General features: G+C 41.3%; 1 protein-coding gene across 1 annotated transcript; it reads right to left on the bottom strand.

The window, feature by feature from the left end:
- Nucleotides 1-12,546: 12,546 nt before the first annotated feature.
- On the bottom strand, nucleotides 12,547-55,897 carry LOC145414989 (uncharacterized). Its single transcript, XM_080284409.1, has 7 exons — nucleotides 54,237-55,897; nucleotides 46,982-47,086; nucleotides 40,738-40,917; nucleotides 38,251-38,323; nucleotides 38,156-38,208; nucleotides 13,805-14,056; nucleotides 12,547-13,298 (listed from the first exon to the last, which is right to left on the bottom strand). Exons 1-7 carry the CDS (start codon nucleotides 55,895-55,897, stop codon nucleotides 12,575-12,577), a joined length of 3,048 nt encoding a protein of 1,015 aa, XP_080140535.1. The 3' UTR covers nucleotides 12,547-12,574.
- Between the last annotated feature and the right edge of the window lie 16,192 nt (nucleotides 55,898-72,089).

Genomic DNA, 72,089 nt, shown 5'->3' with positions numbered 1-72,089 from the left:
ATCCCTGTACTATCTGGACGCCCACTATCCGGACTCCCCACTAACTGGACAATTTGCGCTCGGGCCTTTTGAACCCCAAAATGGTCAAAAAACGTAAAAAAAAGCAAAAATAATCCGAGATTTTTTTCAACCGTACATTGAAATTGGTGTGCAGCGCCGACCAGCTGTGTTTACACTTGCTGCTTGCTTCCCCCATCCTCCCCAGTTACCACCTAATTGCAATCCCGACTAGACACTCATTCAATGGATGCTGCACGCACTCATTTTTGTGAATAGACAGTGAATAAACTGCAATATCTCGCCACTAGACCACATGGGAATTTACAGTGTTGTGCAGTGTTATGAAATTAGAATTCAGAGTGCAAAGATTAAGTACATAGTGGAAACTGGCAGTTGAAACTGGTGTGGTACAATCAAGAACAGTATGCGCAGTATTAAACAATTATAACTCACAGTGCAAAGGATTAAGTGCAGCACAACACTGGATTACTTTATGTGCTTCAAGGGCATTTTCACCACTGCCAGAGCCTTGGAGGAGGCGGGTTAACCTTTGTAATGAACAGCCACGGATGTGTTGTAAGTACCCTACACACTGATAAATATTTCCCATACTCACTTCTAATTCCTCATTCTCTGGTTCCTTTTCATTTATTTCATACTTTCTGTCCCTTTTTTGTGTGAATAGCGTCTTAAATAGGTGCTATGCGTATCTGGTAGAGAGTAATGTAGGTGGTTTTTCTGAGTTAGGCTGGATTAGAGTCCATAAATACCAGTCCAGGAGGCAGGGGCCCATTATCTGACCCACTTTCTGGACATGCCTTTGGCTCTATTACATCGGATAGTGGAGGGATTACTTGTTTATATATATATATATATATACATGGAGCCTCTGTGGTACAGTGGTAGAGTGTGCATCTCGCACACTGGTGGGCGGGGGTTCGCCTCCCAGCCAGAGTTGTAATAACCTTGGGAAGCGTTCACCAAGCCACTGACCACTTTGGCAGACACAAGGGGTGCTGTGGTTGAACCAGTGTCGCATACTAGTATGCTTGCACCAAGTTGGCTTAAGGCGGGCCGATTACACTTGGTTCACAGACTACACACACATCCAAAGCCACTACAACACTACAATCACACTCACAACTTCACAAACACTTCTCACTCTACATACAGTCCTACCAGACAGCCTAAGCCACTAGGTAGAGATACATTGGCTGTATCGTCCCTGCTTCGGTAGGGATAGGCCGGTCCTGCAGTGGACCTCAATGGCCGCTGCTGCTGCTGATTATATATATATATATATATATATATATATATATATATATATATATAGTATATTGTATAGAGAGAGAATATATATACTGTATATATATATATATATATATATATATATATATATATATATATATATATATATATATATATATATATATATATACACAGTATATTGTATAGAGAGAGAGAGAGAGAGAGAGAGAGAGAGAGAGAGGGACACTATGAAAAGTAGCTTCCCAAGATGTATGAAATGAAAGTATATAACAAATGCATAACTCCAGCTTTGATCTACGGTTGTGAGACCTGGAAACTAACAAAACTTATGGAAAATAAACTAATACTTTCTCAGTGAGAAATGGATAGGTCAATGTTGGGAATATCTTTAAGAGACAGGAAAAGATCAACTTGGATGAGAGAACAGACTAAAATCAAAGATATTCCAGAAGTTATAAAGTACAGCACTTGAGGTGAACAGGCCATATAGCAAGAATAAGGGATAACCGATGGAGCAAGAGGCTAACTGACTGGACACCAAGAGTATGTATACATAGCAGAAAGAAAGCCCAGGCAGGAGGTGGATAGATGATAGCGAAATTTTGAGGGAAAATGCGGTAGAGATTGGCTCAGTCAAGGAATTCGTGGAGAAGGTTGGGGGAGGCCTTAGTTCAGCAGTGGACTTGTAATAGCTGACGATGATAATATATATATATATATATATATATATATATATATATATATATATATATATATATATTGATCTCTTGGTTATCGTGCATTCTTAATACCGAAGGTGGTGCATGATAACGGTAATGCGTGATAAAAAAGTACACAAAACCTATGGGATTATAAATGGTACCAGACACCTCATGTACAAGCCAAAATTTGCCTTTTTGCGACAATGAAGACACACTAAATACATACATACCGTGATCGTAAGTACCAGAAACACACATAGGCATGGTTAGGTTAAGAGAAAGTGACCATCAGGGTACAATAAGTGAAAATATTTAGTCTGTTACTGGGTGCACGTGCTTCATCAAACCCTCGACCAGCCACTACCTATGAACCTAATTGTAGACTCATTCAGTCTGCCTTGTAATTTTTATTGCCCTTCTTTCCTCTTCAGGCGGCTTTACACTGAGTGACAAGCCTATGGGTTTTCTGTAAGTCATGAAACCATTTATAGTGCTGGGTAATAACCATATAACCATCTCATACGTGTTCCCTACGTATCAGCAAGTGGGTTGGCAGAGGTTTAGTGTCCCTCCCCGTAATGCAACTAACTCAAAGACAAACAGCTACCCCATACGGGATAGTGGCGTCAAGCTACAGATAAAAAACATAGGTAGTTTAAGCAGCAATACCATACCAGTAGACTTTTTATTCTTAATGTTTGTTTTGCATATTTTCTGATTATTTTTATCGTGATAAACTAATGCCACAATGGTGGTAAACTGTTTGTAATTCCAACGGTGCCAAAGAAATGGACGCCATTTTGTAGTTTGCAAAGACACACTGATGCCACCTTAGAAGGCTATTCCTGGCATAAAAATTACTCTTATGAATGCAGATTTATCCATACCTAAATTTTCGTAACAACCCGAACTACCGCATTCCCTGTCATATAATGCATACTTTCCTCCCCAAAAAAAACTTCTCATTAAAAAAACAGTTCATGTTTGGGATAGGCGTATCATTCGTTTGCGTTCCTAATTATTGAAATTTCACAAATGAAGATAAACTTGAGTGTGTATTATGAAGAATGCATCACCAATGAATGAAAAGCATTCGAGAGCCGAATGCTAATCGCCCACCAGAATACGCTGTTGGCCAAGTCCAAGATTTCGGCCATATCTTAATACCCTAAAAGTTTCATGTAGATAGCTCAAGCTAATCACGAGATATAATGGTGCTGAAAGTGGGCGATAAAAGCTAGTTGGCCTTTGGCAGCCATTATGGTAACCTTGACCTTGACCACGAGTGCCCATTTTCGAACTCGTCCAAGATTTTGGCCATATCTTGAAACCCTGAAGGTTTCTTGTTCATAGTTCAAGCCGTTCATGAAATATATGGGTGCTAAAGGTGGGTGATAAAAACCAGTTGACCTTTGGCAGTCATTCTGGTGACCTTGACATAGACCCCGACTGGCCATTTTCGAACTCGGCCAAGATTTTGGCCATATTTTGATACCCTGAAAGTTTTATGTTGATAGCTCAAACCGTTCATGAGATATAATGGGAACACACACACACACACACACAGAGGCTGACAAAAACATCATCACTCCGCATTCTACTTGTGAAGGCGGACGATAACAAACAGTATACTAAGCATTCTGTGGGTCAGACATGCACATATAGAACATCGTTTGATTGCACCACGCCAGACATCGGTGAATAAACAGTTAGCTGGCTGATTGCTCCCTAATGAACATAAGATGGTGGTGAAAGATTTGTATGTTTGTGTATTTTCTCTTCAAATAAAATTTAATGCAAAACCAAATAATTTAATGGAAAATTATCCTAATCAAACCTATCTTATTTTATGCTACTTTGGCATGTAAGGTTAAGTACCTGGGCTCCGTTAGGGTTAAGTATTTTTAGTTTTGACTGGGTTAGGTTAGGTTAGGTTAACTTAGGCGTGGCTTAGTTAGGTTAGGTTAAGTATGGTTAAGTTTTGTTTCATTGTGTGGTTGGATTATTTTTGGCAGGATTAGGTTGTTATTTTGGTAGGTTAGACAATTTAGGTTAGGTAAGGCTAGGGTATGAGTTATTTTAAGACTGGGCTTGTAACAATAACTTTCAGTAGATATGAGTAGGTTTTAGGAAGTCTGCCATTATCTTGATAATCAAACATGAATGAATCGAGATAAACATTGACATAAAAATAACAGAGAAAAGAAAATCTTCTGTTAACAATCATTGACCTGCATAAAATGACAAGAATAATACAGAAAACAGACAGCGAGAAGAGGAAGCGACTCAGTAATTTATTTCTGCTGCTTAAACTAAAGTGAAGAAGTCTGCTTGAGTGGCTGGCTTAGTTGTAAACAAATACTGGTCAAACAATTAGTCATAACTATGCCCGTTGAATATTTAATCCTTAATTATGTTAACCCGAGGCATCCCATCAACGTATGGGTACGTTGCAACATTTTGTCACAGCTAGACCCGTCGATGTACCAGTACATCGTGCAATTGCAAGGTCCCTAATTTGCACAATTTTCAATTTTCCCGTGTGATTTTTCGTATGTATACATGGGACACCTTCCTCTATTCCTCTACAAGATGCCAGGCAGGGATAATGCCTTACTCCGCATGACCTCCCCCCTCCCACACACCATTGTCTCGGCAATTCACCTGTTACAAGTGACCTGGCCAATAAAGGCATTCAGGGCCAGAGTGATTCCCCAATTGATGACAGAGTGAAGGACAAAGTTTACGCAGCATTTGAGGAAGAAACAGTCAGAAATGATGATCAGGTAATGTCATAAAAAAAAGGTCAGGTATGTTGATGTGTTAGTGAGCGAAACAATGCATATATTGCCTATATTACTGTTTGAAAACCAATATCCTCTTGTACTACATATAAATTCGAACCAAGTAAATAAATACTGTTTATGAGTGGTGTGAAATAGTTACCCTCCCATAGAATTCGTTTTCTTTGGAGCCAGCCTGATAAAAAAAAACAGTAAGGTAAGGAGGTACTGCTACCTGGACTGAGTATTTTAAACCTCAGGTGAGTGATTTCTCTATGAATTTTTTATGTTTCTCACCAGAGGTTTTAGCCCCCCCCAAAAATGTCCAAAATAGATCGGGATTAGAGGGTGTCGGAGGCGTGAAGTAGCTCGGGACGTGACGGGTTAATGTTACAAATTTAGGCAAATAATGAAGAATTAGTCATTTCGTATAAATGAAAATACAGTACTAGCATGCATTTAATATTGATTATCACTGTTCATGATTGCAGGGTGTGCTAAACGCTTCATGAAACTCACCATCTGCCCCTGCTCTGATTCCAGAGGCCAGTGAAAAACAAGCTACCATGACCTAAATACTGTATTCTGACTGAGAAAACATCCTGTTCGTACGATGATGTCATGTTTGGTGCACCAGACAAATCACGACTAAAAGGTCGTGGTCCAGTGAAAATAATTCACTCTTTGGATGACTGACAGGGGACCGAGGCCGGATTCGGCTTCAGCTTCGGCTTCATGAAACCATGGTTTTTAGGTCGTGGCTTTGGCTTCGGTTTCAGCTTTGTACCTTTCCAAAGGCTTCTGCTTCTGCTTGGAAGACACGAAGCTGGCTTCAGCCCAAACTGCTGGCTTAAGCACCAGGGCCAGAGCATTCGTTACAGGAACAGAATATGGTTACATTTTACGTGAAAGCATCTTGCTGTCCTTGCATCCTCAGTTATAACTCTCTCTATTGCTCCTGTAATACTTCTTGCAGATGTTCATATAATTCTTTCTGTTCTTTGTTCTGTGCTTGTAATTGTACACTTTGTGCCTGTAATTGTTCTTTGAGTTCTTTTTGTCTTACAATCTGTGCCTGTAATTCTTCTATGAATTCTTTGTGTCCTTTTTTCTGTGTCTGTAATCATTCTCTGAGTTCCTTCTGTCCTTGATTCTGTGCTTGTAGTTGTGCTTGTAATAGCTTCATAACTGCACCCAGTGGTGCCTCCTCCTGCTTAGTTTGGCCTCTTGTCTGTACACCTTCTGCCTCCATATTGAAAGTTAGACTCACTGCAGCCCTTAATGATCCACAATCCTGACACCACTGTTAGAAGATATTTACATGTTTGACAGTGGAAACAATATTTGAAGTTCTGATGTTTATACTGGCTGGTTACAACTGGGATACTGTGACAAGGAGCTGATTACTGGCTTCATAAAACTCATACAAATTCGGCTTTGTATTTATGAATGTTTACCTGGCTTTGGCATCTACTTCGGCTTCAGCTTCAGCTTCGAAGCCAAAGAGCTGGCTTCAGTCCCATGTCTGTTCGACGATATCTCCTCCTCTAATAAGATAAAATAGTCTATTGGTAGAAAGAAAATACAGAAGGTGTCATCCAACTTCAATAAAAATAATAATAACAGTAATAATAATAATAATAATAATAATAATAATACCTTCATCATGATCATCCCCATGATGACCTTTATTTCCAACTACATATTTATTAAAGTACAGTATAATCATTAAATGAAAATGTACAAAGACATATTTAAACCATTGAATCAGATGACGTAAGGAACTAGCTACACCAGACGATTTTACTCTACTTGAGAAAGTCCTCTCGTATTGAGATTAATGAAGGCTACATTTACCCCTCCACTCCGTAAATAATTTCATCTGGAGGTAGAGAGGTAAATTAATGACGGCTCCTGCTTATCTCTCTAGTTCGAAAATTTCTGTGGATAAAATCTTATAGTAGCACCGACAACAAACACGTTAATTCCATCATGGACGTCATCTGTTAATACTAATGTAAAAGAAAATTCAGGAACCAGAAATCATGTAAGGGCAGGCGGCGAAATGAAACAGAGGCCAGTAGAAATGGGGGGGGGGGGGAGGAGTAAAGAACTACAAAATATGTAAATGTTAATAAGGATCACCCAGGCAAAACTGAGATTATTCTTGACCCTGGAACATTTTCTGTGTGTGTGTGTGTGTGTGTGTGTGTGTGTGTGTGTGTACATGTAGTATAAGTAAATGATGACAACAAAAACTTACCGCACATAATATAATATGGTAAAAATGCATAAAGACCCAGTAAAATACAGGCTTATATATCCTCAAGATCAAGAGATTGTGCTTCAAAACCACTAGCAAAAAATATATATATATATCCTATGTGTAGAAGTTAATTTATGAGTGCGATTTATGATTAAGTTAATTTATGAGATAATGCTACAAACTTATTTTGCATAAAGGAATCAACCGTATGCGGCTATGTAATAAGTCAGATGTGCACAAAAGTTAATGAGTCTTTAAATCAGAAAAGAAGGGCAAGAAATGTAGCAATATATGATTTTTCAAAACTGTACACGAAACTGGAACACAACAAAAAAATAGAATGGACAGTGTAAGTTGCGTTTAAGAAAGTAAACAAGAATTTTTTTTCAAGTGGGGGAAAACGGGGGATACTGGATAAAAAAGGCAGATGACAAAACATTACCATTCTCGGAAAATCAGTTATTATGCTAATTATCTAACAGAAAACTACTTCTTTTATTGTGAAAATCTAGTACAGGAATGCCTATGAGAACCAATCCAGCACTCTTTATGGCTATTTTATACCGCTATAGGTACAACTAATCATTTTTTTTACAGATAAGAAATTAACTGGATGGAATGTGCGCTGCCTGTCCAAGATCCAGTTTTGCCGGGGGATCCTCTCTTGGGTGCCAGATGCCTGACTGAAGGGGCTTTTGGGGCCCTGTATTGCTCACCGAGATCTCATAGCCCCAGTTCTGTATTTAAAGTGGCACAGAAGACGCAGACTAGCAGAACCACACGCGGATTTAACCTTCGGAAAGAATTCTGAGTGGGGGCTTGGATCATTCTGAGTTTTTAAAAAGATGATCGACTGCCTTTGTTATCATAAGATTAGGTGTAAGTCGGGGTTGGCATAGCTGCACTGCCTTAAGTGAGGCGGCCGAGGTATGGCAAGATCAGGAGCAATGGTTATACATACTACTGGTGTAGCTGTAATAGTGGTGCCAGCCTAAAAATGTTGCTGTGGCCATCACTGCTCGCTTTGTCTCTTGTGTCGATATGGTTTGCTCTGGTTGATGAACATATAATGCTTGTAGAACTAATCTTTGGGCTTCATCTCTCTTATTACCATGAATACTCCAACTGAGGTGAGTGATCTTGAAAAGTAAAAGCTGTTCTGTGATAAACTTACCTCAACTGTGGAACAGTGTCCCTTGTGGGATACACTCTTTTACTTCGATGACTTCAACGTGGTTACTGGCACTGACAGTTAAGGCTCCGAGGAATGTGTAGGTCCTCATGGTTCTGAAACTATGAGTTCTAAGAGCATACCTTCTGGCTTTCGCAAATTCCTGTCAGTAGAATATTACTGGATCCTAGTTCCAGTAATCGAATACCAGAGAGATGTCAAAGGAGAGTGACTGCACCCTTCTTAGTACCCACTGGTGGATGCTTCACAACTGCAGGGTTTTCTGGAGTGCAGAATTCTTTGCTACTGACGACAGAGTTGTTGCCCCTACTTTACGGTTACATATCAAAACTGAGAAACTCAAGATGCTACTGTACCAAAAACATTTCCATATTGAAAAATTCAAGGATAAGGAGTGTGCTTTGAGTATGCAGTGACAGTGTCGAATCGGTTTGAAGTACTCAGTACTGTCGAGTAATCAATGATTGGTTACCTTTTAGTGTACTATCCTGACAGTAGCTGATGGATGCATTGGGAAGCGTCCGAGACCAGGGAGGGGTTTTTCTTGCTGGGACACTGATCACAAATGAGGAGAGCCATGCTGCCAAACTGGCTGAGAATTGCAAGCAGCACAGACTTCTGTCTCGACGGGCATGAGTTTTGCCGGGAAGGGACGAGGAGAATTATGTCCAGAATGTTGTTCAGGAGGTGGAAGGCTGTTTTCGTGCAAATGACCTTCGACCCACTTATTGAGACCTGAAGAAGCTCCACTCCATACTCGCCTTTCATGTTAACTTTGGCGGCAGTTTGATGGCTCGTATTGGGGGCTTGTATATATGACTGTATATGATTGAACCTCCCAGTGGAGAGCTTCTGTCTGTGGGTGTACAACCACTGACTGCACTCACACCAATTGATGATACTGTACCTTCTCGAGAGGATATCAAGCAGGCAGTGGATAGGTTCAAAAGTGATAGAGCAGCTGGTGTTTGTGGCATCCCAGCAGAACTGGACAGAGCTGAGGATGAAACCATGCAGTCATACAAGCCATCTGATGGATTGGTATAATTCCTTCTGACTGGGTAAGGGGTTTGGTCACCCTGAACTGGAAAGAGAAAGGAGAGTAGCATGACTGCAGTAATTACTGTGGTATTACAATTCTCAGTGTGTCAGGCAAAGGTTCTTGCTTACATTCTCCAGGACCATTTGTTAAAACCTTAAAGGCTTCAGCAGTCCAGATTCCAGCCCAAGAATTCTACAGTTGACCACATCCTACCTATTCAGGTTCTCATGGAACACTGATTTGGGTATTAAAAAGGTCTGTTTCCAACCTATGTACATCTCAAGAAGGCATTTGACTCACTAAAGCAGGGTGTACTATGGGACTCATGCTGCTGCACTGGGATCCTCACATGGATAATCTGATGATTGTTGTCCTGTATTCAAGCACTGAGAGCGCTATCAAGTGTAGAGGAGGAACATCCGACATCTTCCCAGTAAGTACTGGAGTAAGACAGGGATATGTCCTTGTTCCTACACTTTTCATCACATACCTGGATTAGGTTCCAGGCTGGGCTGTGAGTTTAAGTAACTGGGAAGTATCAACAGGCAATTTCAGGGTTACTGACCATGACTTGCTTCATGATGTAATTATCCTAGTGGAGTCACTGGAGATATTGCCGAGTGTCTTAGTAGAAATTCAAGAGAATGCAAATCCACTGGGATTAAAAGTCTCTTGGGTCAAGGCCACGGTCTAAACATTTGGTGGCTTGTTGGATGAAGCAGTTCAGTCTGCACAAATTTCTGGTAAGACTTTGGAAATCCTGGAAATATTCAGTTACCATGGTAGTATGGTAAATAACATCGATGGGCCAGATACTGAGATTTCTCATCACAATGGCCTGGCCTATAGGGTTACGAATTCCCTGAAGTTGGGTATTGGACACTGTCGTTATTTGAGTTGAAAAATTAATATTCACCTCTTCAGGACACTGTTGTTCCCTGTCTTACTCTGTGGCTGTGAGACATGGACACTAAACAATGACTTGAAGCAGCAAACTGACTCCTTTGGTACTAAGTACCTTTGCAGGGTGGAATCTTACTGTTACGACTGGATATGTAACAAGCAACTACCCAGTGAGATTGAGTCGAAGCCTATTACCTATACATGAAGTCAGCACCAACTCCAGTTATATGGTCATGTGATCCGTTCCCTGAGGTTAACCGTGCCCACAGGGTGATCTCTGAGAGAGATGACCTGGGATAGGGAAGACCACGTGGAAGGCCACAGAACTCATGGTGATTGTAATTTGTTGATCATTCATGTCAAGAGATACTTAGAAGAGACAGTTGCTTCCATGAAGAGACTCCTTGTGGGTGGAGTTGAGAGGTAAATGAGGTTATGCATCACGTGCTATTTGCCTCTCCTCATTATGATGGAGATTAAGCTGATGAACGAATGGCAAAAGAAAACTATTTATTAATATGAAAATTTAACAAAACCAGAAAATTGGCTGACGATTTAACATCTCAAAACTAAGACAGAGAAGTGGATCAGAAGTTACGAGAAGCATACCCGAAACACTAATATTAATAAAGAAAATAACAACACTTGACAAGCTCATTCTCTAGATATCAGTATCAAATTAGAAGGCAAAGCTATGTCAACTAAGCTTTATGATAAAAGTGATGACTACAGGTATGATATTATGTTATATCTAAATGTCACGAAACGTATCTAGAATTCCAGCATATGGTTTTATATCTCAACTACTACAGATTGCAAAGGCCAGTACTAATAACAAGAATGGAGCAAATCACAAAAATGTCCTCAGCCAGAAATGTCTAAAAACAAAGTTATGGAGAACTGTAAAAAAAAAAGAAATCATCATCACTACAAGTCCTTCAAACACCTGTGAAGATAAGTTCACAATATGGCAAGAAATGTAGTAAATACTGCTATGGAGGCGATAGCGTCCCAGAATCGTCAAGGGCAGAGAGTGCTCATGGGATCCCCCATGGCTTTGTAGCAAAGTAAGGGTACTGACTGACGTGACCAAGTGGCTTTGACAACAAAGAACAATTTCAACAACATTATGAACACATCCGACTTTGGCAACCAAAATTTTTTTTGACAATATAAACATCAACATAAACAAAATAGAACACAATATTTCTCATATTTGTGTGTGTGTGTGTGTGTGTGTGTGTGTGTGTGTGTGTGTGTGTGTGTGTGTGTGTGTGTGTGTGTGTGTGTGTGTGTGTGTGTGTGTGTGTGTGTGTGTGTGAGCTTCTGCAGGGAGATGGGAATAGGCTTGAGGAGTGTTTCAGATGTATAATGAATACTTCGTGAGAGTATTCGATATTGAAGTATCTATGTAAGTACTTCATCCATCCATCATCCAATCCTACGTTGCCCCATGAGGAGCGTAGAAGCCCGGGACTAGGCAGTTGGTCCTGACATTTAAGATGAGAGTGACCAGCCTCACTCAACCCTGAGTGGCATTACATGAGCAATAAACCCTAATCACCCCTTGGATATAAACCTTCACCGGTTCAATCCGGCTGGAGCACAATAATTACCCAATAAACCACCAGGCGCCAAAATAAGTACTTATAGAGGTAAAATAAATTCACGTGTTTTTAACCATGATTATTTTTTATAAATATTATCTTTTCATCTCTCAATCCCTCTCTGTAAGTGCGCGGAAACTTTAGTTTTAATGATGTTCCTTCATAATGATTTGCATTTTTAAAAATCTTTAATTAGAGTCATGAAATCTATCTATCTATCTATCTATAGCCCGACGCCCTAATCCCGCAAAGGGTGGCAGCAGACAAAACGCCTCCAAGTCGCTCTGTCACCCACCATTTGACTACCATCCCCCCAACTCACCCCCCCCCTCCCTCATATACCTCTCAACTCCATCCCTCCACCTCATCCTTGGTCTACCTCTCCCTCTCCCTCCTCCCACCTCACCCACATACACCCTCTTAGTCAGTCTTTCATTCTCCATTCTCTCCACATGTCCAAACCACCTCAGTGTATTTCTCCTAATCTTCTCAACCACATCCACATCCACCCCACAGCGTTCCTTCACTTCTTCATTCGTCAACCTGTCCCTCCACGTCACTCCACATGCTCCTCTCAAGTAACTCATTTCCACAGTCATGAAATCAAATATCAAAATTATATCCGAAAAGTCTCTAGCGAAACTTAACCCATGTCTAATTAATGGATGTACTTCATGGTTCGAATTTTTTTAGATATATTCAGCAGACCTTATGAAGGGTATTCCCTGACTGTACCATACCGAGTACACCTGCGGGTTTACTTCCTACCTAAGAAGAAGACAGGCAGTGGTTGTCAGTATGTGCCGGGTGTTCACTGGCGAGTGAGAGTCGGCGGGGACATAGAACTTCTCTGCTTCTTCTTACAGCTCCCTTCTTGTGGTTTTTTCAAGATGGACTTTAAGGGTTCTGTTTTGGAAGAGGGTTCGGTCACTCCCTCCTGTCCCCCTCCGTAGCCTTTGGAGGGCTTGGTGGAAGAACATTTAGAGGAGTGTCGTGGGGCGGTGGAGGGAGTAGGGGCGTCAGATGACCTGGTGGGGGGCGACGAGGATGTGACCGGTGATGTGGAATGATTAGTGGACAGGGAATCCTTCGTGGAAGGAGGGGATAAGGGTTCGACATTAGGGGGTGTGACACGAGACAAAGAAGGCGATGTGAGGTGCGAGGAGGGAGCAGTGACGTGTGGCAGAGGTGAAACGGTGACGTGAGTTAGAGGTGAGACTGCCGCGACATGAGAGACAGTAGATGCGACGGTGACATGAGGCAGAGGGGTGACTGTGACGTGAGTGGACGCACCTAAAGTGGGGTCAGAGACGAGAGGTATAGAGGAGGGGTCGTGTGGTAGGCCTATAGATGGATCAGCTGAGTGTGCTATAGATGGATCAGTGGCGTGAATTGAAGCGATGACATGAGAGAGGGGGTCGGTGACGTGAGTGTGGGAGTCGGTGATATGAGTGTGGGGGTCGGGGACATGAGAGTGAGGAGGGGGCATAGCAGTGATTCCTGACGTCACCAGGGCCTCAGAGCAGCAGTCCAGTCTGTGAAAGACGAGGTGTTAGTGTAAGACGTCATTAATGTAACGGTATCACACAGTCTCTCTCTCTCTCTCTCTCTCTCTCTGAGAGAGAGAGAGAGAGAGAGAGACAGACAGACAGACAGACAGACAGATTTGAAAAATGATTCTCTAAGTTCAGTTAAATGGTTCACCTTAATATTCTAACAATGAATAAGCCCATTCTCTACGCTGTCCTTGGTATATCACTTCATCACTTCATTACCTAATCCTCAGGCTAGCAGGAGTGTTCATCACCCGGACAAACTAGTGTGTGGATAGCTAGAATAAAATAACTGAGTAGTGTCCAATCTAAGAGTTGAAAATCACATATTTTCTATTGAGTTACACATGGAGACAGCCTACCTTGCTTTCGCTTTACTTAATATAATGTAGCCCCATATTATTCTACGCAATAAAAGCTCTATATCTTCCTCTCCACATTATTTTACAGTCTTACTTCTTCCTTCCAAGTCTGATCTGCGAACCAACCTTGGAGCTGATCCTCTGAGCTGCTGAAGCTGTTGCGCCTGGTATGACTGCTTCATATGGACAAGTTGCTCCTGTAGACATCGGTACTCCCTCAGAAACCTCTCCAGCTGGTCTGCGTGGTACTTGAAGCGGTGGGGGTCATGGCTGCTGCCGCCTCCCACACATCCGCCTCCTTCAGCACCACTCCCGCCGTCAGTAGTGCCTCCACCCTCACCCGCCGTGCAGCTGCCCTCCACACCAGTGCACTGACTCCTGTGTGGTGGATAGCTTTGCTTAGGTTAAGCTAAGCTGGGCTGAGCTGGGTTAGGTTGTGAAAGGACAGGTTTGGTTAGGTTAAGTTAGCATTGGTTATATTTAATTGGGTTAGTTTAAGAGTGGTTAGGTTTGGTTGGGAAAAAATAGGCTAAGATTTATTACATCAGGTTAGGTTAAGTTGGTCTGATTTGATTAAATTAGATCAGGGAGGTGAAGAGGAAATTGGAATGAAGAGGACTGGTTGATCATGGGACAGGGGGTAAGGTTATGACACCATGTAGCTCAAGTTCTGTGTAACATTCCTTGAACTTACGTTGGCCTTCACTCATACAGCTACCAATCACTTCACAATATTAAAGTAAAAATAAGGAAAACAACAGAATCCATGATAATGGTCTGGTCAACTGTCACGGAGGCTCATGTATCCCATCAACTTGTCAAGACCGTTTGTAAATACTTGTACCTAGACTGCATTTATCAACGATCTTTGCCTTTCTTTTACGAAAACATCTCATGTGAGGTATTCAGTGACGAGAATTATTTAGGTTTTCATATTTCCAGTTTGGTATTTAACATAGTTTAGTTGTGAAATGTTTCGTAACTGTATAAGGTACGACTAAGGTAAACACATTCACAGGCAATCTTACTGAACAGTATATACAGCTTGGGCACACGAGAGTATATTAATACGGTCCAGACACTGGGGAACAGCTCAGAAAGAGTACAAGGGTCAGAGGTAAGGAGAAAAGAAACGCAGCAGATCATGAAATTGTTCAGGGAAAATAAGCATATTGTCGTTTTCAGCCAAAGACGTTTTATTTATTTGTCTGTATTCCTAATGTCTACAGACAATTTTCGCACCTTACAAGTGGTTTCTCGAGAATGCGAGCTTAGATATAGCTTGCACTATCACAACACTAATGGGAGTCCTCCGAAATTTGAATGAATTCTTCTGGTAGTATTAAATTTAAAAAAAAAAATAAGTCATCAGAGTGGGGAGGTACCATGACACTGTCCTAAACAGAGTACAATCGCTTAACTAAAGTCAGAACAACTCTGATACGACGTCTCTCAAACAGAAGGGATTAATGATGAAACTATTTCCCTGTGTGTGATGCCATGACGTGAAAACTAAAGTATTTTACAGGCATTGCTGAAGTTTACCACTAAAAGACGAAACATACGAGCAAGAATTTAAAAGAAACACGAATACAAAGCAGAAATTTGAACTGTTTTCCGCAGGAGTAAACCCTAACGACACACACACACACACACACACACACACACACACACCAACAAGATCAAAATTCTGTGATCATTCCGAAAATCGGAGGAAATCCACAGCTAAGTCATACATTCCCCAACCTCTCCCACCACCCAGTGTTGCCCTCCCGCTCTTTATGCTTTCCCCCTCCTTCTTCCTCCCCTCATCTCGTCCTTTTACTTCTTCTCTTCTTCTTCCTCCTCCTCCTTTTCTCCTCCTCCTCTTCCTCCTCCTCTCGTCCCTCCTCCTCCGCCTCCTTCCCTTCCTCCTCCTTCACTTTTCCTCTCCTCCTCTTCCTCCTCCTCCTCCTCCTACTCCTCCTCCTTTGCTCATCCTCCCCCTCCTCCTCCTCCTCCTCCTCCTCCTCAGCTTTTACCTACTTATTCTCAATCTGTATTGGGGGAAAATTTAGGAATGTTAGAAATTGAAACAAGGATCCTTTGCAACTCGCGTCAACATTATGTACATGTTTCTTATTTATATTACTTCTAGTGTACCTCTCTCCTCCCTTCTTCTCTCGTCCCCTTTTCACACCTCTATTTATTCTCCTCCTCTCCTCCCTCCTTCCTCACTTTCCACCTTGTTTCTGTACCTATCACCTCTCCCTCTATTTTTTCTTCTCTACTCCCCCCATCCTTATCTCTCTCCCCCACTCCTAAATTTCCCCGAATCCTAATTCTCTCCTACTTTTTCACTTTCCATCCCTCCCTCTCCTCTTTTCTGTCCTTTTCTTTCCCTCATACTTTCCCTTTTCTCTTCTACTCGTCCTCATTTCTCATCGTTTCTCCTCCTCCTCCTCCTCCTCCTCCTCCTTGGCCCAGCTCCCTAGCCTCTGTTGCAATATCCTGCAAAGAATATTTTGCCTATGCACGCAGTGTAAGTTTTAGGGGCACATTTTGCGTCCGCATGGCTCCATTGGCATTGCTTCCTCAGGCTGTTTTATTCAAGTTATTCCGTCTCTGTTTAGCCACTGTATCTACGTATTCTCTTACTCTGATGATCTTTCTTTCTTTCTCCCTACCTATTGCTTCACTTTTTTAGCTTTCTTAGCTCTGAACGTTTTCGCCTTTTTTGAATGATTTCTTAAACTGGTTTTCGGGTTTATTCTCGCAATCCCAGTTTTCGTAGCTCTTATTTCCACCTGTTTCTGAAATCATTTTACAGCGAGTTTACCTTCTCGGAAATGTTAGGTTGAATTTTACGTCATTTTTCCCTTTTTCATGTGACTTTTTTTTTTTTTTTTTCAGTTTAAGAAAGATACCTCGTTTTGAAGGACATATCTTAACACTACCGGTTTGAAAACTTTTCCTAAATTGAAGTAAGTCGTCAAGAGGCAACAAGAATAAACAGAATAGTATACCAAGGTAATGAAAAGGTTAAGATTTTAATCTCATTTACCTTAGATGGTTGTAGTTTTCAGTATAATTCATGCTCTCATCATCATCATCATCATCATCACCGGTCACTGTCTGTTTATATTTAACTTTTACTTCGCTCATCACATCTGCTAACGCATATCATTGTCTTATTTTGCCATTTTTATTATAGATGACCTTCGTTTTCGTTTTTACTCATGCTGTCGCAGTCTTCTTATCTCAAATTTTCCATGTCCTATCACTCTATTCAAAATTAGTGTAAGAGTTTGCGCTTAGATTTATCTCAGGTTATTTTTTATTACATTTTCATTACTTTATAATACCAGAGTTTTTTAATCTCCATTTTATAAAACCCTGATTTTAACTTCTTATAAATGATTTTCCTTTGTTTAATTTCAGCTTATACTTTATAAAAAAAAGACATTATTTTTTTCATTATTCATGTGTAATCGCCATCTCCTACGTTTTACATGGCTTTGTATTCGAATTCTGTAACTAGTCATCATCTGTTTTACCTGGTCAGATTTCGGTCTAACCTACTTAGGTCATTTTCGTTTTTTTTTTTTTTAATAATTTATGGTGCGTCTGTCACTTTAACCTTCATTTTTACTTCATTCAGTCTCTAATCACCGACGATAGACTTCATTTTCCTTGATCTTAGATTGATTAGAAGATGAGTGTCTTTGCGTTTAGTCATGGTACTCCTGTCTGTTTATTTCCTGTTTTTTATATCCTTCTGTCTACCTACAGCCAGAGGAAGTGGTCACAGGCAAATTTCTTCCAGGCCTTATCATTTACATAACTCTCCAACTTATCCTCAGTTTCCTTACTCTTTTTTCCTATCCGCTTCAGTTAAATACACTCCTATTCGATCTGTCATTCTCTATTTTTTCTACATTGATACATCATCTCAAATCCCTTCTAACACCCGTCACCACATCGATATCAACTGCACAGCACTCCTTAACTTAATCATTTATCTGTCTGTCTCTCCACGTAACTCCACATTTTCTCCTTAAACAACTAATATCCATTGCTCTCATTCTTGACTTGTGTCTTTCCAACAGGGTCCAAACTTCCATACGTAGCAGAGGTCACAGTACTGTTGTGCAACGACTTCACTACTCTAGTGTTCACTTCCTTGTTTCTTATCGTTGCCCTCAGTGTACTTAGAGTCTTCCTGCCCTGTTGTATCATTTCTTACACTTCGTCCTACATACTTCCGCCCTTGCTCAACACACTGCCTAAATATTTAATGTCACTCAAGTTCTTCATTACCCGACCATCCAACCTCACTGTGACTTCATTCCTCTCAGTAAAACATTACTCCCTGCTATACTTAGCTTACCTTCAGATTTCGTTTCCTAGAGACGCAGACTTATTCACCTAGCGTTGCAAATCCCAGTCCTCATCATTAAACTGAACGGTATCATCAGCAAACAACAATACAGACTAATACCAATCCCTATCCTCTCCCACAAAGGGCACTACAATATCCATTCCCCTACCTTGTACTGGTTTATAACACCTTCCTTATGAATATTTTGAACAGCCATGGAGACATGACATCTTGTTTTATACTTTCTCGAATATATAACCAGTTTGCTTCTTCTCGTGTGTGTGTGTGTGTGTGTGTGTGTGTGTGTGTGTGTGTGTGTGATTGCAGCTTTTTCTTGACAATGTTCGTTTTCCTTCACTCATTTTTCCTGGTTTTGTGCTTGACGTTCTTCCACGCTGCATCTAGGTCACTGAACAAGATTTTCAATGTCCTTCCTCTAATTGTCTGCGCATTTATGTATATATCGTCATCTGTCCCGTTATCTACCACTTCTCCTTCTATTCCTATTTCTTCCGCTTGCTTACCATTTTCGTTCCTCTGATCCTTCCTCCTCCTCCTGTTCTCTTTCTCAGTTTACTTCTATCCCTCCTTGTATCTGTTTCCTAGCTGACCTCAGTCTTCCGGTTCCTAACTACTTCGATCCTGCTTGGTATTTCCTTTTCATACAGTATATCTCTTCCATCCCTCGAATTCTCTTCGTCCCCCCCACCCCCTCCATTACTTGTTTCTCTCTTCCCTATTTACGTCTAATATTCCTTCCCATTCTACCACCACAACCACTCCTCTCATTTTCTTGTACGAGTATACAGTTGTTCATAAAATGCCTTTCTGTACTACCTGATTTCCATATCAACCTTTACATTTGCAAACTTTACGGCGACACAGACTACCTGCTAACAGCTCCCATCTTTATTACTATTATTGTAGGCCCGTTATTTTGGTCCCACCTGCAGCTGTTTGCTTGGGTTGGCTGAGTTTTTGACGTTATTGAGACTGCTGCCGGCTCTTGGTGTGCCACTTTGTTGCTGTGCATAACGATACACTCATAACTGCAATCCCTATAGCCTCAATAACTGCTCCTATTATTGCTAAACAATTGCCAAGTGTAATGCTGCTGTGCTACAGTTAATGCAAAACCTACAACGTCCATTGCGACTAGAATAATTCAGCAGCCCTAAAAGCTGTAGCCGCTACTACCATTGTTACTGTACAGCTGTTCTTCTTTTGGAACTGCTGCTTTTACTGCTATGCATAACGCTACTGCTGGTGTTCCATCGCAGCTGATTTGTTTGTAGATTCACAGCTTTTCCTAGCAGCCGCCTCTAATTCTCTCCCTACTGATAAAATGGTGCTCTGTGTCTCACTGTGTTTTCCTTATTCGCAAATTTTACACTGACCTATAATTAGTCTCAGATGGTGGCTGACACGGTGTGGCTCTATGGTCAAGTTGATTGACGTAGGGAACAGCACTACTACGGCAACTGCTGTTATTACTACAATGCTTAATGCAGCTGCAGCTACTGTTACTTTTATAACTAAAGTTATTGTTACTAATGCTGTTGTAACTACTGGCTCTACTGCCAATTCTGTCATCATAGTTATTATGCTGATGTTATCACTATTACACTCCCAACTAAATCTACTGTTACTGTTGTTTCTACCGCAACTACTACCATGACCATATTATCATAACTTTAAGTCAGTATTACCTTTATTGCTGCTGCTGCTTCATTTACTACTACAACAGAGTAAAACGCTACTGTTGTTAATACAAATCATATACTTCCTTTACTGGTGCTTTCGTGATAATTCTGCTGCTACAACTACCATCACTACTATTTTCTCTATTACCTCAACAGCTACTATCTCTGGCACTACATATGACTCCGCAGTTGCTCCTTTGCTGCTAATGTTACTTCTTCTACTTCTGCTGCTACGCAATTTATTATTGTGCTCTACTATTTCTACCCCTACTATTATTTCTACAACTGCTAGTACTGCCATTACTTCCACAACTGTTACCACTGTTACTTCTACTACTACTACTTCTACTCGTGCTATAATTTTTACAACACTATCACCACTATCATTTCTATAACAGCTTTATTCCTACAATTCTTAAACTGCTTTTGCTTCTGCAGATAATGATGTTAATGTTACTACTATCAGTTCAGGAGCCACTCTCACCTAAAGCTGCTACAAAAACAATACCACTGTTATACAGTTGCGGTGAATAATAAGGAGCACGAAATAATACAAAGAACTACGATGCGGGGTGCCTCGATCCATTATCAGACAGTTCCTTGCATTTTTGCATTTCTTATTTTTATCATTCCCCATTTGTTTGTAAAACTAGCCACAGGGTCAAAAAAAAAAAGTATATTGATCACTGCCAGAATAACCACTTAATATTTAGCATCATCAATCATCCTGATTTTTTTTCCGTCTAAGAATGAAGTGAGATTGGATCCAGAAAAAGAAGTTAAAGAAAATAGAAAGTCGGAGAACTGTCCACAGCATGCCCAGTAAGATGGCCCACACGATCATCAATACATCACTCAAGCACCCGGAGTTTGAGTTCCATTTCACAGCCCTAACCTTTTTTTTTTTCTTTCTGTATAGATTCACTTCACATATACCTTTCAGACAAAGCCAGTCTGTCGTTTATAAAGCTGGGGGAATATAGTTTACTGGAGTTGTATACACTATTTTTCAAATGCTGCGTCACTCCAGAACATTAAAGTGTCTACATTCTGAATTATAAGCTTGTTACACGCATAATACGCTAAAAAGGTGAATTATTATTAGGCTTTCACTGAGAGACACAAGGACGTCGATAAATGATGAAATTTTTATTTCACAGTGCTATGAATTGTTCAAATGAATGAGTTATATCCATATAGGGAAACTGTTGTAACTGAGAAAATACAATAATATCCACCCAATTCGGGCCTTTCATAACAGTTTTCATGAGGGGGGTTATTACTTTAAAAAAATCTCATCACTTTCTCTTCTGGCTGACTCTGCATTACTTTAACTGATTTATTTCGATGATGTTCTTTAAATTTGTTCTTGCTACCCCCAAACGATTTGTTTCACTTGTGCAGACCCTCCTGACATCGTAATTTACTTTTTCTTTAGGACTCACATTACAACACTCACAAGTAGATCTATGAAATTGACGAAGAGCCAGGTGTACTCAGTGATCATTCGCTTTTCACACTCTCAGTTAATATTAGTCCTATTAAGACTGCGAATGGTTATCAACGCATAGAATTTTGAGTGCCTACACAAGATCAGCATTTTCAGTGCTTACACAAGATAGTTAAAAGTATTCGTACGATTTCCTACTGTTAATGCAATTACTAGTATTCTGAAACACATATGTCTTATATATATATTCAAGTACATTCAGAGCAGCAATAAATCAGAGTGAAACGGGACATTCTGATAACTTCACTCAGGTGCCGTATTGTTTATTCTTGCTACATCCAAAGGCATTTACCGACATTAGAAGAGGCCATCGAACTACAGGAGTTAGATACAGTCTCCAGTAACTTCCTCAGTAAAAAAAAGATTTTTCATTAACTGAAACAAATTTGTCAGGAAGCAGCAAAAGCAAAATAGAGAAAGACGTTTGCCCCTCCCGTCCCTCCCTCCCTCCCTCTCTCTCATCTTTCGGAGTATGGGAGTAGTCAGGGTGTGGAGTACCACTGCCGCGGAAACTGATACAATACTGTTAACTTTCATTAGTCAAACTGGTATCAAAATCTTCATCCTACCACAACTGCTACAGTTATTTTCCTCACAATGGTAGCTGCTATTTAAGTATGCTAAATCAATTTGTCAGGCATCTAGGTTGGAAGAGTGGGCCAATAATTTTAAGCATAAAAGTTGTGGAGTTTCTACAGGATGTTCAACCACCTTAGTTCCCCATACTCCCTCTCCGGACGATATGATAACTCCCCCCGCCACCCCATCGAATGATGTTTCCCATACAAGATGATTTTATGGCCATTTAACATCTCACGTCAAACTTTTTCGTGAATAACCAGTTTCTTTGGCTTCAGTTTGAGTTTTTTCTGAATTGATGTAGACGGATAAAAGTGAGAAGAATCGATGGATCTGGCGCATCATGGCAACCATTATTCTCATCGCTAAAGAACTGCTACAGGGCAACATACTGTGTTCTTGGATAGCCAGGTTCCACTTTCACAGTCCTCGGAACGACTGAGGTACCATACACCCCAGGATCACAATGTGGTACCCTGTAGTTGGTCTTTAGCAGTTAGAAAAGTAATAGCCATGATGTGCCAGATCCGTGATTCTTCTCACTTTTACCCTCTCGCATCGCCTGAGAAAAACCTGATCTGTAACAAAAGAACTAGATTAATTTCCATACGCTTTGACATAAGAGATGTCAAAAGGCTACGAAATCATCTTGTATAGGCATAATCACTGGCAGGATTCTCACTTTGTCTGGGCAAGATGAGGGGGGGGGGGGAGTTAAGGTGGTTGAACATTCTGTAATCACCACCAAGTGATAAAACGGTTTACGAAAACTGTAAACGGATGAAGGACAGCAGATATTTTCATATAAGCGAATATATAAATACCTAAATGTGTTATGACTATGACTTTAAAAATATTTCTTGTCAGCCAGTGAAAGAGAACGTTTCGGACCCACCCATTTTAACAAATGTTTGACCCGCTCTTGTCTCACTATGTTTGGTATCCCTTACTTCCACTCTGATCGCAGATCATAGCTTAAATACCAAGAAATTTCCTTAACCAAAGTGGAACTTTTTTTTTAAAGTTATGACAAATAATGTTCTAAAACTGTGTGTGTGTGTGTGTGTGTGTGTGTACGCAGCACAATTCAAGTAATCTGGGTCTGAATTTAACCTGAATAATTGTAGAAGACTTGAGGGTTAGCCAAGGAGAGCTCTGTTGTCTTTCGATCAATAGGCCAAGACTAATCTTACATGGCAAGATCAACCTAAACAGTTTTATTTGAATCAAAACAAACTTAGTGGAAGACTGAGGGTAAGACAAGGGTGAAGTGACTGGATTTTGAGAATTATAAGTAAAAGATCAACGTCACACGGTATGGTCAAAGGTTCGACCGTATAACTTGAATAGTTTTGTTCCGATAAGGACTAATCTCAATGGAAACGTAAAGGTTCAGGCAAGGTAACGAAATTCAATTTGATAGCAACAGGCGAGAGTTCAGAATCGCAAAGCAATGTTAGCTCCAGCCGATTTCGAATAAATTTGTTTTAATAGCTGAGGGTAAGGCTAGAATGATGTAATCTGATTTTCAGAAAAATCAGAAAAAGATCAAGGTCACAGTGCAATGTCAAATGTTCGTCCAACGACCAGCTGTAGGACGCAAGAGTTTGCCTCTCTTAGTGCTCCTTCTTGTTAATTCCTTTCATCACGAGCGCGGCGACGTTGGGATTACAGTAGGTGCTCAGCCTCTCATTTAAGATGTGGGTGACCAACCTCTCGCTTCTGGACATCACTGCATGAGCACTTGTCACAAATCATCTCAGATCATATATGACTGGAGTGCCTTAACCTTCTGCATCACAAAGTCTGTATGCTGCGTATATGGTAGTCATCTAATACAGTGTGTGGTGGGCTCCCCCAGCTACTAAAGAAACAACAATGCAAAGCATTATAGCGATAAAGTTTCATAATTGTATGATGCTTCAGTCATAATGTTCATGGTTATATCCTGCATAAAAACTGTTACATATATATATATATATATATATATATATATATATATATATATATATATATATATATATATATACAACGATCTTCATCCCCTTCAGACTGGAAGAAAAAAAAATGGATCAGTTCATATGGAAGAAGTATTATCATGTGGAGTCCTTGGAGAATAATTCTGATCTTACAGGCTGACGGGATCCCCCTAATCTAAATAAAAAAATTATTTCATGGTACAATGATTATTTTAGAAAAATTTCACTTAAGTGAAAGGTTATCACCCTATCTCCTTGTGTTCACTCTCGACTGAATAAAATCGTCTGGCGTTAGCTGTAACGCTGGAGTCATTAATACCTTGAGAGATATGTCTACTCAATCCTTTCAAGTGTAAAGTTTCATCAGTCAATAGAAAGTGGAATAGCAGTTAAGATAACTGGTCGTATTATCAGTAAAAGAAGTCAGAAAGGGGAAGGCAAACTCTCATTTTCTTTCTTTTCATTCCTTTCTTTCTTTCTTTCTTTTTTACGCATTTACTATAAAAAAAAATTGAAACAAAAGTCTCATATTTCCATCACATTGTTGAAAAGTCAGTACAAAGCTAAATTACAGTCTAATAGCTTCCTATTCCCTGCACTGTTTTGAAACTGACCGTAGTTAATTATTAGGTGTTATCCTCAACCTTCTTTTCATCGTTTATGATAATGATGGCTAAAATTCTCCGTCCATGAATGAGTAATCCTGCTGCCTCACCTCTTCCTCAGGTTCAACTCCCAGTAATCGTAGTAAGTGAAGACTTCTACACATAAATGGTGTCAGCCATGGGTGGCTACTGACTTAAAGGCGATGATGCATGAAAGGAAGGAAGCGACGAAGGAACGACGGCAAATTAGTAGGAAGGCAGATTAGTATTAAGGCAAACTGGAAGGTACACTGGTTGGAAAGTTTCCTGAGAGGAAGGCAAAGAGTAAATAAGGCAAACTATAGGAAAATAAAGTGAGGAAGACAAACTGTGAGGTAGGCAAACCGTGAGGAAGGCAAACCGTGAGGGAGGCAAGCTGTGAGGAGGATAAACTATGAGGAAGGCAAACTACAAGCACGGTAAGCTGTGAGGAGGGTAAACTGTGAGGACGGCAAACTATGAAGAGGCTAACTACGGGGAAGGCAAGCTGTGAGAAGGGTAAACTATGAGGAAGGCAAGCTGTAATGAAGCTAAGCAGGGAGGAAGGCAAACTGTAAGGAGGGTAAACTATGAAGAAGGTAAACTGTGAAGAAGGCAAGCTGTGAAGAGGGTAAACTATCAAGAAGGCAAGCTGTGAGGAGGGTAAACTATTACAGTAGGAAAGCAAGCTGTAAGGGAGACAAGATGTGAGGAAGGTAAGCTGTGAGGAGGGTAAACTATTAGGAAAGAAAGCTGTGCAGGAGGGAAGCTGTGACGAAGGCAAGCTGGGAGGAAGGTAAACTATGAGGAAAGCAAGGTGTGGGGAACGCAAGCAATAAGGAAGGTAAACTATGAGGAAGGTAAACTGGAAGGAAGGCAGACCAGTAGAAAGGAAAACTGTCAGAAAGCCAACCTGGTAGGAAAGCAAACTCCTAGTTCCGCAATCTAGTAGGAAGGCAAACTGTTAGGAAGGCAATCTGGTAGGACGGCAAACTGTTAGGAAGGCAAACTGGTAGGAAGGCAAACTGTTACGAAGGCAAACTGTTACGAAGGCAAACCGTTACGAAAGCAAAACTGTTAGGAAAGCAAACTGTTAGGAAGACAAGCCGTTACGAAGGTAAACTGTTAGGAAGGCAATCTGGTTGGAAGGCAAACTGTTAGGAAGGCAAGCCGTTACGAAGGCAAACTGTTAGGAAGGCAAACTGTTAGGAAGGCAATCTGGTAGGAAGGCAAACTGTTAGGAAGGCAAACTATTAGTTCCGCAATCTGATAGGAAAGAAACTGTTAGGAAGGCAAACTGTTAGTTCTGCAATCTGATAGGAAAGATACTGTTAGGAAGGCAAACTGTTAGGAAAGCAAACTCGTAGGAAGGCAATTTGTTAGGAAGACAGTCTGGTAAGAAGGCAATCTGGTAAGAAGGCAATCTGGTAGGAAGGCAAACTGGTAGGAAGGCAAACTGGTAGGAAGGCAAACTGTTACGAAGGCAAACTGTTACGAAGGCAAACTGTTACGAAGGTAAACTGTTAGGAAGACAAGCCGTTAGGAAGGCAAACTGTTAGGAAGGCAATCTGGTAGGAAGGCAAACTATTAGTTCCGCAATCTGATAGGAAAGAAACTGTTAGGAAGGCAAACTGTTAGTTCCGCAATCTGATAGGAAAGAAACTGTTAGGAAGACAAACTGTTAGGAAGGCAAACTGTTAGTTCTGCAATCTGATAGGAAAGATACTGTTAGGAAGGCAAACTGTTAGGAAAGCAAACTCATAGGAAGGCAATTTGTTAGGAAGACAGTCTGGTAAGAAGGCAATCTGGTAGGGAGGCAAACTGTTAGGAAGGCAAACTGGTAGGAAAGCAAACTGTTACGAAGGAAAACTGTTAGTTCCGCAATCTGGTAGGAAGGCAAACTGTTAGGAAGGCAAACTGTTAGGAAGGGAAACTGTTGAGAAGGCAAACTGTTAGGAAGGCAATCTGGTAGGAAGGCAAGCTGTTAGGAAGGCAAACCGTTAGGAAGGCAATCTGGTAGGAAGACAAACTGTTAGGAAGGCAAACTGTTAGGAAGGGAAACTGTTAAGAAGGCAAACTGTTAGGAAGGCAATCTGGTAGGAAGACAAGCTGTTAGGAAGGCAAACTGTTAGGAAGGCAATCTGGTAGGAAGGCAAACTGTTAGGAAGGAAAGCTGGCAGCAAGGAAATCTGGCAGGAAGGCAAACTGTTAGAAAGGCAAACTGTTAGGAAAGCAGTCTGGTGGGATGGCAATCTGGTAGGAAGGCAAACTGTTAGGAAAGCAAACTGTTAGGAAAGCAAACTGTTAGGATGGGAATGTGGTAGGAGGGCAAACTGTTGCAAAGGCAAACTCTTACGATGGCAAACTGTTTCGAAAGCAATCTGGTAGGAAAGCAAACTGTTAGGAAGGCAAACTTAGGAAGGCAATCTGGTAGAAAGGCAAACTGTTAGGAAGGCAAACTTAGGAAGGCAATCTGGTAGAAAGGCAAACTTAGGAAGGCAAACTGTTAGGAAGGCAAACTGTTAGTTCCGCGATCTGATAGGAAGGCAAACTGTTAGGAAGGCAAATTGTTAGTTCCGCAATCTGATAGGAAGGCAAGCTGTTAGGAAGGCAAACTATTAGGAAGGCAATCTGGTAGGAAGGCAAATTTTAGGAAGGCAAACTGTTACTTCCGCATTCTGATAGGAAAGCAAACTGTTAGGAAGACAAATTGTTAGGAAGGCAAACTGTTAGGAAGGCAAACTGTTAGGAAGGGAGCTTGGTACGAAGGGAAACTGTTAGGAAGGCAAACTGTTAGGATGCAATCTGGTAGGAAGGCAAACTGTTAGGAAGTCATACTGTTAGGAAGGCAAACTGTTAGGAAAGCAAACCAGCAGGAAGGCAAACTGGTAAGAAGGCAATCTGGCAGGAAAACAAACCGTTAGGAAGGCAAACTGTTAGGAAGGCAATCTCACAGGAAAGCAAACTGTTAGGAAGGCAATCTGGTAGGATGTCAAACTGTTTGGAAGGCAATCTGTAGGAAGGCAATCTGATAGGAAGGCAAACTCATAGGAAGGCAACTGGTAGGAAGGCAATCTGGTAGGAAGTCAAACTGTTAAGAAGTCAAACGGTTAGGAAGGCAAACTGTTAGGAAGGCAATCTGGTAGGAAGGCAAACTGTTAGGAAGGCAAGCTGCTAGGAAGGTAAGCTGTTAGGAAGGCAAGCTGGCAGGAAGGCAAACTGATAGGAGGGCAGACAAGCTGGTAGGAAGACAATTTGTTAGGAAGGCAAACTGGCAGAAAGGCAATTTGGTTGGATAAACTGGTAGGAAAGCAATTTAGCAGGAAGGGAAGCTGCTAGGAAAGTAATTTGGTTGGAAGGTAACTGTTAGTAAGACAGTTTGATAAGATGGCAGAGTGGAAGGAAGGCAATTTTGTAGGAAGGCAAATTGTTAGGAAGGCACTTTGATAAGAAGACAAGGTGGTAGGTAGGAAATCTGGTAGGAAGACAAACTGTTGGGAAGGCAACCTGGTAGGAAGGCAACCTGGTAGGAAGGCAAACTGATGGGAAGGCAACCCTGTTGAATGACAAATTGAAAATAAGAACATAAGAAGAGACGATAACAGCAGTAGGCCGGTCGGCCCGTGCTAGGCAGCTCCTAGAAGAGTAACTGAACTACTAGTGTGAGATAAGGACAGCAAAGATGAAGGCTCTCCCCCGCCCTCCAAACCCTCCAGCCGAAATCCGGCAGGAAAAAGTCAGAAAGAACACCACACAGTATAGAAAAACTGGCGAGGACAATTTATAGGAAAGTGTGAAAAGAGAACAGAGACTATCGTAGTGTAACCTGAAAAGGAAAAAATATGAATTAGTATTGGTTATAAGTTTTCTTTTTTTCATCTACCCACCCCATATTTGTCATATGCATATCTAGCCTATGCTTGGAACTCTCAATGGAAGAGGCAGCAGCTACTTTACTAGGTAGTTTATTCCATTCGTCAACTACCCTATTACCAAACCAATATCGACCTATTTCCTTATTGAAACGGAATTTTTCTAGTTTGAAACCATTACTTCTAGTTCTATCATGTATGCTCACTTTAAGTAACTTGCTAATATCTCCCTTATTTGTACCCTTCATTCACTTAAACACCTCAATCAAGTCTCCCCTTACTCTAAGCCTCTCCAGCGAGTGCAGACTTAGTCTTTTCAGTCTGTCTTTATACGACAGGTTCCGAACATCGTGTATAATTTTTGTCATTCTTCTCTGTACATTTTCTAATGAGTTAATATCCATTCTATAGTAAGGACACCAAAATTGTACTGCGTAGTCTAAATGTGGCCTTACTAATGATCTGAAGGCAAGGTGAATAAAAGAAAAGGTGAACGTGAATCAAACTGAACGGACTGCTAACGTTGGGAAGATATATTGAAAGAAAAGCTAACTTACTGGAAATGAAACGGGAAGACATGATGGAAAGTGGCCATTGACTTTACTGGGATTGGTACGAGCAAGGAACGAAGGATGCCAAACTCACAAGAAAGAAAACAGGGACGAAAACATATTGGAGGGAAATTAAAGTGGAAGAAAGGGAAAATGGAGGAAAAAGAAACTTAAGGAAACGAAAATTTTATACCACTGATTTTGTTGTCGTTGTTACATGCAGAGCTGGAAGGAAGGAATGTATGTAGTAACTGACCTACTTTTCACTGTAAAGTAGTTTGCTGTAGGGAACAATGTAACTGTCTAGTATATAAGTTTAAGACAATGAGGGAGTGATTTATGCAGGAAATGACTTACGTCTTGTTGTATCTGTTACTTTGACTATTAAATGGAGATGAAGGTAGAGGAGTATGTCTGTGGGGAGGAGGAGAGGAAAAGACGCCATGAGGCGCTCAGCCGCGGTTCTCAACTCGCTGAATAACCCTGTGGTAGGTTAGTCACTGACTATCCTAGAATACAAGACTAATACATCTGTCTGTTCGGACGTCTCCTGGCGTACCTGATTTAGCTAGCTGTGATCTGTGATTGTGTTGTGCTAGTGTGTTGTAGTGAACTGCAATAGTGACCTGTGATAGTGTTGTGATAGTGACCTGTGATAGTGTTGTGCTAGTGACCTGCGATACTGTTGTGCTAGTGTGCTGTAATGACCTGTGATACTCCTGTGAATTTGTGCGTGATGGCGTCCTCTATGGAGAGTTGTGTCCTCGCTGCAGGTTTTGAGAAAGAATACCTTCAGTTAAAGGAAGAGCTTCTCGAATTGAAGTGGGAGGTACAAGTTCTCAGGCAAGAGAAGTCACAAATGAGGGAACTGTTGGAGAAGAGAGAGAAAAAAGCTGAAGGTTGGACACTGGTTCACAAGGGTTCAACGAAGTTCACCCTTAAAAAGCAATCGGAAATTAAGACCACAAATACATTCGACGCACTACGTGACGAATTATGAAGGGAAGGCAGAGAGGGAAGTTGAGAAGAGAGACGGTGAGAGACCTTCCCATGCAGGTAAGTATAGTGAGAACAGGAAAGGTAAGAAAAATGTTGCCGTTGTTGGGGACTCACAGGTAAGATATCTTAACAGAGCAATGTATATGCCACTCACTAAACATGTCTGTCTTCTGGGGACCAGGGTGGGTAATGTAACAGAGAAAATTTCAAATATCAGGAAGGATAGTGAAGACAAACCGACTGTGTGCCTAAGTGTAGGAGGCAATGATAATAGTGGGCGTAAGAGTGAGGTACTGTGGCAGCAATACAAGGATATGTTAGAGAAGGTTAGGGAGAGGGGAGGGACCCCTGTAGTACTCGATGTTCTGCCTAGAAAGCGGGTTAGGAGCGAGTGGTTGAGCAGGGCAATAGGTTTTAATTGCCGCCTTGAAAGGTATTGTAAAGATAAAGCAATACCTTTCATAGACAGCTGAGACGGGTTTTGTGGTTGGAATGCCTTGTATAGTTGGGATGGGACTCATCTTAGCAGGCAGGGAGTTACTGTTTTAGCTGGAATGATAGATAGGATTTAGAGTTTTTTTTTCGACGTTCAGAAGTTGATGTACAGGAAGTTGCAGCAACTACACTCAGAAATCAGTATTATCATGTTTGGATAAATGCATCAAGACTTGCAAAAGTAAGAACAACAGTTTAACCATTAGTGTAGATACATCCACTCAGGCACCTCAAAATGAGCAAGTGATGATAGAGGACAGAACAAGCGATGATAGAAGGACGATAAGTGATAGTACAAAAAATTGTTTTATTAGTAAAGAGTTTCCCAGTTAGTGACAAAATAAAAAATATTAAGTCCCAAGGCAGAGGCATAACTACTGGTAATAACCTGAAAGTGTACTACACAATCAGCCGGAGTTTAAGTAATAAAATAGATGAACTGAGGACTTTAATTTGTACAGAAAAAATAGACATTGACGTTATTAGGGAAACTTGGATGAATACAGACACTCGAGAATTTTTAGCAGAATATCAGATAAAGGACTATTATATTTTTGTGTCAAACCGTCAAGGAAGAAAGGGGGGGCGGGGTAGCTATTTGTAAAGGATTCATTAAACTGTTATAATAAAGCAGACATTGAAGTAAATAGGGACACAGAAAGTGTCTGGGTTGAAATTTGTAACAATAGGGAGAAATTAGTCTTGGGAGTTATTTACAGATCCCCAAAATTAAGTAGAGCAGATAGTAAATACCTTTGGGAGGAAATTAGGAAAGCGTCACAGTCCAGCTTAGTAATATAATTGTAGGGGACCTTAATTTGCCAAAGATAGATTGGCGAAATCAGACAGGGGATGCAGAGTCAGAGGAATTTCTAGAGGTAGTACAGGATAATTTCCTTTATCAGTATATCAGGGAGCCCACCAGAGGTAATAATATACTAGATTTTGTTTTAGCTAATAAAGAAAATGTCATTAGTGATATAGAGGTTGGTGGATGACTTGGTAATAGCGTTCATGAAGAAATTAAGTTCAAATTTATTTGCGATGTCTGTTCCACTGAAAATCCCTCCACCTTTCCTAATTTTCGACTAGGAGATTTTGATGGATTAAGAGCTTATTTTCGAACGGTATTCCATAGGGGGAATAGCTATTTTAGGGAGTGCCGGGGCGGTGGGGAACCCCAGGTCATAGGTGAGGGGCAGGAAACAGGTGGGAATGTGCCCCAGGTCTCTAGGGAGGGTCAGGTTCCAGGTGAGAGTGTAGCGCTCGTGATGAGGATTGACTCAGGTCCAGTACCAAGCAGACGTTCGGCCAGTGAGAAATATAACGAGTTAGTAAATATAATACACGGAGGCCAAGATAGATATATCCCTTCAAAACCATTTAGAACGAATAATTCAGAACCAAGATGGTTAAACTACACACTAAAATCTCTCATAGGCCAAAGGAAAGGATTACATAGAAAAATAAAATGTGGAGAGGAAACTTACGTAACCAGTACACGATTTTAAATAGAGAAGTAAAGAGGGAAATACGGAGAGCAAAGAGAAGTTATGATATTAAGGTTGCTAGTGAATCGAAAGAAAACTCCAAGGGTTTTTATCAAATGTACCTTACGAAAAATAAAGATAGGATACGACCACTCAGAACAGAGTCAGGTGACATTACCAGTGAAGATAAAGAAATGCACTACATCCTGAATAATTATGTCATATCAGTATTCACCAAGGAAAATCTAGACCTGGTCCCTCAAACAGCAAAAATTTTAGATGATAATACGGATAATATTCTTAGTAAAATAACCATTAGTAAGGAGGATGTATTGAAAGAAATTAATAAGTTAAACCTCAAAAACTACCAGGTCCGGACAATATATATGCAAAAATTATAAAAGAAACCAAAGAAGAATTATGTCAGCCACTTTTAACATTATTTAATGACTTAAGTTTCAGGAGAAGTTCCAGAGGCGTGGAAGACTGCAAACGTAGTGCCCATCTTTAAAAAGGGTGATAAATCAGCTGCGTCAAATTATCGTCCGATAAGTCTAAAGTCAATAGTAGGAAAAATGTTAGAGCCAATTCTGGAAAATAAGATTAGAGAACACTTAGAAAGATTTAATCTTATAAAGGAAAGTCAGCACGGATTCAGGCAAGGACGATCCTGCCTCACAAATTTGTTGTCATTCTACTCGGAGGTCTATGAGACAGTAGATAGCGATAACGCTTACGATGTTATTTATCTGGACTTTAGTAAAGCTTTTGATAGGGTCCCACACGAAAGGTTAGTTAGAAAGGCTTGAGCACACGATGTAGACAGCAATATCTTAAAATTGATAGAATCCTGGCTGAAAGGACGAAAGCAGAGTATTAATAAATGGAACTAAGTCGGATTGGGATTAGTAACTAGTGGTGTATCCCAGGGTTCAGTACTCGGTCCCTTATTATTTATTATATATATATATAAATGATATAGACTTAGGAGTCACTAGCAGCAGCATCATTTTTGCCCACGATACAAAAATAGGGCATATCATTAACTCGACTAACGATTGCCATAACTTACAAAAAGGACCTCGATATATTGTCCAAATGGTCTAAAACATGGCAAATGGAATTTAACGTTGAAATATTTAAAGTACCCACCGTAGGCAAAACCATTGGAGATACTAAATACAGCTTAGATAACAAAGAAATTAGCAAATCGGAATGCGAGTGAGATCTAGATGTTGTGGTTAGTAATGACCTGAAACCAAGGCAACAATGTAATAATGCAAGAAATAAAGCAAATAGGGTCCTAGGATTTATTTCAAGAAGCATGAGCAACAGGTCATCAAAAGTAATACTGCAACACTATCTAGCATTCGTAAGGCCGCATTTAGATTACGCAGTACAGTTTTGGTGTCCTTACTATAGAATGGATATTAACTCGTTAGAAAATGTACAAAGAATGACAAAAATTATACATGACGTTCGGAACCTGTCATATGAACACAGACTGAAAAGACTAAGTCTGCATTTGCTAGAGAGGCATAGAGTAAGGGGAGACTTAATTGAGGTGTTTAAGTGGATGAAGGGTATAAATAAGGGAAATATTAGCAAGGTATTTAAAGTGAGCATACAGGATAGAACTAGAAGTAATGGTTTCAAACTAGAATAATTCCGTTTCAGTAAGGGAATAGGTAGAAATTGGTTTGGTAATGGAGTAGTAGACAATTGGAATAAGCTACCTAGTAAAATAGTTGCTGCCTCTTCCATTGAGAGTTTCAAGCATAGGCTAGATGAGCATATGACAAGTATGGGGTGGGTAGATGAAAAAAAATCTTGTAACCAATACTAATTCATAATTTTTCCTTTTCAGGTTACATTGCGATAGTCTCTATTCTCCTTTCACACTTTCCTATAAAATGTCCATGCCAGTTTTTCCATACTATGTGGTGTTCTTTCTGACTTTTTCCTGCCGGCTTCGGCTGGAAGGTTTGGAGGGCAGGGAGAGCCTTCTTCTTGGCTATCCTTATCTCATTCTAGTAGTTCAGTTACTCTTCTAGGAGCTGCCTAGCATGGGCCAACCGGCCTACTGCAGTTATCCTCTCTTCTTATGTTATCAGGCCACCATAGTTAACTCTATGGTGATACCCTAGAGATGCTCACTGGCCGGCAGTTTCAACGTCAACCACTCGTCTAGCACGGTGGAATTTATCCGTCTATAAACGTGGGCTATCACGCGGTGCGTAAGAATACTGAATGGGAGTGAGATTACCGAAACAGAGAGATTTCCAAATCGGAACTTCCGAATCGGAACTAGACTTTGAAACGGGTGAGGCTGTAACTACATGTATTCAGGTCCTATGTGTTTTTAACTTGTTTATGTGTGTACTTGTTTGCAGTAGGATGCATTTCCCGTTATTTATTGTCATTGGGCTGTAACACGCTGACCATATTTAGCCTTTTAAGGCTAAATTTAGCCATTTTTGGTTGATTTTCCTGGATTTAGCCTTAAATTTAATCTCTTAGAAATTTAAGCCGTTATGTAACCGTATTCAGAGAAAATTGGCATTCTCTAGTTTTTTTTTTTTATATATATATAATAATTATGCACATGACTGGCTCGGAAGGTGAATAACACATGGTCAGAGTAAGGAAGTGATTTACACTCAGGTGTGAAAAGCCTGAGATTCCTCGGAAGGCTTAACCCTAATCCTTCATTGACCTCTAATCCCTAAATCACCTGCCATCTCCTGGGAGCATGCTTAATGCTTCCAACCTGTCACAGAACTTGGGATACAATGGGTCACGGGGTCACGGCCACGGGTGACAGAATAATAATAATAATAATATAAATGTAGATAAGAACTGACAGGTGTTTGGATAATGAAACCGAGTAGGCTAAAAAGGTGTGAAAAATCTCCGAATAAGCAACTGCCGTGCTGAAATGTTGCCAGATATGATTGCAAGGAAGAGAAAAAAAGATGAAAAATGACTGACATTAAGATTTATTACAATTTAATGTACATTATTGGATGCAATTGAAATGCGTGTTGTATAAGATCCAAATCTCACTGATCAGTGCTCACTGATGAAAAATTCCAAATTTCAAACTTACCTATATCCCTGACTCAGTGATTGAAAATATAAGACCAAACATGCGACGAAATGAATAAAATCCAACCAGTTAGAGTTATTTCGTGGTAAGAAAGATATCTGATAGACATTTCATAACAAAAAAACAAACAACAAATGGCGCTAGTAGCTCCGATTCGGAAATCTCGCTCCGATTCGGAATTCTTACGTACCCGGGTAGCAGGTCAGTGTGAAGCTCAGTACTCCACTTAACATACATTAATTGAAGAATAGTTTCCTAGATCTTGTAAGAGTGGAAAATATGCCCATCATCTCCAATAAGATATATTATACTCTGTCCATTTTAACCTGGTCTGAAATTATCATCTGGTCACATTGAATACTATGCAACGATAAATCAACATTCGACACTGATGCTAGTCGTGCTGAAGTGTTACGCAAAAGATGTAGAGCTAATGTATGTTCATATTCTGTCGCTGCATTACCGGAAAAATGCTACAAAAGGATTCGTCAAGTTAAGATGGACGAACTAAAGGGATATAATTTTCGGATGTAGAGTTATTATATTAGTGGGGATGTTTTTATGGCATGCTGCATGAAGAATAATGAAGTAATGAAGAGTCGTGAATGGGGCCATATCAAATTCAAGTCTTTAAGATCCATCATGGAACAGTAGAGTTACAACCGGCGGCCTCAGTTCTAAGCCCAATACTCAATCCACTCCATTACCACCACCTCCTTGCTTGTTGTTGTTGTGTTTATTGTTCAAATGGATGTGAAGTCGATGGATTTATCAAGTCTTTTCGTATAATATGCTCATACATTTTTCAGCTAGAGGACACCCTCCCTAACTTACTATACTGCTTTAACTTGGGCCACATTGTTGTTCTTTTGCATCTTATATCACGCAGATCAGAGGTAGAAAAAGACCTAGCTACTGCTTTACATCGTTTCCATGGCAATTCTTAGTGACTAATATCATATTTTAGTACTGAACTCTTGTTACACGGGCCAAATTAGATTTTATGGGTATTGCCTATGTCCGGTCTAATATGCACAGACAATGCATAAAACAAATAAAAGACCAATGTACGCCCAGAGTCGTAGTTATCATCAGCATCAACATCATCATCTTCATCCCGACCCTCTTTTTCCACCTTAGAATGGAGTGAGGTAGGACCCAGTAGAGAAAGGACAATTACCAACATCCCAAGGGGAATGGACCATACACACATTCACACATCACTCAAGTCCCCCGAATCCTGCCTCCACCTCACATGGACACATATATCTCATGTATTTTTTCCCTTTTTTGATGAGCCTCATCAAAAGTCTGAGTCAGTCCTTTGATAATCAAGGTAAAAACTGGATGACTATTGTCATGTGCTTCACCGTACATGCCTCATCCACCCAGGTTAACCTTCTGACACTTCCATAGCTTCGTCAACTACACCTCTCTTTCTCACAAATTCGTCTTTCACATCCTTACTTTCTTGACCTGTTACGCATATTCCCACCTCTAAATCACACATACATCCATTCATTTCACTACCTTTTCTTAATGCATTCTCCCCATAGGGTCATATGATCAAGAAACAAGGGATGAGGCTATGGCACACCTAATGTCTGACTTGGCTCGTATCTCTGACTAGGGTAAAAATAATATGGTTGTCTTTAATGCATCTAAGACTCAGTTCTTACACCTATCAACCAGACAAAATCTTCCACAGGCATACCCATTAATGTTTAATAATATTCAGCTTAATCCTGCATCATCCTTGAACATGCTTGGGGTTTCATTTACTCGGGACTTATCTTGGAAAGATCATATTACATCTCTTGTAAATTCTGCTTCCAAGAGATTGGGTGTGCTAAGCCGACTCCGCTCTTTCTTTACCCCTGCACAATTGTTGACTCTATACAGGGGTTTTATCCGCCCCTGTGTGGAGTACAACTCTCATGTGTGGGGAGGCTCCCCACATACAGTTCTTCTCAATAGGGTGGAGTCAAAGGCTTTTCGTCTCATTAACTCTCCTCCTCTTACTGACTCCCTTCAACCTCTGTCTCTTCGCCGCACTGTTGCATCTTTATCTCTTTTCTATCGCTACTTTAATGGTCACTGCTCCTCTGAACTGTCTGCTTGCATTCCTCCACCTATACGACGGGCGCGTAGCACCCGTCTGGCAGCAAACTCTCATCCCTTTTCTGTCCAACTCTCTAATGCAAGAGTTAACCGTTACTCCCAGTCTTTCATTTATGCAACAGGTCAGCTCTGGAACTGTCTCCCTCTATCTGTATTTCCTGTTGCCTATGATCTCCAGTCTTTCAAACGCAGTGTGTCCAGGCATCTCAAAATGATCGGATCTTGAATTTGGCTCTCTATTGTATTTTGTTTTTCTCTTGGAGGGAACTGTTACTGCCGGCTCATGGCCTTTGGTTCCTTCTTCCTCGCATTTAAAAAAAAAAAAAAAAAAAAAGCATCCTCTTTTTCTACCCTGTAATCAATATACTTCCTTACTTCACACTTTTCGCAATCAAGTTGTTCCTTATCCTGTCATCTCCACGCGCTCCACACTTACTCCTCAACAGTCCCATATCCACTTGCAGGCAATTTTTCACACCCATGTTATATCAAAATTTCATACCCATATGTAAATGTGGGTACTGACAATTTAATGCAATCTCCGTGTAGACTTCATACTTACACCTTTGCCTCGAATCAAGGCATTCACAGTACCAACCACATTTCTTCCTTCAGCCACTCTATTCACAACTTACATTTTACATTTGTCGTACTTTTTTTTTTTCCCCTGTCGGTGCATGCTCATTAACCAAGGCAAGTCTCTCTCCATCAATCAGCACGTCACACTGAGGGTCACTCTTTTCCTTAAAAACCACAGCCCTATTCGTATCTGTACTGATTTTCAAATCACACATTGACAGAGCCTCACGAAACACTGTATCCAGTCTGCGAAGGTTATTTGTATATATAACAAGTAACGCAGCATCATATGCATACATCACATGAGAGATATTCAACACTATTATCATCCATATTTCACTTTCCTGAGCTCGAGAAATAACAATTCTCTTAACTATATTATCATCCACATTGAATAGCCATGGGGACGATAAAACAAATATACATCATTTATATGGAAGGAACAAGAGGCAAGTCATAATTGACAAGTCTAAGGTCAATTGTGTACATCAGAAATATATAACTCACCTGTAGACAAGCATGAGATCGTGAAGTGCATGTGGGTGGTGGTGGTGGTGATGGTGGTGGGTGTGGGAGGAGCCGGTGGGTGGGCAGGTAGGCGGATGGGTGGGCAGATGGGCGTAGTAGGCGTGGGAGGCTGCTTCACTTAAGGCCAAGTTCAGTGCGCTCGAGGATCTGTTAATAACGGCGATGATCATTGTAAAAACTGGTTGCGGAAAATTATTCACTGATTCAGGATTTACTGGGTCTCATATATTGACAGATGATTTTGTACATGAAAGTCCACATAAAGAGTCCTGCTTGTGACTCTGCTTGTGAATTCTCGTCTGCTTTAGGAATGGTTCAGTGACCTTTACCAGTGTTTACTTCGCATCATTTCTGCTTCCCGTAACCTTGTAACGCATTGTTATGTGTGCTTTTCTTTTCCACCTATTATTTACATGATTGCTTACTAATTTCTTGAGGTAATCAGTATGTCTGTTACACCAACACCAGAAACTTGAGCCGTCCCTGCAGCACAAAAGACAACGTAATATGAGTTTCCAGAAGGGATGTAAAAGGACGACCATCCTGTGTTCAATATCGGTACCGCCAGACTATTATATTCAGGTTGTGTAAGTTCTACCGTGGTCAAATGATTACAGTAACAATACTCATTACTGATTATTTCTCCCATCTTTCCTGTCACTTCTTATTGCTTTTCTATCCTTTACAGGTGACTTTACATTAAGTGACAACTCAAATGGTTTCCTGTAAGCCAAGAAACCATTTACAACTCGGTGGTAACCATAAAACCAAACCATACGTGCTCCCTACGTGTCAGCAAGTGGGTTGGTGGAGGGTTAGTGCCCCTCCCCGTAAAACAAATAACTCAAAGTCAACTGGCCACCCCTTACGGGATTGTGGCGTCTGGCAATAGATAGATAGATAGATAGACAATGACTCATTTTACATCCATCTTGCTACCGCCATAAAATTTTATTCAGCATAAGGGAGGCATTAAGTATGGAAGATGTTAGCTTATGCAACAAGATGACCAACGTTGTATTTCATTCTTGATATTAGCCCGTTATATTCAGTTTTCGGGTTACTTCTCGAAGTGGATGGTTTGATGTAGCTTTCATTAACACATTAGCGCCCAGTGTCTTCAATATAGGTCGGAAATGGGCATTTTCAAAATTTAATGAAGAAGGGAACCCTGGGGAAGGGACCTATGAGCTTCGCGACTATGAGCCGACAGGTGGAGAGGGGTACGCCGAGCACCCTTCCAGCAAAAATTCCTCGCACAGTCACTCTGGGAGCCAATCAGTTAAACGCTGGCAAATCTATCAGTTACTTTATCCCACTGGCGCCCAGTGTCCTCAATATAGGTCGGAGCTTGGCATTTTCAAACTTTAATTAAGAAGGGAACTCTGGGGAAGGGATCTATGAGCTTCGTGACTATGAGCCGACACGCGGAGGGCGGTACGCCTAGCACCCTTCCAGCAAAATTCCTCGCACAGTCACTCTGGGAGCCAATGGGTTAAGCCCTTCTCTGCTAGTTATGATTCCGGAGCTGAGTAAATTAGTCGGAAGATAGATAAAACCTAAAATTGTGCATGACTGTAATGAAGGTGTTGGGTGAGTGGCAGAGGGATGTGTAGGTGATGAGGAAGCTTTGTTAAATCTTAAAACTCGCTGGCGTCTTGCTGCCACAAGACGATTATATTCAGCTTTGAAAAAAATGGTAAAGAAATTTATGAAGCCTATATCAAACCCGTTTAATTCGAAAAACTCTGAACATTTAATTATCCAGTTTCAGGAAAAGACAGTGAGTTATCGTAAGAAAGTGATGAACTTAAGAATGTAAGATAATCCTTCACTCAGGGATGAATGTAAGATAATCCTTCACTCAGGGCTGACCGTGTGTCTGATGGACTCACACAAAAACAGTGACCTGACCGAGTTCAATGTTAAAACTAAAAAGAGAAAAAGTACCCTAGAGGGCGCATTTATTGATGAGTTAGAGAGACAATGAAATAAAAATAATGAATTTGATATAATGAATGGGGTAAATGAAACGTGTTATATTACTAAAACGTAGCTAAATGGAAAGTGTATATACAGCACTGCGCTGAGTATTTATCTATCTACCTACCATCTATCTACGAAGCCAATACAAGTGAACTAATAATAATCGAAATACCAATGATATTGTGACTGAGGAAACTAGGCTATAGAAAATAATGCACTGTTAGCTTATGTTATCAATATTACAAAAAGATGAAATTGTGGTAATATGGCTGAAAATACTGTTTTAACAGCTTCATCCAGAAATAGACTAGCCGGAAACTTTTTTATTTATATTATTGATGGTGACAACATTCAGGCAGAAATGTTTCGAGTTTTCCATTGCATAACCTACACAAGCACTACCAGATTCATTAGCAGTTTGATTATTTCCTATATTACTATAGGAATCCGCAAAACACCAAACATAAAGTGACCGAGTTATGAATTACACAACTATTGCTATGTTTTGCAATGTCTTAAATTTGGCCACGTTGTTATGCAAGTCACCAAAACTTTGGAACGTTATGTAATCTTGCCTGTAGCTGGCGGCCTCCTGGTAAGACTGGTGTTGCTGGTAGTAGTGGTAATTGTGATAAGCATGTTGGTTGAAGGCCGCCTGCTGTTCACCGCCCTCTGCTATCTGTCTGCTGCTGCTGGTCGTGGATGTCGAGGGTGTTGCTGTTGTCGTAGTTACCTCCACCTGAGCTTTACTTCGTCTGCAGAATGGAAATATGTATGTAGATGGCAGGAGACAGTAAATAGCGATTAATGGAAAATAGTTATATAAGGTGTGTGGTGTCATTTCCTGTGAAATGAAGGACTGCTGGGCTTCAGGGAGCAGACTGTATAGTCTACCAAGAATACGGCAAATAAAAATGTCTAATATTACTCTGTTTGAGGAACAGTGCCCGAAGCTAAGCTACCATAGTCCAGAACAACTAATGGTGGAAAACTGACGCCTCTGCCCGCAACAAATGATCAAAAAAACTTCCAGCCGCCTTTTGGGAATTCGAAGCTGTGTTGAACACATAGCAGAAACCTAGATTAGTGCCGAAGACCAGGGTTCTTCAAACTGGGTCACAAGACTTCTCACTGGGTCGCCTCCTCTCTGTCTGTTTGTCTACAGCCAGACGCCACAAACAAGCCGCCTCCATGTCGCCCTGTCCCCTGCCATTACGCTGCCCTGTCCTCAAATCACGCACCTCTCTCCCATATACTTCTCCACTCCATCCCTGTATTTCATCCTCGGTCTCCCCTTCCTTTCCCCCACCACAGCTCTCACACATACACTCTAAACGTTAGTCTTCCATTCTCCATCTTCTCCACATGACCAAGTCACCTCAGTGTATATCTCCTAACATTTTCTTTCACATCCATAGCCACATCACAACGCTTCTTCACTTTCTCATTTGTCACTCTGCCACTCCATGTAACTCCACTTGCTCCTCTTAAATAGCTCATTTCCACTGCTCTCACTCTTGATTCGTGTCCTTCCAATATGGTCCAAGCTTCTCTTCCATACGTTAGAGTTGGTATCACAATACTTTTATGCAGCGACTTTTTATTTTTTTTTTACGTTCATGCTCACTTCCCTATTTCTTATCACAGCTTTCAAAGAATCAGCAATCTTTCTTCCCTGTTGTTCCCTTTCAAGCACTACTTCTAATCTTCCATTGTTACTTATCCAAGTACTTAAATGCATTCACACTTTCCACTTCCTCACCATCCAGCATCATTGTGCATTCAGTGACTTCATTTCTCTCGAAGATCAAAACTTTACTCTTCCCTACATTCACCTTTAGATTAAGTTTCTTACAGTCTCTCCCAAACTCATCCAACAAGCCTTGCAGTTCCTCTTCGTCTTCTTTTAGCAATACTGTACCATCAGCAAACAACAGAACAGGTTTCCAAATGCTCCCTTCCCTCATTAGGGCCGCTCCAACATCCGCTGTCCTGCCTTGTATCTCTTTTATAACTCCACCCATATACACATTGAACAACCATGAGGATATGACAAATCTCTGATTCAGTCCAACATTCAGATAGAAAAATTAACTCTGTTCATCACCCACACGCACAGCAACACAAGCGCCCTTATACATATTCTTCTCGGCATTCAACAGTTTCTCCATATATTCTTAATATTTTCCACATTCCATGTCTATCCACTCTGACATATGCTTTCTGCAAATCCATGAAGGCCACATACAACTTCATTCCCTGGTCTAGAAACTTTTCTACTATACAACTTAGGGTGAATATCTGATCCACACAACCTCATTCCATTCATAAAAGCTATATGCTTTTCTCCTACAAATTTCTGTTCTTTCCCTAACTATGTCAATAAATATCCTACCATATACTTTCCTGTTACACTAAGAAGACAAATCCCCCTTGTGATTACCACACACCTCTTTTTCTCTGCCTCCTCTCACAATAGATAAATTTTTCATAATCGAGACAACAACAACGGTACAACCAACAATCAGAAAAATAAAAATTTCTTTTTATCATCACCACCATTACCATCACCATCTAAAGAATGATAATTCCTTAAATAATACTCATATATATCTTTTACTTTCTCTTCACCAGTAAATGTAGTACTGTATTGTAAATAAGAGAGAGAGAGAGAGAGAGAGAGAGAGAGAGAGAGAGAGAGACAGAGAGAGAGAGAGGGGGGGGAGGGGGGAAGACAGGATTCGCATGTGTTCAGTCATCATTTGCCCACAGTGTTTCCAACCACGGTTTACCCACCCAGGAGAGAGCCTACTAAAGATACCAGAGCCAACCCACCCCTGAATCACATCATCTTTACGTTTCTGCCCGGAATCATGCTAAGTCTGTTCTTCGCTCTACTAAAAATAATTTCATCCGTACTAAATGCTCTCAACTCTCCAACTCGAATTCTTCCCGCTCCTTCTGGCACCTTGCCAAAAACCTTTCATCATCATCCTTCCCTCCTCTTTTCTACTCTGATGGTTCTGTAGTTATTTCTTCTATGGATAAACCAGATCTCTTCGCACAGACTTTCTCCTCCAATTCCGCCTTAGACGATTCCAGTGCTGTTCCTCCATCACTTCCCGCCTCTGACTTCCTCATGGCTGACATTAAAATTTCTTCAGCTGATGTATTTTCTGCCATCACTGGCCTCAATACTAACAAGGCCTGATGGAGTCCCTCCTGTTGTTCTCAAGAACTGTGCTTCTGTGCTAACACCCTGCCTAGGCAAACTCTTTCACCTTTGCCTGTCAACTTGTACCTTTCCTTCGTGCTGGAAGTTTGCTCTCATTCAGCCAGTCCCAAAGAAGGGTGACCACTCCCAACCCTCCAACGATCGGCCAATTGCTTTAACGTCCTGTATTTCAAAAGTTTTAGAGTCAATTCTCAATAGAAAAATTTTAAGGCATCTTTCCGATCACAACCTTCTTTCTGATCATCAGTACGGGTTCTGTCAGGGACGCTCCACTGGCAATCTTCTCACCTACCTTTCAGACTCCAGGTCATCCTCCTTTCGGGACTTTGGCGAAAGCTTTACCATTGCAATTGACATCTCAAAGGCTTTCGATCGAGTCTGGCATAAATCTTTAATTTCCAAACTGCCCTCTTACAGTTTCCATCCTTCTATCTGTGCCTTCATCGCTAGCTTCCTTTCTGGTCGTTCTATAGCCGCTGTTGTAGACGGCCATCGTTCTTCTCCTAGATCTATCAACAGTGGTGTTCCTCAGGGCTCTGTCCTATCACCAACTCTCTTCCTTTTATTCATCAATGACCTTCTAAGCTGTACATCTAATCCTATCCACTCATACACTGATGACTCCACCTTTAACCTTTCCATTCGGTTCCCGTAACGCCCATCTCAGCAGTTACTTCAACAAACAAGGAATGAGGCTATGGCACACCTAATGTCTGACTTGGCTCGTGTCTCTGATTGGAGTAAAAATAATCTTGTTGTTTTTAATGCATCTAAGACTCGGTTCTTACACCTATCAACCCGTCAAAATCTTCCACAGGTATACCCACTAATGTTTAATAATATTCAGCTTAATCCTGCATCATCCTTGAACATGCTTGGGGTTTCATTTACTCGGAACTTATCTTGGAAAGATCATATTACATATCTTGTAAAATCTGCTTCCAAGAGATTGGATGTGCTAAGCCGACTCCGTTCTTTTCATTACTCCTGCACAATTGTTGACTCTATACAGGGGTTTTATCCGCCCCTGTGTGGAGCACAACGCTCATGTGTGGGGAGGCTCCCCACATACAGCTCTTCTCAATAGAGTGGAGTCAAAGGCTTTTCGTCTCATTAACTCTCCCCCTCTTACTGACTCCCTTCAACCTCTGTCTCTTCGCCACACTGTTGCATCTTTATCTCTTTTCTATCGCTACTTTAATGGTCACTGCTCCTCTGAACTGTCTGCATGCATTCCTCAACCTCTACGATGGACGCTTAGCACCCGTCTAGCAGCAAACTCTCATCCCTTTTCTGTCCAACTCTCTAATGCAAGAGTTAACCGTTACTTCCATTCCTTCATTTATGCAACAGGTCAACTCTGTAACTGACTCCCTCTGTCTGTATTTCCTGCTGCCTATAATCTCCAGTCTTTCAAACGCAGTGTGTCCAGGCATCTCGAAATGAATGGATCTTGAATTTGGCTCTCTCTTGTATTTTGTTTTTCTCTTGGAGGGAACTTTTATTGCGGGCTCATGGCCTTTGGTTCCTTCTTCCTCGCATTAAAAAAAAAAAGTTGTCCTACTTTTGAGAAGAGTGCCGTGGCCTTAAAGGATATTACCATAAGCCTCATTTCTGCATCTTTGGAAAAATCAGATCTTGGCACGGATAATTGTTAATTCAATATCACAATCATTTACTTGGGAAATATGGTCCCCTCTCCATGACGGATGCTTTTAGTACTCGCAATTAATCAGATATTAACTATTTGGTATACTATGCACGTTACATCAAGCAAGAAATATGGCAAAAAATACATTTTTTGGCTATGTTGAAACTGCAGTGGGAAAATGATTATCATTTTACATTTTTATGAAATTGGTTCAGGCATGACACATCCTTTTTTAACAAGTAAATGTTACTCGTCTTCATAATTTATAATGTACTTTCAAAGTAAAGCATCATTATTATTCTAAGTCTGGACTTTTAATAATTCTGTTACAATGAAGGGTTTATGCATACACAGAACCTACAGATCCTACAGCTATATTCCAGTGTACAAAGATTTTTACGATCGATGAGGGGATGAAAGGAGATATTTTACTGGATGATGTGTTTGGGCTACTTTTGATGCGTATGTCGTGGTTTTCAACAGCTGTCTGTCGCGGGCTGGCAAAACTATCTGTTGGCAACCCTGCTCGCCCGTCGTCATAGAGTGAAATAATTGCCTTGGTACTTTTGAGAGGAGTGCTGTAGCCTTAAAAGATGCTACCGTAAGCCTCATTTCTGCATTTTTGGAAAAATCAGATCTCGGCACGCAAAATCATTAATTCAATATCACAGTCATTTACTTGGGAAATATGGTCTCCTCTCCATGAGTGAAATAATTGCCTTGGTATCCCTGCAGGGTAAAAGTGCTCCGTCATTAGTCATAACTCATATGTAATGGTTATGGCCAACCCTAAGATGTAATGGATTGTTTATTTATTAAAAACTAAGTGAAATGAGAAAAAAGAAGAATATGATGCCCTCTGCAGGTTTTCTAAGTAGGGAAACTGCTCAATGGTACAGCGTAACTTGCATATTATTTAATGCTTTATCGCACTGCAAGAAAGTGCCCTTTGCATATGCTGAGAAGCTTATCCGCCCACCTGTTGTGGATATTTTGCGTAGTATCACTGATGGCAAGTCAGCAAAAAAAAAAAAAAATGTGAATCTCTTACTGATGGTGACACTGGAAAAGTTTTACGATATCAATTGGTTTTATATCTACAGTCTTGGAGAATATGCCATCTAGATGATTGAAGGTAATGCCATAGCTAACTCAGCAGCATTCTTGGTTTATGTGAGATACATATGGGACGATGACTTATTGGAAGATATACTCTCTTTCATGACCTTACCTACACAGACGACAGGGTTAGAGGAATACCAAGATTTGAAAGACTGTGTAGTCGAAAAATGCACACTAAACTCGGCTATGTACAAAGGTATCACAGCAGATGGTGCATCAAACTTCGCTGTTAAAAAAAAAAAAAAAAAAAAAAGAACAAAAAGAAAGTGAGGTTGTCAGATGTCAGACGCAGGTAACGATGTTACTGGGATTCATTCTTTCCTTCACCGCGAAGTGTGGGCTGCCAAAATTCCTGACATTTTCCCTCTCAAGGATGTGCTGAATGGCGTAGCGGAATTTAGCAATATTATTAAGGATATTGAATGAACGGTCAAGGTGGCTGGTGGAGGCGCCCATCATCCACTCACTTGGTGTTGTGCTGCCTGCTTCTTCCTTCATGTATCACAGTTTTCAGTGTATGTCCTCCTCTCCTTATTTCTCCCATCCTTCTTGTCACTGCTTATTACTCTTCTTTTCGTTTCAGCTGGCTCAAAACAGTGACAAGCCAACTGGATTCCTGTAGCTCAGAAAACATTTACAATACTGGGTGGTAACCATATAGCTAAATAATAGTGACGTGGAGCCTAATATGGTGCCCCTGTTGACTGGGTGGAGAAACGCAAGTCTCACGTCCATCCAGAAACAAAATAATATTGATCCCCATGCCACCCTGTAGAAAGGCTCTGTCATTTGCATGGAAACACCGATTTACTGCGCACAACGGTCCTGCAGGGGCAACTGCTTGCCTGTGGTTGATGGGTCTGCTCGATCAGACCTGATCATTAGCACTTGTATCATATTGATGTTCGGTGGCTCTCTGTTGGTAAAATTTTAGCCAGAGTTTATGAGCAAAGAATGAAAATTCATGTTTTGCTTCTTTGGCGAATGAATCCTTTTGAAGATCCAGGAATGCTTTTTTATGATAAAGAGAAGGAACTAAAGGCCAGAAGCCTGCAAGATTGTTCCTTACAAGTTAAAATAAAAACAAAATAAAAGACAGCCAAATAAAAGATCCGTTCATTTCGAGATCCCTGGACCCACAGGATTTAAAAGACTAGAGATCATTGGCAGTAGGAATTAGAGACAGAGGAAGACAGTTCCAAAGTTGACCTGCTACCTACATGAAGGACTGGGAGTAATGGTTAATTTTTACATTAATGGGTTGGACACAAAAGGGATGAGAGTTTGCTGCTAGACATGTGCTATGCGTCCGCCGTAGTGGTTAATAGATGAAAGCAGACAGTCCAGAGCTGTGACCAATGAAGCTGCGACAGAAGAGATAAAGATGCAACAGTGTGGGAAAGAGACAGAGTTGAAGGGAGCCAGTGAAAGGAAGAGAGCTAATGAGATGAAAGGCTTTTGATCCTACAATGCTGAGAAGAGTTGTGTGGGAAGCCTCACCACACATGAGAGTTGTATTCTACAGTATATAGGGGAGAATAAAACTCATGTAAGAAATAGAAAACTGTGCAAGGGTAAAGAAGGCAAAAGTCAGCTTAGCACACCTAATCTCCTTGAAACAGATTTTACAAGAGGTAATATAAGCATTGCAAAATTAATCTGAGAGAATGAAACCCCAAGTATGTTCAGTGATGATGCAGGATTAAGTTGAATGTTTTAAAAAATGCGGAAGACTTTGATGGGTTGAAATATGTAGAAACCGAGTCCTTCATGCACTGAAAACAAGATTACTTTTACCCCAATCAGAGATATAAGCCAAGTCAGACATTAGGTGCATCATAGCATCATTCCTTATTTGCTGAAGTTACTGCTGCGATAGATGCTGTGGGAAGCGAATGGAAAAATGAAAGGTGGAGTCATCAGCCTATGTGTGGATAGCATTAGATGCACAACTTAGGTCACTGATGAATAGAAGGGAAAGAGTTGGTGATAGGACAGAACCCTGAGGAACACCATTATTGATAGCTACAGTCCTGAAAAGAATGGTGGCCATCTACAACAGCAGCTATAAAAATATTAGAAAGGGAACAAGAAATGAAGGCACGGCCAAAGGAATAGAATCTTTTAGAGGATAGTTTGGACACTGAAAATTTAGGCCAGACTTGATCGAAAGCCTTTGAAATATCGAGTGCAATGGCAAAGCTTTCGCCAAAATTCCGAAATGAAGGGAGTCTGAATAGGTGAGATCACCAGTGGAGTATCCCATACTGGAAATCAGAATTTTTTTTTTTTTACGTGTCCGACTCTGGGCAAAGGCTTCAGGGTCTATTTCTCGGGGGCAGTGACCTATCCCAAGTCCCAGTAGTCCTCCTACACCTCCACATGTCACCACTTCGGTGCTAACACCCACCGTCCATATTGAATACATGCTAGGGCTGTCTCATACAGGACTGGTGTACTGGTATTAGCGGGGGTATTTTAAAGACATGTCGGCAGGTCATCTGGTAGTTCAGAAAAGTCTACTTTTAGGAAATTCAAATCCTTAAATTGTTCCCTGCCCCAGCCGGGTTTCGATCCTGGGTCCATTAGGACTGCAGGCCGCCTCTCTACCGATTCTTTTTTAATGTGTAGATTCAAAAGTTTTAGACATACAGGATGCTGAAGCAACAAGGTGATAGTTAAAGGGTTGAGAATGGTCACTGTCTGGGATGGACAGGCTGAATGAGATGAAACTTTCAACAAGGAAGGTACAAGTCAACAGACGATGGCAAAAGAGTTTACTTAGGCATGAAATAGACACAGAAGCATGGCTTTTGAGAACAACAGAAGGGACCCCAGCAGGTCCATATGCCTTGCTGGTATTGAGGCCGGTGGTGGCAAAGTACATCAGTTGAAGAAATTTTAATGTCAGTCATGAGGAAGTCAGAGGAGGGAAGTAATGGAGGAACAGCACCCGAACTGTTTGAGAAGATAATTGAATGGCATGTCTGAACAAAGAGTTATGCTTTTTAAGTAGAATAGCTACACAGGTATTTTACATTGTCTCCAAGTATGCACTGCATGACATAATCATCAGAGAGAGGAGTCTCTCATGAAAATCATAATGAATTGCTGCCACTAGTGACACCAGATGCGGATGATTACTCCATGGTTCCCCTGAGAAATTCACCAAGGTCCCTAGAGAGCCATAGCTTCCAGTCTGGGTATCACTGCCTTAGTGGGATTTTTTTTTTTTTTTTTTTTTTTTGCTTAACCCAGTTCTCAACCTTTTTCCTTCCAAGTACCCCCTTTGTTATCAGATTATCGACCCGTACCTCCATTAAACTGACAGTGAATATGGAATGGCAATACTGTATATTAAGTCTAGTCCAGTATACACTGGTACTACATTGGATATTATCAAATGGATGGAATTATGATTATTTTATCTAGCAGTTAAGTATTAACATCATAGTCAGTGTACGATGATACTACCAGGAGTGAAACTGTAGTTTCTTTATGAATGCAATAAGCATTAGCACCAATTCAGTGTGGAATGGTACTATGGTACTATACCGGCTAATGTAAGACCAACTAAATTATAATTACTTCATTTGGCAATAAGTATTAACACCATTTTTTAGACATAGCAACCGGTACCTGTATAATGCAAACAGGTTTCTCAATTTGAGGAGCTGTATTAGGCAAACATACTGCACTTGAAGACACACATTAGGTAGTGCTCGGTGTTTAGTCTTCATGTTCGACAACACTGTAAATCTTTTCTCCCATAGATAAGTACGAGGAAAATCAGCAAAGACCTTATAGCAACATCAGCTACAGCAGGGTAAAACTCACTCATTTTAGACCAGAACTTGGTGAGGGAAAGAGTTTCAAATGCATCATCTGGTAACAGAGTTGTTCACCAACTCTATGAATTCTTCTTGCGTTTATCTGAGAGAAAATGTCCATTAGCAATGAATAGGTGTCTAAACAATTTCATTCCAACTCGCTAAGTTAGGGGAAATAAGACTACAACTCCATCGGTAGGGAAGAAAGATGTGCCTGCATGAAGTACACTACATCTAGTTTTCCAGTGCATTTGCTTTTTCACTAGGGTGTTCAAACATACTGAGATTTTTGCCTCTGACCTTCCCTTCCCACAGCTCCATCTTCTTGCTGAATGATCTTTGTCCATGAAATCAATCACTGTGGTGAAATGGCCTTGGAAGGATGAAAATTAAAAGTTTAGATGTAAGAATGTCCTTCAAGTAGGCCAGTTTCTGGAGCAACTGGTTGCCTGACACTTTTTTGTTAAACTCAAGCAACTTTGTCTTGTTGTCATGTTTGAAAAATTCAGAAAGATCTTCCTTCAGTGACTCTGTTCTTGATACCACATTCCTCCGTGACAGCTAGCAGCCATGACGTGAAATACTAACTTTTCTTAATCTGTTTCAAAGTCTTGACACAGTCGTGTATTTAGGGCACTTGATGGTATTTACCATGTGCAGAACATCATCAAAGACTAATCTTAACTCAAGTGAGAGAGTTTTAGATGCCAGAGCATATTTATGAAGCGTACGGTAATGATGCTTTGTTTCAGGATTCGCCTCATTCACTCTTCCTCAGAGCCCTGATCGATGGCTAAACATTGCTGGTGTTCCTGCAGTTGTACATTCACATTTATTATTCCAAGAAAATCTTTCAACCTCTAAACAATTAAAAATCAGACTTCATGAGAAGTATCTTCATCTCCTGTAGTCGACTCCAAAGCATGACAGAACAAGAAATCCTCCTTGATATTTCCATCACTGATGCCTCGTACAAACACCAGGAGTTGGGCACAAACAGCCACGTTAGTCGACCCCTCAAACTCGATTGCAAATTAGCCTAAAGATGCCTATTTTATTTAAGAAATCTCTTGTTATTTGATATCTTCAGACCCAACTAATATTCGTCGTTGAAGAATATTGAGCATTACATCCAATAATGCGGCAGACTTTATGTTTACAACAAGGGATGATGAATTTCTCTGCAAAGTTGAGAGCTTTTATCCTTGTGCAATTCTATGTGATATCATGTACAATGCATGTAACCCAGAATCATTTTGTTGGCTGAGCTGTCTCAAACGATCAGAGTATGCTCGCTTCAGTACCTCTTCCTGTTGTTTGAAGAAAGGCAGCATTCTTACTTTTCATATTTGGATGGCAACTCTTCAAATGTCACTTGAGAAACCTTGGTTTCACACACTCCAGTGATAAAACTCTGTAGCATATAACGCACTGTAGATATTCACACCTTTTTATTTTTTCTGATAGCAGTGAATCTGTGCAGAATGTAGCTTTCTTCATACTGACGTTTCTTTGCTAATGAGGCCATAACAGTATCTAGAATTGTTATAAAACAAAAAAACATATATAACCAAAGTTGTAAATAAAGTAATTAACAATGACACGCACGTACACTGTAATAGCACCAAGTTGAAAGATTACACAATAAAAACACCATCAGGCACTCATATTATCATCACTGTCGTAAGATCACACAGTAGAAACACCATCAGGCAGTCACAGTGTCAATACATCGAAAGTCAAAGCATCATCAGAAAGTAAGATTATCAACAAGTTCAAGTAAAGAACACTTCAAGCATTCATTACACAGAAACAGTTTCATGCAGTAATAATAACAATATCTCAAACAATAAAAACACCATCAGGCAGTAATATTATCACCAATGTTTCAAGAACAAACTAACTAGAAAGAATTGATTGCATATCCCCGCCAGCATCAATAAAATCTAAAATTTGCTGTTTGAGTAGCCGCACATACGACCAATGTCACAAACATGTGCTTCCGAAACGCAATAGCATCACTGAGTAATACTAGTCATTATACTGTAAAAAAAAAAAAATCTATAGGATACATATCATAAGATTAAAAATACACCAACATGCTATTAGACATGTAATGAACATACCTCATTTAGGTATACAAAAATGTCTAGAGACAGTTCATCAGTTGCATGACGCTGACCGGAATGAGACAATGCCCTTCCCCCATCCTCATTCAGGGTTGCTGTTTGAGCGTGACCCAACCTCAAACGCGCTTCTATAGCCGACTCTCTCTCTCTCTCTCTCTCTCTCTCTCTCTCTCTCTCTCTCTCTCTCTCTCTCTCAGTAGATATTAACGTTTCGTCAGCCATTTAAGTATCAACTGGAACCCCTGGAACCCCTGGGGTTTCATGAACACCAGGATGAGAACCTTAGGCTTAACCCTTTGATTCTGGTGACTTCTCTCTTGGTTTCCTTTTCCATTTCCAGACAGTGACATTCAGCTTAGGAAAAACCCAGCCCCTGCGGCGAATGGGATAATCAAAGTTACCTCTGCTGCACTCTGTCAATTCAAAAAGTAGGCTATCTCCTTAGCTGAGTAAAATTGCCAGAAGTGAGGACAGCCGGAAGAAAAGGAATACTGGCCGTATGCTTAAACACTAAAATATCCCTCCACATTCATCTTGGCCTACATAGCTTCCTGCCTCCTTCCAATTTGCTCAGATATACCTTTTTCACCATTCTATTTTCATCCATTCTCTCCACATGACCATACCATCTCAGTACACTCTCTTTGATTCTGGTGTGCACAGAGCTCCTCACTCCGCATCTTTCACGAATCATATTATTCCATATCCTATCCACCCTCTGTCCTCCACATACATTTCTCAGCAGTCCCATGTCCACTGCTCTTATTCTTGACTATTCATTTTCGTGTCACACCATAGTCTCACATCCTTAGGTTAAAGTTGGCATTAACACTCCTTCATGTAAGCCTCGTGCAGCTGCAGCACTCAAGGGTGTTTTTTATGAAGGCCTTCAAAGCACCAGCTACTTTCCTTCCATGTGTCACTCTGCTTTCCACTTCTTTTGCATATTTTCCTCTCTTCGCTCTCTCACCAACTCCAGTCTTTCTCAGTTCACTGTAACATCACGCTGGGAGTCACCTTCTATCTCAATAACCATCACTTTACTCTACATTTACCCTCAAAGCACGACACTCTCGCATACATCTAAAAATCTCTGCACTAGTCTACCAAGCTCTTGTCCGGTATTTGCAAGTAGCACTGCATCATCAGCTTACAACAAGTTTGAGATATTCCATCCTTCATCATTCATTTCCAATGCCATCAGTCTCTCCATTACTCGTGTTTTTATTTCTCTCATCACCCCATCCATGTGAATATACTGAACAACCATGCGGACATCACACAACCTTGTCAAACGCCCACATTGATCGTGAACCAATCACTTAGATGCCCATTTACCCTTACACATGCCTCACTGCCACCATAAAACTCTTGATGGAACTTAGAAGTATACAATCTACACCATACATGTGCAAAACCTTCCATAATCCTTCTCTGTGGGTGGCTCAATCGGTAGAGAGGTGGCCTGCAGTTCTATGGACCCAGGTTCAAATCCTGGCTAGGGCAGGGAACAGTTTAAGGATATGAATTTCATAAAAATCAGACTTTGCTGATCTACTAGAAGACCCGCTGACATGTAAAAATACCCCAGCTAATACCAATACACCAGTCCTGCATGAGACAGCCCTAGCATGTATTCAATATGGACGGTGAGTGTTAGCGCCGAAGTGGTGACATACAGAGGTGTTTGGTATGTAGGACTACTGGGCCTTGGGAGCAGGCTGTGAAGCCTATGCCCAGAGTCGGACATAAAAAAAAAAATAAATAAAATCCTCAGGTGAACCAATGATCAGTTTTGGAAACTTTGCTCTAACTTATGTCTCCATCATCATCATCATCATCCCAACCCGAATCTCCACTTAAAGATGTGGTGAGACAGAATCAAGAAGAGAAGTAGATCTATCAAATAGCATGCCCAGCTATATCAGTAACATAATCATTCACACATATTCACAAGCATTGGTAATAAGGCATAAAAGCGATAAAAAAAGAGTGCCTGTCAGACACTCACCATAGGATCCAGATGCAAAAGATGAAAGCAAACAGCTAAGAGAGAAAAAGTTCTAGATAAATTAAATTCCAGTATACCTGGGAAAAATATACTCACCCCCGTGGTAGTGTGCAGTAGTCCAGGGTGTGTAGTGGGAAACATGGTGGACGTGGCAGGTCTAACAAGTCTGGGTATTGGTTCGACGGGTCCTGTGTTGCTTGGGGGTGGCTACATAGGGACAGTGACGCCCCCCAGTGGCCAGGATCAAGTGTGGTGCGGGCTGCCCCCACACCACACTTTGGCACCTCCACATATGCCACACTGCTGGGCGCCACGGATGCTCCCATCTCCTGCCGACCATCCCTTATATTTTCAGAGGTGTCCTGACTCCCCCAGGACTGCCCTCCCCTCTGCTGTGCATCGTCGTGGTCAGTGGTGGGCACAACCTGATACCCCGGCAGTGGGCTGGGGTCGGCAGAGGGTGGAGGGGGTGGTGCCAACTTGGCAGGGCGGGGAGGTGGGGTGCGACGAGCCCGGCAGTATATGAGCAGGCAGGTGGGCAGGATGAGGGCAGCAAGGGCGGCAGCTCCCCCTAATGCCCCCCACGGCAACAAGGGGTGTGGCGGCACTGTAGCTACTCGTACTTCAGCCACCTGGTGAGCTACCTGCAGTGTGAGGGTTACATGGTTACTACCTGCCACATTTTCTGCTTCACAATGATACGTGCCCTCATCACCTGCTGCCACGTCCGATATAGTGAGGGAGGAGAGGAGAAGATGTAAATCAGAACCTTGTTCTTCAGTCACACTATATCGTCCTGTGTCACTACTATTGTCTAGGGGTGCATCCCCTGACACCCAAGTCACTGACACTTCAACCTCTGATTCCACTCGGCATGCTAGTGTCACATTTTCCCCCTCTGCCGCCAACACACGTGGGGCTGCTGCTGTTACCACAGGTGCACACACAAACTGTGCTGATGACAACCGCTGCCAGTCCCGCCCCACCAACCGCCGTGGTGATGCACATACTGCACGCACTGATGCAGCAAGATTACGGTCTTTCATCCAATGGCTGAGAGGCCGCAGATGGCAGTCACAATGCCATGGGTTGCCATCCAGGTGGGCCACTCGTAGTACCTGTAATGGCCGCAGGTGCTCTGCTGCCAGAGTGGCCAGGCGATTGTCAGCCAGGTTGAGAACCTCCAGGCGGATGAGAGGGTCAAGAGCCCCTGCGTTGATGGAGGCGATAATGTTATGGCTAAGGTCCAGCAACACCAGGTCTGGCACAGGCTGCAGTATTGAGGCGGTCAGCTGAGTCAAGCGGTTGTGAGCCACTCGTAGTTCTCGCAGGCCTGGCAGATCCCTCAAAGCCTCAGTTGGCACAGCAGCCAGCAGGTTGTTGCTGAGGTCCAACTCCACCACATTGCTCAGGAGGCGAAAAGCACCTGCCTCAAGCCGTGTAAGGTTGCAAAAGTTAAGCCAGACCTTTTGTAGGTTAACAAGGCCAGTGTAGACAAAGGCATCACGTGGCAGGATGCGAAGGTTGTTGTGCCGTAGGTCCAGCACCTGAGTGGATGGTGACAAGCCCCGAGGTACATCAATAAAGTCAGCATCACGACATGCCACCACCTCCTTGCCATCACGCCACTTGCATTCACACACTTTAGGACAGTCGGCCGCCGCCCCCGCCTGCATCAGCACCAATGCCACCACCCACGCCCACACCGGAGTGTGACGCGCCCCGGGGGCGGCGGCCGGAGCGCCCCCAGGCCCCATCACGGCCACCCAGACACCCTCACCCCACCCGTGTCGTCACCATCAACAGTCAACATCCCACCCCACCCACACCACCACACACGGGATGGCAGGCTACAAGCACCAGGTGTAGCTTGGGGCACAAGGCGGTGAGGAAGACGAAGATAAGCTCAAAATCTGGGTGTCACAGTTGTTGCACCAGACTGGCAGCAATTTACAGCTGCCCTCAGGGGTACTGGGAACTACGAAGAGATGATACGACTAGGATGGTGTTGCAGCCGATGAGCATGTCCGCACTCAAAGGATCCTGGAAAAACAGAGATAGAATGTCAGGAGTGGGAATAATAATTATATCCTCATCATTATCTTCACCATATTCCTTGCTAAAATGTAGGGTGGATAGGATCAAGAAATGGGAACAGGAAATTAAAGAAGTAGGAGAATTTTTGCCACTGAAATTGGCCACAAATCCATTCACTCATCATTCAAACTTTTGAAATGCGCTGCTAAACCTTCTAGGCATGAAGTATCCATGTATTTTCCTTAGCATTCTTTACTATGACTGATGGCTAGCGACCATTCCTTTGATAATCTGATTGTTAACTTGCTAATATGCATGTACTAAATGGCTAGTCTTCACCATCATGTCTTGCAGCTGAAAAGGATTATTTTTGCTTACCATATAAGTGTGATTGAATATTTTGGCTACTAAATCCCACATCATGTAACTAACTTATGGCAGAGTATTGTGTTCTTACAGCTGCAGTTTATTTCAGAATTTTTTTCTAATGCAATGATACTTGTGGTCTCAATATATCCTCCATTACCTACCCAGCCATAATGAGATTATCCACCACCATCCTCACCATCAAAATCACCAGTATCATACTGTGTTACATTCATACGAAATAAAACATTAATACCATGAATTTCTAACACTTCCAAACCGAGAACGTATTTTCTGTTCCATTTCTACTAACACTGAACGATTTTATTAATATTAGTTATAGATAACATCTCTAGTTCGAACAGTGTCTCCGATGCTGAATAAAATCATCTTAAGGTGGAAAAAAAAATGCTCCATCAAATTGCAACAGGGTTTAATCTTTTCAGGGACATGAATCAAAAGAGAAAGAACACAAACTCTCTCTCTCTCTCTCTCTCTCTCTCTCTCTCTCTCTCTCTCTCTCTCCTGTGCAGTGAGCTCGGGGAACGTTGCTTTCAACATAGGGTTGCATTTTTGATGGCACATAAGACTTAATAACGCTCATTTTCGCAGTTTATTTTGCATGATACACCTTTGTATTCTCTTATAGCGTTAGAGTTTGTTCACATTACTCGTATCGACACAGTACGTCGGTACATGATTAACAAGCAAGTGGTTAGAAAAACGTAGTAATTGTAATATTTAGGTGAGGAAGACGTGCTTCAAGCTGTCCTACTTATTCAAATTATATCCTGATATTCTCGTATCCTCTTTATGTATGCTATTTCAAAGCTTCAACATAGCTTTCCTCAGAAATATATAATAAAAGAATAGTGAAAAAGAACGCCAAGGAAGTGCAACTAAGGGATGTATTCTCAGTGGCTTCGTAGATCTCGCAAGTCTATGTCCCTACCGCATTATTCTCCAGACTTCATCTCAAAAGCCTCTTCCATGTTTAAGTGCAAATGATATCGATATGAAAACCATTACAGTATAATACAAGAAAAAATTAAAGTGGAATATGGAAATTATGTCGCTAAGTAAGAGGTGCTAAGAAGCCTCTTACGCCACTCAAATGCGGCCCATAAGAGTGCAATAACTATACAAAGGAGTTTCGGGGGAAAGGGAGGTTACAATTTTCTATTCCCCTTTTGATTCATCACCCTAGTAGTCTAAAGGTTAGAAGGCACCAGTTACAGTGACAGCTTTACATGGGGTCAATCCCAGAGACGTAACTGGAGGTTTTTCGATTCTGTAATACCACCAAGTTGGGTAAGCTTGAATGTACTGGACTGTTGCAGCTTATCACCGGTCCCCTACATCCAGAAGAGGGTAATATGTGATTAAATGATATATATTTTAATAATAATAATAATTATAATATTAATAATAATAATAACAATGATAACAATAACTAGTTACCTATTTATTTATTGTGTAGCCACAATAAGGAAGTATCGTTTCGTTTCGTTTTTTTAACGGCTCCAACATGCTTGCATGCGTCGATCATGGTCACCTAATGGCGGCTCCCCATGCTGCTCGATTTCTGGCAGCTTCCCTATTCAGTCCCTTATCCCTGGGGTCACACTAAATGACCTTGTCCCAGGTCTTTTTCGGTCTGCTTCTTGCATCTCTACCCCAAACGTTAACACTTCTCATTTTCTGCACCCATTTATCATCCCCCATCCTCTTCACATGCCCAAACAACCCCAATCTACCTCTTCTCATCACATCAATACATTCCAGTCCTATCCTACCTCTCAACTCTTTCATCGTAAACCAGGCTCCCCCAGCCCTCACACTTAAGGACGCACTCTGCACATCCACCTGATCGTTATTATTTCTGTACATTTCAGCCTGCTAATATTCTCTTCCTTTACTGCCAGGATCTCACTACCATACAGCCTTAGGCTCCTAACACATGCTGCATATAAAGATCCCTTAGCACGGTGGGAGAGCCCTCTCAATGCCAGGAGAGGCAATAGCTCCCTGAATTTCTTCGCCAAAATTATTTATGAATATAAGATATGAAATTTTGGCATCATAAAGAAGTCCGTGACCTTAAAAAGGAGTTCAAGGTCATTCATATTTGGAACATGTAATTAAATTAACCTTAGGTAGCTTCTTGTGTAATATCAACAAGATCTAAAGACAAAGGTTTGGAAGAATGAGTGGGTAGATTTTACATTTGTCTCAATAACTGGCTCACTTTATGCTTAACTGTAACCAAATTCTCTTCATAAGAGGGACCACAGCTAAATTTTTGTAAAGTTACAGCTTTACGGTTTTTGTGGTTTTCTCTAAAACTTACAACAAAGAAAACGCTGAGCAGATTTGAATTCGGTATGTTCCACTAGGCTAAATGGCAAAATATTTAGCCAAAATTCTCTGTAAACCTTTTTGTCACAGGATTTCCAACCAAATTGCTACTCAATTAGTTTATGAGATATTTCAATTTCAAATATGCATTTTTGGCACCAAGAATAAGTATATAACCCTCAAAATAGGTCAAGGTCATTTATATTTGGAACAAGTACTTGGGTTAACCTAGGGTAACTTCCAGTATGACATCATCAAGATCTATGGGAAAAAAAGGTGCAAAGAAAAATACTAAACCTAATTTTACTCACGAAAACAATAAGCTTCGCCAGTTATATGGCGACTGTTAATAATAATAATAATAATAATAATATTAATAATAATATTTAGTAGTAGTAGTACTTGTTGTTGTTGTTATTATTATAAATCCTATGGTAAATATCTATCTATCTATCTATTCCCAGACGCCTCAATCCCGTTTGGGGTGGCCACAAACAAATCGCCTCCAAGTCGCCCTGTCCCTCGCCATTTCACTGCCCTGCTCCCAACTCACACCCCCCTCTCTCATATACCTCTCCATCCCATCCCTCCATCTCATCCTCGGCCTCCCCCTCCCTCTTCCTCCCTCCACCTCACTCACATACACTCTCTTCGTCAGTCTTTCACCCTCCATCCTCTCCACATGGCCAAACCACCTCAGTGTGTTCCTCATAACGCTTCCATCCACACCACAACGCTCCTATATATCCTCATTCGTCAGCCTGTCTCTCCACGTGACTCCACAGGCTCCTCGTAAATAACTCATTTCCACTGCTCTCACTCTTGACTTGTGTCCTTCCAACAATGTCCAAGCTTCACTTCCGTACGTTAGAGTTGGTATCACAATACTGTCATGTAGTAACTTTTTAACTTAAATGCTCACTTCCCTGTTTCTTATCACTGCTTTCAAAGAACCAGCAACCTTTCTTCCCTGCAGTACCCTTTCAAGCACTTCACCCTCCAAACCTCCATCCTTACTCATCACACTATCCAAGTACTTAAACGTACTCACATTTTCCAAATCCTCACCATCCAACCTCGCTGTACATTCACTAACTTCACCTCTCTCAAAGACCATCACTTTACTCTTCCCTACATTCACCTTTAGATTCCGTTTCTTACACACTCTCTCAAACTCATCCACCAAGCCTTGCAGCTCCCCTTCGTCTTCACTCAACAACACAGTATCATCTGCAAACAACAGTACAGGGAGTTTCCAAACACTATCCTCTCTCACCAGGGCCACTTCAACATCCACTACCCTACCTTGTACCTCTTTTATTACCCCATCCATGTACAGATTGAACAACCATGGAGACATGACACATCCCTGTTTCAAACCAACTTTCAAAGAGAAAAATTCACTTGGTTCACCATCCACACGCACTGCAGCCTTCGCACCATCGTACATACTCTTCACAGCATTCAACAACTTCCCATTTACTCCATATATTCTTAACACTTTCCACAATCCTTGTGTATCCACCCTGTCATATGCTTTCTCCAAATCCATGAAAGCCGCATACAACTTCTTTCCCTTCTCTAGAAACTTTTCCACTAAAGATCTAGGAATGAATATCTGATCTACACAACCTCTTCCCTTCCTAAAGCCTCCCTGTTCTTCTCCAACTAATTTCTCTTTTCTTTCTCTAACTCTGTCTATAAGTATCCTACCATACACTTTTCCTATTATACTGAAAAGACAAATGCCCCTATGATTACCACACACTTCTTTTTCCCCTTTTCCTTTGTACAAGGGAATAATTATACCTGACTTCCAATCCTCCGGGACTCTTCCTTCCTCCCAGGCCAATCTGCACATCTTCCACACCCATTCTACTACTATCTCTCCCCCATGCTTCAGCATTTCACCACACACTCCATCAATTCCTGGGGCTTTCCCAGATTTAACTTTCTTCATTGCTTCCACAACTTCTATCCTACTGATTTCTTCCTGTCTTCTCACCTTCCTCCTCCTCCCAGCCATTCCCCAGCCACTTATACTCTCATCATTTCCATCCTCTACGTTCAACAATTCCTTAAAGTGTTCTCTCCATCTGCTCACTTTTTCTCCCTTCTCCACTAGAAATCTACCATTTTTATCTTTCACTCCCCTGCTAACTTCACTTCTACCCTGTCTTACTCTTTTCACTTCTCTCCAGAACATTTTCATACAGTCCCTCCACTTTACACTCAAATTCCTTCCAAATTCCTCATCCACTCTCTTCTTACTCTCTCTTACTAATCTTTTCACCTCTCTCTTTCTTTCCACATATAACTCTCTCTTCCGCCTCTCAACTTCTTCCACGCCCCTATTTCTCATCCATTCATTGTATGCTTTCTTCTTTTGTGCCACAGCCTGTTTCACCTCTTCAGTCCACCACGCTGTTCCTTGCACCCCCCTCTGTCTTCTCTTCCTTCCACACACCACATCACATGCTGCACATATTTCTTCTGTAAACATCTTACACATACCTTCCACGTCTCCCATCTGCTCCAATTCATATTTGCCTAATCGTTCCTCCACTTCTCTCTTATACTCTGCCTTTTTCTCATCCTCTTGTAACCTTTCCACTCTCCTTGCAACTACTCCTTCCTCTCGTCTTTCCCTTCTTCTATTCCTCCATCTTACTGGCATTCTAATTCTGGCCACCACCAAGTAGTGGTCAGAAAGTCCACTCCCCCAACCTCTATACACTCTTGCATCCTTTACACATCTTCGCATCCTTTCATCCACACACACATAATCAATCATTGCCTTCCTTTCATTCAGTTCACCACCCACCCTTCTCATCACTCGCCATGTATACCTGTGGATCATTTTATTCCTGAAGAGGGTATTGGTTATCACCAAACCCCTCCCAGCACAAATGTCCACTAACGCACTCCCATTCTCATCTATCTCAGCAGGCACACCCCACTCACCAACTATTCCATCCACCTTCATATTCCCAACTTTACCATTCATATCACCAATCAAAAACACTCTCTCATTCCTTCCAAACTTTTCCATCCACGCTTCCACATTTGTCCAGAACTCTTCTCTCACTCTTCTAGCACAATCTTGCGTTGGTGCATACACACACACCATCGCCCACATTTGTATTCCAACTTTCAACTTTACCCACACAATCCTTGACCCAACTGATCCATTCTGTTTTATGCTCCTCTTCCATCTTTTACTCACAACTATACATACTCCTTCCTTTGCCCTCTCATTCTCACCTACTCCTGCACATATACCCCATCCATACTCCCATTCTCTCACACTTTCTCCTCTCCATTTTGTTTCAGTTATTCCACATACATCCACTTTTGCACCCTCAAGCACCTGGACAATCTCTCTCTTTCAGCTCATCATTCGCTCCTCTTACATTCCATGTACTCATTACCAAGTCCTTTGTCCGGTCCTGGGTCGTCATCGTTTGGTCAGTCCTTTTCCGAGGCTTCTTGTTTGTTTTTTTAGTTAGTTGTTTTCCGGGGAGGGGCCTAATATTTTGCAATTTAGCCTAATGGAAAGTACCAAATTCAAATTTAAATTTTTCTTTGCAACATGTTTTAGAGATAAACCACAAAAGCTTTAAAGCTGTAACTTTTCAGATATATAGCTGTAGTCCCTCTAATGATCTGAAAGGCATATGGTTACAATTAAGTAAACAATTAGCCAGTTATTCAGACAAACGTAAAATTTACACATGCGTTCTTCGACACCTTTGTCTTCAGATTCCTTGTTGATGTTACACAAAAGGTTACCTTAGGGTTTTCAGACCTTGTGTATATTATACATGCCATACATGACGTGTGGTGGGACTTTGATGCATGGTCGTGGGGAGTTTGGACTTGTTTTTCTGGCTCTCTTCTAGCTTTCAGGGCTGCCTCACTGGCATTAGTTTTGTAAATAAAGTGAATAAAAGTTAGGTTAGCTAATTTTCCTCCCAGCCCTTTAGAGATATAGTAAGTGTCTATATCTGTTTCCTGAGATTGCCTTTGCTTACTCACCTCTGGAGTGTACCCCCCATTGATCGCTCTGGAGTGTGGATCACACACAGACGCTTCCTCCCGAGAGTGGTTTGAGAGGGTAATCTCAGACTAGGTGGGTCTTCCCCAGGTACTTTGGCCCTTGGTCGTTTTTCTCTTTCTTCCCACTTCCCCCATGAGGGGCAAGTGGTACCTATGGAGGACGCCCCTGCTGCCTTCCCCCCCTTCAGGGCGGAAGGTGGTCTTGCAGACAATAGGGTTGACGTGACTGACCACCCCTAGACTGACGGACGCCAGACTCTAGCCGCACTTGACATTCTAGTAAACAATGCGACATACGTAACTATCCGTGCGCTAGGTCCCACTTCCCTGTCCAGTCTCAATCCCTTCATTGTCGAGAAGGTGATTGACCACTGTGCGGGAGAGGTGGAACAATTTAAAAAACTTGGAAATGGAGACCTCCTTGTAAAGGTTTTCAACTCCTCTCAGGTAAAGGACTTGTTAAAGCTGCGCAAGTTTAATTGTCATGATGTCAAGTCGAAGATCCCGGTTTCCATGAATTCCTGCAAGGGAGTTATCACTTCCAGGGATCTCATGGTTATGGAGGAGAATGATATCATACGTGAACTAGCTACGCAAGATGTCACTGATGTACGGTTTATTACTAGATTCACAGAAGGCGTAAGGAAGAAGACTGCAACAATTGTACTGACTTTTGGCAAGGTTGTACTCCCTTCGCGGATTACAGTTGGTTATGAAATACTTAACGTAAGACCGTATATCCCTAACCCTCTTAGATGTTTGAATTGTCAGCTCTATGGACACACAGATAAGACTTGTCGGGCTTCGCAACCAGTGTGTAGCAAATGTGCAACACAGGGTCATGATGTTGAACACTGCACATCCGAGACTGTCTGTTGCTTCCATTGCAAGGGTGCTCACTCCACTTCCTCTAGGGATTGTTCCAAGTGGAAGGAGGAGAAAGAGGTCTGCACGGTGAAGGCGACAGAGGGTATCTCCTACTACGAAGCAAGGGAAAAGGTGAGGGAGTTGCATGCAACTCCCACACCAAACAGGTCCTATGCTTCGGCAGTGATGTCCCGTCCCGTGATGTGCTCTGTTGAAACACAGACTGATCCTGAACCGGTTCCTCTTGCCACACACTCTACCTCTCCATCTCAGCCTCCTGTCCAATCCACCTCTCAGACTGACATCCCCACTGCAACTTCTTACTCTCAGGCTGCTGTGCCTCTCAGTCAGTCAAGCCTAAACAGAAGCCTGACAACTCTAGTAAGAATTATATGACCACCCTCACCAAGTCACAACCTCATGTCTTACCTGCTCCTGGCCCAGCGAGGGAGAGAAAAGGTAGCTCTTCCTCGGTGGAATCTGGGACCCTCATTATTGATGACAAAATGGAGGTTTCCGTCTCCAAGCACAGGGATAGGTCCCCCGGTAGTCGCTTGCCTGCTGGCGGGCAACAAAAAAAGACTAAGAGCACTGGACACCCTCGTAAATCTTAAACCGCCGCATTCACTATATTACAGTGGAATTGTAGAGGTGCTGGGAATAAGTTACAAAATATAGCAATCTTGCTTTCAATACACAGGCCAGACATTGTTTGTTTACAGGAGACGCGCCTGGAGGATCATCCTGATCCTCCACAGTTAAAACACTACCATTCGTATAGAAGATATGAAGGTCATGGAGTAGCCATATACACACACAAATCACACCCACAAACGGAAGTGAGTCTAAATTCTACTCTGGAAGCTGTCGCGTGCAGAGTAAAATTTTATAACATGTATCTGTCTATTTGCTCTCTGTACTGTCCTCCACATGGCCCCATTGATAGTGATGCTTTAAATTCATTATTTGAACATCTTCCCGACAATAAGTTATTGTTGGGTGATTTGAACGCCCATCACTATCAATGGGGTAGCTTGAGGATTGATGGTCGTGGGGAGCAAGTAGCCGACCTAATACTACAGTCCAACCTCTGTCTGCTGAACGATGGTAGAGCGACTCGTGTGGATGATCATACTGGTAACTATTCGGCCACTGACTTATCCTTGGCCTCCCCTGGTATACATCAAGATTTCTCATGGGACCCTTATGATGACTCCTTGAGAAGTGATCATTTACCCATCTGTCTTATGCACGCAACATTGTTTCGGACCCTCCACCTCCAAAATTTAACTATAAGAAAGCAGACTGGGGATCCTTCTCAAGGATCGCCAATTTAGATATATCTGGGGAAACCATAGATGTAAAGATCGAAAATGTAACTACTTCCATTTTACACGCAGCTGAGGCTGCTATTCCCAAGACTTCTACAGTTCATGCGAAGCATAGAGCACATTGGTGGACGCCGGATTGCCAACGAGCATTAACCCCTTAACCGCGAGGCGTCACTTTTGTGATGCTTGGGAGCAAGGGATCATACCGCGGGGCGTCGCTTTTGTGATTCTGTGTTATTTTGAATTCACCCGGGCTTCCAAGTGGGGGCTTCTATCATCTATCAGTACTGCCAATGTCCAACACTAGTCAGCACTCCTAATCTCATCTGTACTCCCATGCATTGTTGACAATTTAGCCATTTCTCCCCGTTCTTGACTCCCCTCCCTACCCCCCCTCCATTACACTATCCTCTCGCCTGCCCGGCCGTGCTACACTAAGTAAATCTTCCCTGGAATTTTTCACTGATTTCATCCATTGAAATAAGCCCTATGCCCTATTCTTATACCAAATAATATATACAAGAAAGAAATAAGGTAAGTGAGAGTGCCATACACCTGGAATTGGCTAATTATCACCTGACAACGCCTCACGTGCACTCGTTCGCTAATTTTCGCTGTTTTTTTTCTCCTTGAAATATGCCATATAATCTATTTTCGTAATAAATATACATATAAGGAGGGAAGGGAGAAGCCTAAGTGATATTTACATTCACCTGGAACTATCTAATTTATAATGTATTGTCTAGATTTCCTGCCAATCATTTCTGTGAAATACATAGCTATTTCAAGAGCTACGTTGGTAGTACTGAATAACCCCTAAGTAGGCCTCAACCCGGGCCGGCCCTCCTTTATCAGTTCTCTCTCATCTTCCGAAGAGGAGGTACGGCTCATCCTCTTGCTGACTTCAGGGCCTTTTTTCACCCCCATGCAAAGGGCCCTGTGACCTTTACCCCCTACTAAACCTCGTGTGGAAAGAGGTAAAGGGCTGACAATTGATAAAAGAGTGACTACGATCTTTCTATTGAGTAAAACAGTGCAAGTGGAATTGTAAATAATGTGTAAATAATGTGTAAACAGCAAGTGAAAGTAATGAATGTAAATATACGTGAACAATGGAAAATAGTTTTATAAGTTACTTCAAGTGACAGTGCATAACACAGTGTAAATAAAATAGAAATGTAAATAACGTAAATAAAATAGAGAACGTAAATAGAAATGTAAATGAGTAGTATTATAAGAATACGAGTATATACCCTAGGAGTAATGAAAGTGAAAGTTTCACTATAGCATGTCTGAATACTATGAGTTATGAAAGTGAAGATGAAAGTGACATTCACTCTCAATGCCAGTATACAGGACGAGAAAGTGAATGCTACGTATTTTACTGAAAGAAATTGAATCCCTACAGTGACAATAAACTAATACTACTGAAGGAAACTTATGGATAAAGACTGTAGATATATATAAGTGTTATATAGTAATAGAAATATAAAGTGTGAGGGGTTTTATGAATAATAAATGACAGAGTACCAAGAGCGAACTAGTGCGGCGGTCAGACGCGCTCATAATTTTCATTGCTTTCACAGTGGGTTTTTTTTTGGGAGTATGGATCCCAAACTACTTGAAAATCATAGAGTAGTGTTTATAGTGTTAATATCTGGCTGTGGTAATCATATTACGGGTTGTCGGGAAGTGTAAAGTGGAGACTTCGTCACCCAACTTCAGAGGTCTCCACAAGTCCTATGGTAACTGACGAAGGCTCAACAAACATTCCAGGAGAAAGCTGAAGGTATGTGCCGTAAGCATATATAATTTTAATAATCTAGGACTAATAACTGATTTTTGGCAAATATTTTTTGAGAGTCTGTCGGAGCCCAAATAACCCCGCGGCACACGCAACACATCGGTAAACATGCCCGAGGTGTAGGGGTTAAGAAAACGCAATAGGAGATACAGAATTTTTGATAGTCAGCCCACTGAGGAAAATTTTATTGCATACAAACAGGCACGGGCTAAGGCAAGGAGAATAATAAGAAGGGCCAAATGTGACTCCTGGTGGTCCTTTGTGTCCACGATGACTCGTACAACACCATTAAGTAAAGTCTGGTCCACAATAAGAATATTAAATAATAAAGGCCCATACTTCCCTGTGACCACCCTGCAAGTGAATAACACCATCTATGACGAGCCCGTGGACGTTGCTAACATCCTCACCAGGAGTTTTTCTCGTATAGCTCAGCCAATTATGATCAGCGTTTTCAACATCATAAACACACGGCTGAGCTACAGTTAATTGACTTTGCCACAGAAGATGTAGACTCCCTGTACAATCGAGAGTTTACATTAGATGAACTGCTCCTTGTCCTTAAATCCTGTAAAGACACCAGCCCTGGACCAGACACCATCACGTACGGTATGATCCAGCATCTTAATCAGGACAACCTGATTAAGATGTTAGCATTGTACAATGAGATTTGGGCATCTCGAACATTCCCAAACTCATGGCACTTTGCGCACGTCATACTGATACCCAAAGAGGCTGGTCGTCTTATGAATCCCACTTCATTTCGTCCTATTTTGTTGACTTCTTGTCTATGTAAGGTCATGGAACGTATGGTAAATAATAGGCTTCTTTTTGTTTTAGAGTCAAAGAATTTGTTAAATGATCAACAATGTGGCTTCTGTAAATACAGAAGTTCACTAGGTCATTTAATGAATTTGGAGCGTTGTATTTCAGAGGCATTTGCTAATGAAGAATTCATGATAGGGGTGTTCTTCGACATCCATAAAGCCTATGACATGACATGGCAACACGGTATACTAATGAAGCTCTATGCTTATGGTTTAAGAGGAAATCTGCCTATTTTTATTTCAAATTTCTTAAGGGACAGGACTTTCTCTGTCAAATTGCCCTGTAATGTAACATCGGATATATTTATCCAGGAAAACGGGATGCCGCAGGGAAGTGTGCTTAGTCCTACTTTATTTAGTATTATGATCAATGATATTCTGTCATCAGCTCCCATCCCGAGGAATCTTAAATACTCGCTCTATGCTGACGATTGTGCAATATGGCACTCTTCTCGTAATGTACAATTTTCGGCTGTGCGGATGCAAGCAGCCCTTGACTCCGTCCACCAATGGGCCTTGCAGTGAGGATTTACGTTTTCCGTCGGTAAGTGTGCTGCCATAGTTTTTACAACTCATAACGTACCTAATTTGTGCTTAACTTTGGATAATCATGTGGTACCTTTTCAAATTTCTATAAAGTTTTTGGGACTCCACTTTGATCGCAGAATGAGTTTTAAACTTCACGTTAATATTTTGCTTGCTTGTTGTGATAAACTGTTAAATGTCCTCAAATACCTAGCGGGTACTACCTGGGGTGCCGACAAAAAAATCTTTATTAATGGTGTATAAGTCCCTTATTCGATCGAAGCTAGACTATGGCGCACAGGTGTACGGCTCGGCATCCGATGCCATACTGAAAGGATTGGATGTGCTACAGAATAAATGTTTGCGAACGTGTCTTGGAGCCGTCCGGTGTACCCATGTAGCTCATGTGGAAGTGGAGGCGAATGTGCCTCCCCTCCGTATTTGCCGTGACCACCTGGCCTTTTCGTACGGCATACGAGCATATAGGAAAAGTAATATTGGCAATATGACCTGTACCCCCTGCGTTAATACCACCATCTCATGTGGGGGGTGCATCAGCCACTTGCTGTTCGCCTCCGATTACTGACTCAGGAGCTTGGTGTGGACCCCAGTGACTGTAACAAGTTGGTGCTTAAAAATATAGCGCCTTGGGAGCCACCCGGCTTTACTGTTGATGTTACATGGCTTCCAGCACTTAAGACCAAGGCGCCGGAGGCGGAGGTCCACCACTTGTTTTGTAACATCATCATTCGTCACTTGTGGTCCCAGCACTTGTACACTGACAGTTCCAAGACGAGTGAATCGTTTTCGTTTTTAAAGGCTCCAACATGCTTGCATGTGTCGGCCTTGGTCACCTAATGGTGTGGGTGCAAGTGTATGGTCGACCGAATGTGCCCTCAGGTATCAGTTGCCGACTCATACATCTGTGTTTGCCTCCGAACTTTTTGCTATTGACAAAGCCATATACTATGCTCTCAATTCTAGGCATGACTCATTTGTCATATTTTCAAACTCGAAATCAGCCCTTCAGGCAATTGCATCTTGCACTACGGACTCGCACGAGATCCAGGGCCACATTGTTAATAAGCTGCATCCAATAAACAAGTCATTCAGGCTGATCTGGGTACCTGGTCATTGTCGTATCTACGGCAATGAGCAGGCTGACTTACTTGCAAAGTCGGCTGTAGAGCTCGAGGAGACTTGGGACGTTCCTCGTGATCTACGGTCGAGTCTCTCTCTCGGGAAGAAATCAATAAATCTTCTGTGGCAAGGTCAGTGGACCAGACTTAATATTCCAACATGTAAGCCATACCTGGGCGACTGGGACACTGCTAACCGTCCCAGTCGCCTGGAAGAAAAAGTGTTGGCGCGATTATGGCTCAATGCCACAATTGTAACGCACTTGAAACCATATATGGAAAGATGATTCCCACCGCAATGTGACATCTGTAATGCAGTGTTATCTATCATTCAAAATTCATCCTGCACTGTCGGCGATGTATTCGTGAATGTGCTTCACTTATAAATTACTGCGGCGCAGTAGACGTCCCCTTCACCCTTTCCACCATCCTGGGTGATGCGGACATTGTTATGACTGATAAATTGATGGCTTTCTTGAGAGAGACCAGACTGATCAGAGTGATGTGACTTTTTTACTGTGTGGTTATGGTTTTTATCAACCGTAAATATGTATATATTGTAATATTAATTAGGGTTGACAGTTGACATATTTGAAACAGTTCCTCCTCCCACTGATCTATTTCAAATATAGATATCCCCCACATTAAGCCACGTTCCTCGTCTGACAGTCACCAGCTGATGAGTGCAAGTGTGCAATATAGAAAGGTACTGGGTACGTGCAGTCGATAGTGGTCTGCTGGGCGAGGTTCTTCACTTTTTGTTCAAATTATGTAATTACATTATACCACCTTGCTTAAGTTATTCTAATTAGGGCCGACAGCTGACGTACATGGAAATGTTCCTGACTCGTCTGGTTCCCTTTCATATATTGATGTCCCCTATATTAGGTTGTGCCTAGACTGACAGTCACCAGGTGATGAGTGCAGGTATGTAGTGTAGAAAGGCATTACATATCTGCAGTCGATGGTGTTCTCTTGGTCGAGGCTTTTTAACCATTAGTGTAGGTCTAGTTATTTGTCTCTTAGGATTTAGTATAGGTTAGCGATTTGTCTGTTAGGTGATTAGTTTTAGGGTCTTTAGATTAGGCATTTGTGTTTATAAGTAATATAAGGTTTAAAATTTTAAAAAATATAAAAAATAAAAATAAAAATACAAAAAAAATTATAAAATAAAAATTATATATATATATGTACGTGTGCATGAAAGTGTTTATGTTCATAAGCATGGATGTGTGTATGTATGTATATATGTTCGCGTATATATGTATCAATGTATATACATATATACACTTTTGCCTTAATGACCAAGGGCTCCGGCCCCAATGGTCGATAGGCAAAAAAAAATGAAGAAAAAAAAAAAGACGTGTGGTGAAGCTTCCTTGTTGTGACTACTCAATAAGAATAGCTAATTAATTATTATTATGAATAGTAGTAATAATGGTATTCTTAAGCATGTGTGGTGTAATATAACTCTTCTGTCAGCAGATTTAAAGACAATAACGTATAATTAGATTTACTTGGACTGATAATGACCCCGTCATGCAATGAGACAGTGTTTAGTCACTTGTTGTTACATCGAGTCAGTTTTAATAAATTTTGCAATGATGTTTACTAGTGATGAGGGAAATGAAGGATTGCCACATACCAAGCCCCTCTAGTTCTTGATAACTCACCAGTCTGAATGAATCTGCTACGTAAAAACCAGTATAAGGGGCTCTCATGCTCCACGTGTGGAACCTGGAGGCCGGACGGCGCTCACATCACTACTATTATTCTACTCATAACTCCCAGAAGCCAAAAAAGTTGCAAATTAAACACTCCCCTATATGTAGTAGTGACTTACTTCAAGATTAGAACATTTTATGAAAAAATCATATTTTTCAAAGATTTACTTCGTGATTATAGGATTGTTTGTTGATGGCCTGACAGTACAGAATGTTGTTGTACCATCTTAGCACACGAAGTTGATGGTCACTGTCGGAACATTTGCATTTGATTCACACAACCTCTCTACGTCCATTTTTCATTAGAGGCAAACTCTGACTTTATTAATTATTACGACCTTGTTTGACCTTCAGTGTCAAGTCTAGTGATGTCCACCCCACCATTTTGGGGGGCAAGGAAATTTTTTTGTTTTATACTTTTTCCTCGAATTTTGACTCTTTCATGGACTTTTAAGGAAATCAAAATTTTGAAATGACCTTTCTATAGCATTTGTTGATCTTCAAGACAAAAGTAACACAACCATTGATAAGACTGGTTGCACATTAAGGGGTGGGAGTGGGGGGTCTATGAAGTGACTTTTTTTTTTTTTACCTAGAATGCCTCCTTCTATGGTTGTATCGCATGCTTCCAAGTTTAATGCTGGCTTTTCTTTTCCCCCCACCACTGCAAAGCATAAACTTACTGTGGGGCAGGCAAGTAAAAAAATATATATATATATATATATTTATTTATATAAACTACATTCAAAGTCTTAGCTAAGTGATAAGACCATGACGGTTTTGGTTTTGTAAGCTTATACAAACATATTTGAAAGTCAGTTTGTTGAGGCGGTGTGTTTGTATGTATATATATATATATATATATATATATATATAATGCTTCGTTGCACCACCTTACTTCCATATATCACA

Source organism: Coenobita brevimanus, chromosome 101 (genome assembly GCF_032717465.1).
Source record: "Coenobita brevimanus isolate Jiangsu-jjx chromosome 101, ASM3271746v2, whole genome shotgun sequence".
In the NCBI taxonomy this organism is placed as follows: domain Eukaryota; kingdom Metazoa; phylum Arthropoda; class Malacostraca; order Decapoda; family Coenobitidae; genus Coenobita; species Coenobita brevimanus.
This window is presented reverse-complemented; position numbering and strand designations above follow the sequence as displayed.

What these genes read in the sequence shown, in the direction of transcription:
- LOC145414989 (XM_080284409.1), bottom strand. Translation starts at nt 55,897, where the DNA reads ATGGGGCCTGGGGGCGCTCCGGCCGCCGCCCCCGGGGCGCGTCACACT. An exon ending in CAGGAGGCCGCCAGCTACAG is followed by an intron (nt 38,324 to 40,737) that starts GCAAGATTACAT and finishes CGTTATTAACAG; the next exon opens with ATCCTCGAGCGCACTGAACT. An exon ending in ACGCCCATCTGCCCACCCAT is followed by an intron (nt 38,209 to 38,250) that starts CCGCCTACCTGC and finishes CACACCCACCAC; the next exon opens with CATCACCACCACCACCACCC.